Raw genomic sequence first — 72,089 nt, forward strand, 5'->3', positions numbered from 1 at the left:
GTTCCAGTTTAGGATGTCCTGTCCAGAGCAAGTTTTCATATAAAAATGTTGAACTATTCCCAGTTGTAGAACTTATGTATCTGAGGTGTGATATATTATAGAGGCTATCCTTTCAAGACAGATGAAATATGGATCCTGATTCTGACTCTAGATCTAATGGAAAAGTCCTTAGGCAGATGTTTAGTTCCATCTAAACCATAATTCCCAACTTTTTAATGAGCTAATTATTGGTAATGGATCTCTTTTTCATTCTGTCTGTGACCTGCCTTGGTCATTGTGCCCAGTTTTTCATTGAATACGTTTGCCTCTTTGAAATTACTGACTTTGACATGTGCTTAGAAAGCCAATCCAATCATTTTAGAGCTACAAGTTACTAGGTAGAGCTGAGCAATCTCAGAAACCACCATCCACAAGTTTTAAATAATTTAGGTCCAGACAAGTATAATAAATAAAGTAAATTTTGAAAATTATGGAAAGCAAATCAGGTTATTTAAGTCAAACAGTGATGCATGTGCACTGTGACAATTGTTCATTATCAAAAAATACTTATGAAAAGTATAATCAAACACAGTCTGTACTAGCAGGAACACCATTGGTATGTATGCCATCAAGACTACTCTGATTCATAGTGATGCTATAAGACATTAGAGTTGCCCCCATATAGTTTCCTAGGCTGTAATCTTTAGGACAGCAGATAACTAGCAATTTTCTCCCACAGAGCCACTTGTGAATTTGAACCCCAGTCTTTAAGTTAGCAGTGAGCTTAACCACTTCACCAATAGAGTTCCTTAAGAACAATTTTTAAAACCCCTTAAAATCCATAGAGCTTATCTGCAGCACATTGTAAGAGAGCATATACCTCTATGTTTATATGTTCTGGACTGATGTAAAATTTAATAAAAAATAAAACTCAAACTCACTGTCATTGAGTCAATTCTGACTCCTAATGTCCCTCTATGACAGAGCCCCTTTGGGGTTTCTGATGTCAGAAATCTTTATGGGAGCAGAAAGCTATCTTTTTTCCCATTGAATATCTGGTGGTTTAGAACTGCTGACCCTGTGGTTAGCTGGCCAATGCCTAATTTACTACACAACCAGAACTCTGTGACTTAAAAGGTTAGGAAAGATTTTCTTTTCTGTAGGAATAGTAATATTAACACGTCTCCATGTATAATGATCATTAAACAAAGCAATAAACCTATAACATGTAATTTCAAAGTAAGGTTTGGAATAGATACTTTGGATATGGGTGCTGGAGAAGAATATCATAAGTACCATGGATAGCCATAAGGATAAATAAATATGTCTTCATAAGAGTTACAGCCAGAATGATTCTTAGAAGCATGGCAAGATTGTGACTCATGTACTTTGGACATGTTATCAGGGCAGACTAGTCCAGATGAAGAACTCATGCTTGGCAAACAGAAGGTCATTGAAAAAGAGGAAAACCCTCCAGAGATGAATTGACACAGTAGTTACAACAATGAGTATAAGCACAGCAATGGTGAGCGTGGGGCAGGACCAGACAGTGCTTCTTTCTGTTGTCTCCACAGTCGCTGTAAGTCAGAAGTGGTTAGGCATTGAGCTGTGATCTGTAAAGTCTACAGTTTAAAACTACCAGCCACTTCAAGGAAGCAAGACAAGGCTTCATCTTCCTCCCAACTTCTGGCCTTGCATTTATCAGCTTACCAGGTAGCCACTACTCCCTCGGGGCTCCACAACAGACACAAGGAAGAAGAAATATCCTGGCATTGGTAGTGGAGATGGCTGAGCAATTCTCATGAACGCTATTTGAATTGTATATCAGTGAAACTGTTGAAAATAAACTAGTCTTTTTAAGATAATGAAATATGTCAACAAACTTTTTGAAGCCTCCTTCATATAAATACTGTCTACCCACCCCAAGTAAACTCTCCATTCAATTAATTATCTAATCATAGAAAAATAACCAATCCATCTCTGCTGAACTACTGAAAATCAGAGCCTTCCCAAAATGACACATAACATTAACATTTACAACATTCATCATTTCACATTGACTGAGAAAAAAAATATCTTTCCACCTAGAATTCTCTACCAGATATTCAAAATTAAATACAACAAAGCATTTCCAGACCAGTAATGGCTAAAGTGTTTACCACAATAAGAAGGAGACCACACCTTGAAGGAGGAAATGGAAGGAAATACAAAAGAAGAACCTGATGGCTGGGAGGTTTAGGTGACTGATCTTGACGTTAGCAGCCTAACTGGGAACCTTCTATGCCATAAGACTTGGTAAACTTTATTAGCATTACTAGAGAATCTATGCCATTTTTGTAATTCGTAACCTTTTACTCCACACTCTGACTTCTCCCTGAGATAGCCACGATAATACGCATTCTGCAAAGACAGTGCTATGGCTATCCCGCTGTGCGTCACTGAGAAGCAGCATCACAACAGAAACCTCTGGTCACTTCCTCAAGTAGTCCTTCCAAAGGTTATTTCAGTGCTTGATTATTTTTACCTTGCTTTTGTCCAATAAATTTATTCACACGATGAACTGAAATCTCAAAAGACAGTCAATTTTTCTTCATCTCCTGATCGTCTAAATTATGTTTAATGTTAGAACTAATTTTTTTAAATATCACTTTTTATGTGGTTCTTAATGTAGGTTGAAGAAACATTTAAGTTAATTATGATAAGGGAAAATTAGTCAAAATATTGAGCAATTCAGGAAGCATCAAAAAAGATGGAAGGGATACACAGTCAATATACAAAAAAAACCTGTTGAGATATAATTAATTAATATGTCCTTTCTAGCTATAATTCCTTATGTGATATATTAGAAATCCGAAATCCATGCCTGTGGCTCTAATATAATTTTGGAGGGAGTGCTCTATTACATGATTATGATAGGGTTAGGTCCTCAACATTCACAGAGCTAATCAATCAAATCACAGGTTTTGTTTGCATGGGGGCATCTTTAAGACTACTTTCAAGAGGGTATGACTTAGGACACCATTGTTGTGTTTTATGTGGTAGTAGGTATGATCTACTAAAAGACAAAAATCACACCTCCATCAAATTTATTCTTTAGTATATACAAATCCTCTAGGACACGGAAAGAAATTCCAGGACCTTGGAAGAGCATGTCCTAGATGTTTATCTGAAGTGGAGGCTACTGAAAACAGATGCATAAGATTGTGACACAGAGACTCAAAGGAGCAACACAGAGACTTTGGGGTCCTTATCCTTGAATAGCCCAAGATGATAGGACTGTGGAATGGAACAACAGACAAGTTGACTTTCTAGCTCAGAGAAGCAGAAGCCAAGGGACCACGTGACTGAAATTCAGAGGATCAGAAAGGGGCAGGCCAGCTGCCTGGGGAGAGGTGCTGCTGTGGACTAATAACTGTATCTTTATTGTTACTGATCTTGACATGTGGTAACCAATTAACTTCCCTAATCAACCTCCTTAATAGTGAGCATTGTATGTGAGTTCTGGGTGACCACTGAAACAAATTACTGAATTCAGCATAAAAGTAGAGTGCTATGGGTGGTATGGCTGGTGTGAGAATGGTGTGAAAAAGGATGTATGGTGAAGGTATGTCTGATCATTGCCTCATGGCAATAAAGATGCCAGAGAAGGTTCGATATACCCATCTCTACGCTATTTACCTCAAGCGGTCAACATCAAACCATTTCCAGAGGTAGCATATATTCAAGAGCCAATGATACTGAAGGAAGATATACAAGCTGCACTGAAGACATTAGCATAAAACAAGGCCCCAAGAATTGACAGAATACCAACTGAAATGATTCAACAGATGATGAAACACGGGAAGTACTCACTTGTCTGTGACAAGAAATCTGGAAGACTACTACCTAGCCAACTGATTGGAAGATATCCATATTTGTACCCATTCCAAAGAAAAGTCACCATACAGAATGTGCTAATTATCTAAAATATAATTCATATTACATGAATTAATGTACATCAACAAGGAGAGGCCAAAAATTCAATCTACATTCAGAAGATGATGTGGCATAAGGGATATCATGCCTAATGTCAAATGGACTTGTTTCAAAGCAGAGAGGGACAGAAAAATATTTACTTGTATTTTATTGACTATGCAAAGGTATTATACTATGTGGATCATAAACAATTATGAATAACCTTGAGAAGAATGGGAATTGTGGAACACTTCATTGTGTGATGACATATATATGGACCAAGAATGGGTCCTTTGAACAAAAAAAAAAGGAATACCGAGTACTTTGAAATCTGGAAAGGTGTCTGCAAAGATTGTACATTTTTATATTTGTTCAATCTGTATGCAGAGTAAAAAATAAATAAGAGAAACTGGATTATATGAAGAATAATGCTGCATCCGGTTTGGAGAAAAGTTCATTAACAGCCTAAAGTATGCAGATGGCGCCACCAGGGTTGCATAGCCAGAGATGATCTAAATCCCTCTCCCAAGAAAAACTTTGGAAGTAGCAGGAAATTTGCAGCAGCCTGAGTTCCATACCTCTATCTGTGAAACACAAACCCCTGCTAACATCACCAAGGGAGGCACTACCCGAGGGAGGAACTGACAAAAAGAATTTGAAAGGAAACAAACAAGCCATGGATTTTGTGCCACTGAGCAGAATGCCTGAGGTACCAGCTGCTCTACACTAGACCCTAGTGGTGAGCTGACATCCCCCTCCTCTCTCTTCCCTCTGTTTAGCACTACTACCCCAACATAATGTGGTGGGGAGGTTAAGTCAGAGTTTGACTGGGAGGATTCACAGGCTTCAAGCACTGGCACTTTCAGGGTCTTGACCTGCTAATTGCATGTCAACCACATAATGCACATTTAAGTCTGCTGTGGGCTGACTCCTAGCATATGGCTAGGACTTTTGGGAGACTGAATTGTGACAGAACTTTCCAGGAGCACCAGGAAGACTGAACAACCCTGATCAGGCCCAGAATAAAGAGTGGATATATTAGAGGAGATAATTGGATCAGTAATGAGTGAGTGTTTCTCTGAGGACCCAGAACTTTATGTGATAACAACTTCCTGATAGCAAGGCCATGTCCAGATAGTAATTGTGTCCTCAGTTTTAAAAAGTTGCTTCTCTTCCCCTTTGTACTGGATTGGTCAACATTTCCAGACACTTCGTGGTAACTTGGGAACCAGTCTTGAAACCAGGACTTTGGCAGCAACGATATTTAATTGTTTGGCTCTTGCTGAGGGTAGGCTGGTGCCAAATTGCATTACCACCATTGACTACCTGGGTTCCACAACATATCTGTGGGAAATACTTTGTATTCTGAGACAAATATGAAAAACAAGTTAGAAAACATTAACACTATATCTGAGAAGCAGCAGTAAATCTCTGCACACTGGCAGAAATAGAAGAAAACAACTCAATTAACCACCAAACACAGAAACTTAGGTCTGGAGGAGCTCCTGAAGGAAAGGATATTCTAAAAGGGCAGTCTGACAAAATTAAAGAGAAATAATGTTACAACTACAAACAGAAATACAAAAGGTAAACCACAAAATATTAGAAGTGGATAACACTGAGAAAGAACCAGCAGAATTGAAACAATGGGAACAAGAATCAGTTATCTCAATACTGGAGACCAAAATACAAGAAGGTCAATACATGAAAATGACAAAAAAGCAGAAGAAAAAAAGCTGCATGAGTATTATGGGATATCATCAAAAGGAACAACATGAGCCTGGTAAATATCCCAGGACAGAAAGAAGAAATGCTAATCACAGAGAAAATAGTGGATGAAATATTAATGGAAAAGATACCCAATTTCATTACAGAACACAAAATAAACCCAGGATGTTGAGAGAATTCCAAAAAGACTTGATCACAAAAGGAAATCACGACAACATATAATAATCAAACATTCCAATATTAAATAAAAGTAAACAATACTGAGAGCAGCACTACCAAAAAGAAAAATTAATATAAAGGCTAATAAAGTATGATGTGTTCAGATTTTTCTACTGAAACTATTGAGACAATAAGATAATGAAATTATATATTCAAAATTTTGGAAGCAAAACTCTGCCAACCAAGAATCCTATACCCAGTGAAATTATCTCACAAACATAAGGGAGAAATAAGATTGTTCACAGACAAGGAAAAATGAAAGGAATTTATAAAACCTCATCATTTAACAAAAAATATTAAAGAAATTCTATAGACAGAGAATATATAGCAACAACAGTGTACTGTCTGGGTACATTAGAGAAACAAATCCACAGAAACTCATACATAAGAGAGAGTTTTATATAAAGAGTAAGTGGTATCAAGGAAACATCCCAACCCAGTGCTGCCTAAGCCCAGAACTCAAACATTAACCCATTAACCCATATGTCCAACACCAATCCACAAAGTCCTCCTCTATCTCACAAAACAGACACAATGATGCCGATTGCAGGAGGAAAGCTGAGTCAGTGAAGGTGTAAACATCTCAGCACTGGCAGGTGTCTCCATATGGCTGCTCCAGCACGCAGGGCTGCATCGGGTTAGATCCATGTGGCTTCTCCTTGGGGATATCTTTCAGGAAGTCAGCCTTGAAAGCTGAAGCAAGGAATGGCCAAGGCAGCTGCACCCTGGTGTGACCATCACAAAGCAAGAAACCTAGAACTCAAAAGGCGAGACTCACCGAGCCATTTATCCCTCTGCCTTTCATTTAACCACACATGGGTTTATTGGCCAGGTTGGCACAATAAACTAACTCAAACAGGGAGAAACCTCAAAATACAACTATCACTGAGAAAACATACTAATCAAGTAATACTTAAATTTAAAAAGAACTAAATTAATTAATACAAGGAACATAGAAAACACTCCACAATGAAGATTAAAATAAAGTTTAAAGAAAAGAGATCAGAATAGACAAAGAAGATATCAAACCATTCACAAAATACAACAAACTCCTTTGAATTTGGAAAAAAAGCAACCTCAAAGAAAAATTGAAACCTCAAAAAAAGAACAAGATAAGAATCATAAGCAACAAAGCAATAAGATAAAAACAAAGTGTCATCAAGACATTCAACAAACAAAAGGAACAAACAAAAAACAAGGTCATGAAAAAAGAAATGAGTAACACTATTAACAATAATAAAATGATGCCAATAAAATCCTATTTATCAGTAACAACATTGAAGGTAAATGGATTGAATTCAACAGTTAAGAGACAAAAACTAACAGAAGTGATTAGAAAATAAGAACCTATAAGATAAGAGAATTTAGGAAGATGGTCACCAAATTATAATCAAGGGAAAGTCTCTGCAAATACCACTGGAGAAAAACCATGGAGACTTTCTGACAATGAGCTTCTCATCATGTAGATAAGTAGACACAAGTTTCTAAAGTGAAAGTACAGCAAAACCTGCCAGCAGATTCCCCTTTGTCATGGCCTTCAGCACAAAACAGAGAACCAAGGGGAAGGAGTCAAGGGAAAAGCTTAGCTCACTACAGACTAGAGTTAAGCCATGAGATTTTTACCTCTCTACCTGACCTACAGAAGATTCATATACCCAAGACAACTCTTGGTGGGGGGATGCTTCTGGGAAGGTAAATACCCAGGCATATGGGTGCTCTTGTGAATCTCCTGCCACAGTATTTTCATATACCACAGGCAGTGTGAGCATGTGTGAGACAAGGGCCATAAACTCCAGTTCTCAGAGGGCTATTCTGATTGAAGTTTGGATGGATTGAGTATTTTGCCCAGGGTCGCATGACCTCAGTTCCTGGTCAGCACCTCAGTAAAACACCCTAGCCAGTTTAGAGCAACAACTAGTCCTTGGAGTAGGCTCTTTCTTCCCCCTTCACTCCTAGGCCACCTATATAGGTGACAGATACAGAACCCACATCTCCACCCATGCTTGATGACTCATCATCTAAAAAGAGGGAATACCTCCCGCTCTGACCTGATGTCTTTTCATTTAAGACTTAAATCTATAAGATTATAGGTCTTTCACTCCTACCAGATACACAGAGCAATTCCCTCGTCTGAAACTCAAACCTACCTGTCATCCTAAATGACCATTGGGTATAACAACTCATGAAAGATACTGCCTCCAAATGTTCAAAATATCTCTGCCACACACAGATCTAATCTCCCCCAGGCCAATGTTGAAGTTCTAGTGCCTCTTTTGTCAGTATTGTTGTTGTTGGTCTTTCCTTCCTACATGCTCCTTACTTTTATAAAATAAAATCTGGTAGTATTATTATAATTCATACTTAATCAGTACTTCCCCATCTGTTGTTGGTATGTTAATTTTGGGGGGTATTTACTTTTCTTTCTCCCCTCCGCCCACTTTTTTTTTTTTGATAACTCAACACACTCCACTGTTACCATCTGAGGAGGTTCCGAAAAACAGCTTGAGCCCTGGTAAATTTCTCCATATTCTGATATTCCTCTATGCCTTCTCATCTCCACGACATGCAAAATCCCAGACCAAATCGAACCACCCACCCACTAAAACCAAAAAACTGCTCAATAGGTCCTTATTCAGTGTGCTCCAAGCACAGAACTAGAATCCACACTAATCCCCCATTCAGTCTTCAGGAAGCATAAATTACTCTTGCCCACAGCAGAGACAAAACTCTTGAGCCAACTTATAGCTCCAATGAATAGGCCTAGTGGTTATTATTCTAGTATTATTTTGTTATTATTTTTTAATATTTTATCTCTTGTTCTTTTCCTATTTAACCTTAATATTTAAACTTTTATTTCTTATTTTTCTTTATCTATCTCTTCTAACTTTTCTTTAATTATTTACTTCCTTTATCTCCTTCTTAAAACCAAAAATTGACACTATTCTTACAAGTGTTTTCACTTTTTTCTCAATTATTATTAACATTTCCTCCATCCTTGTATAATAAGGAACTTCTTTTGGTTTAATTTCCTTTCTTATAATCCAACTGCCACTAGTGGTAATTTTTCTTTCTTCTTCCTTTCACGCTCAGATTTCCCCTCTGAAATTCAATCTAACAATTTCCCCCAGATACTTGATCTAAAATGTATAATCTCCCTTCACTGAAACACCTAATAGAGTTAACTAACCCTACCACATCACATAGACACATCAAGATATCAGGAAAGAACAGAAACTGTCAGTCTATATTCAAAAATAAAGCAAAACAAATGCAAGGAAAACAGATAAAATACTGAAAAACACACAGATCAAAACAAATTACTCAAAATTAAACAGGCCACAGAATTACCAGAAAAATAACTTAAAAGAATGATGATCGCACTTATAAACAGAAAAACAAAGTGTTTGAGGGGAAAAGGGGGGGCGATATAAAATCTAGAAACCTCACTACTATTGTTACATGGAAAATTCTGAGAGAAAACACATACCAGTAAGTCGAACACTATGATAACAGAATTAGATAACATTAAAAACGAACAGAGTAATAGAACTGAAAAGTTGGGAAATGGAATGAGTCAGCTTTAAGACAAATCTTTAGACTACAATCTAAGAGAACCACCATAAAAAATGCAAAGGAGGGTGAAAGAAGCTTGAAATCAATGTGGGACACAATCCAAAGGAATATTCCAGAAGTGGAAGAAGCAAACAAAAAATCCACAAAGAGAATAGTATAAGAACTCCTGCAAGAAAACTTTTCTCAATGCCTAGTGAATGAAATGTTAATGATTCAGTGAATAACCACAATCAGGAGAGACTCCAAAAGTAAAACTCTACAACATTGTATTCAGATGTATAATATCGATGACAAGGGTAGGGGGGGTCTAAGAGCAGCCAGAGAAAAGAACAGTTACATAAAAAAGGACAATAATTAAAATAAGCTCAGATTTTTCTGCAGACACTATGCAGGCAAAAAGGTATGGATTGACACATATAAAGATTTGAAGGGGGAAAAAACTGTCAACCTAGAATCTTGTAGCCTGCAAAAATATCATTTAAATATGACAAAGAAATAAAAGTATTCCAGGGAAATTCCAAATAAAAAGAATTAACAAAAAACAAGACAACCACTATAAAAATACTCAATGAAGTACCATAGCCATAAAATACACAGCATACAAATCTGGAACAAACATACAAGACAATTCCTCACAAAAAACAGCACACACAGAGCCACATCCAAAACAATCAATATCTACAGAAAGAACAAAGAAGCTAATCACATCACACATACATTACACATTAATACAAAGCAAAATGGTAGTAACAAATCCATACATATCAATAATTCCACTGAATGTTAATGGGATAAATGCACCAGTAAAAAAAACAGAGTAGGACAACAAATAAGAAAACAACATCCATTAATATTCTGCCTATAGGAAACACACCTCAGAAGCACAGACATAAGCAGACTGAAAATCAGAGGCTGGACAAATCCACACCAAGTTGATGGCAAAAAAAAAAAGAAGAAAGTAAATGTAGCAATTGGAATAACTGAAAACATAGGCTTCTGTAAGGGAATGTCCAGCTGCCTACAGTTGGGCTTTGGGTCCCCAATCTGCACTCCCCTTCATTCACAATGATATGATTTTTTTGGTTCTTTGATGCCTAATACCAGATCCCTTCGACTCCTTGTGATCACACAGGCTGGTATGCTTCTTCCATGTGGGCTTTGTTGCTTCTCAACTAGATGGTCGCTTATTTATCTTCAAGCTTTTAAGACCCCAGATGGTTTATCTTTTGCTAGCCGGGCACCATCAGCTTTCTTCACCACATTTGCTTTTGCATGCATTTGACTTCAGCAATCATTGTCAGGACAGGTTGGTGTGCTTCTTCCATGTGGGCTTTGTTGTTTCTAAGCTAGATGGATGCTTCTTTATCTGGACATCACCTTACAGAAAGGTCGCAGGGAGGAGACGAACCAGTCAGGGTGCAGTGTAGCAACAATGAAACATACAACTTTCCTCTAGCTCTTAAATGTTTGCTCCTCCGACACTATCATGAACCCAATTCTACCTTACAAATCTGGCTAGATCAGGGGATGTACACTGGTACAGATAGGAACTGGAAACACAGGGAATCCAGGACAGACGAACCCGTCAGGACCAGTGGTGAGAATGGTGATGCCAGGAGGGTGGAGGGAAGGTGGGGGGAAAGGAGGAACAGATTACAAGGATCTACATATGGCCTCCTCCCTGGGGGACTCATGGCAGAGAAGTGGGTGAGGGGAGACATTGGACAGTATAAGATATGACAAAATAATATTAATTTATAAACTATTTAGGGTTCATTGAGGAAGACTGGTTGAGGGGGGAGGGGTAAAAATCAGGAGCAGATGCCAGGAGCTCAAATAGAAAGCAAATTTTTTAGAATAATGAGGTAAACAAATGTACAAATGTGACTGACAAAATGGATATATGTGTGGATTGTGTTAAGAGTTGTATGTACCCCCAATAAAATGCTTTAATAATTAAAAAACTACTAGAAATAAACTTGAAGGAAAATACCATAATAAGATACAAGAATGGGTACTACATAATGATCAAAGAAGACATAACTATAATAACTATAATACGCATATATGCACCCAATGAAAGATCCTCAAAATACATCTTTATCGAATTGCGGAAGGATATAGACACCTTGACAATTACAATTATAATAGGATACTTCAAAGAAAAGCAGATCATAAAAGATAATCAATAAAGACACAAAAGATCCCAAACTACACATTTAGAAAACTCGACTTCACAGACATATACAGAATGATCCATCCAACAATAATTTAGTATAAAGTCTTCTGCAATGTAGATGGAGCATTCTCAAGAATATACCATGTATTAGGTCTTAAAGAATGCCCTAACAAATTCTAAAAATATTAAAATTCCACAACCTATCTCCTCAGACCTCAATGCTATAAAAGTAGATGTCAACAATAAAATGAACAGAAACATAAAAACAAACATGGATATTGATCAAGATAATATGAAATTATTAGGTAATAAAACAAATAAACAGGAAGCTGTCATTCAAAACCAGGCTATATTTACATAACTTCTTTTTCTCAACAGGATCTCAAATTTAATTTCATTAAATAAGTGATTGATGCTAACAATAGGATTGCCCTAAGCCCGAGGGGGATGATTGGCAATGTTGTTTGTTATAAACTAATGAGACTACTAATGTAAACCAGAGTAATACAGAACCCATGAACAAGTGACTATATTGTGGGCTCCCACTTAATTCTAGCCAGCATCCAAAAACACTTAGTTCTTAAGATACGGCTCTGTTTGATACCAATAATAATGGTGCCTGGGGTCTTAAAGGCTTGTACTCAAAACAGCAGCCATGTAAGTGAGGCATCAACTAAGACCACATGGAAGAAGCATGCCAGCCTGTGTGATCCAAAGTTGTCAAAGAACAAACTTCAAATACAGTGAAGGTAAAAGTGTCAGAGATCTAATTGTGAAAACTCAATTTTTTAGAAGGCAATAGAGGACAATGACAACTCAAACTCCATCTGTAGATTAAGCCTCTGGCAGATCCCTTCTGATGACATAGGAGGGATATAATATCCCTATTATCAGACAGAGATTATTGTAAACTTGATTAGGTGGATAGAATTAAAAGATAATAGAGCACCTGATCAGCTGATCTTCTTCTTAACCCAGTCTTGATTTGTTCAAGGTTTAAATATTCTTTGCTTTTTCCCTCACAGAAGTTATCTCTCTGGATTATTTTAATATTGCCAGTTGTGTTGTCCTCCCACTCGCTTTTTTGTCTTTGGTATGTTCCCAGTGGATATATAGAGACAATAATTATTGTGATGATTTTCTGGGGATATGAGTGGAGAGGGTTTGAGGAGAATTGGAAGTAAATAGTGAATATTGGAAGAGGGAAGATACATTTGAATTGATTGTGGTGATGTACATACAACTCTTAAAATATGACTTAATTATGAAAATGTATATGTGAATTGTATTGCAATAAAAGTATTGGAAAAATAAAATAAATCCACCAACTGTGAGAGGAAACAAAAGTCACACAAAAAAGAAAGAAAACATGAACGTGTAATATGCTCCTAACAAGAAACACACTTCAGATACAAAGATAAACATAAACTAAAAATCAAAGGATAGAAAAAGATATCTCAATCTATGGCAGTCAAAAGACAGCATGAATAGTAATATTAATCTCAGACAAAATAGACATAAAGTAAACGGCATAATGAGAAACAGGTCACTAGTATAATTATGAGAATAATCATTGAACAAGAAACAATGTGGTAGTTATATAATCTGTTGTCGATTTGAGAGGATTAAGAGTGAAGTGGTGGAGTTTAGCCTGCAGATTAGACTGCAGCTTGATGGCCTCATTTGGAAGCACTAAGGAGAAAAATAGCTTGTAAGTGGTGGGTCACATGCTCAGTCCCTGCAAGACATTCTTGTTGACAAGCCACATGGAGATAGGCTGATGACAGCCAGAGCCTCGGAGCTGGAGAAGCCACATGGAGACTCCTGCCAGCACTGAGATGCTTACACGGCCATTGAATCCACAAGACTTTCAACCCACTGGCCTGTGATTGTCCTGCAATTGGCATCGCAGGTTTTTCATGAGTCTGAAGAGGTCTTTATAGATTGGTATCAGACATATGGGCTAATATCGAACTTACGGACTTGATCTGGACTGGGATGGGATGTTTTATCAATATTCAATTGCTCTTACATATAAAGCTCTTTCTTATACCCATGTGAGTGTCTATGAAGTTGTATCTCTAGTTAACCCAGACTAACAAACCAGAACCATAATTAGTATATACATACCAAATTAAATACCATCATATTACATAATAAAACAATACTAGGAGACTTCAGTATATCACTTTCAACTGAAGATTGATTAAATAGAAAGAAATCAACAAAAATGAAGAAAAATTAAACAACACAATCAAACAACTTGATCTCTTAGACATATATAGAACAGTTCTCCCAACAAAAATATCATGGAATTTTCTTTTTATATACTCATAGCAGGTACTCCAAAATAGAACATAATGCAATCTTCAAAAAGAAAGAAAATGTTTTGAAAATGATGGTGGCATTAATTGTACAATTATGCTTGATCTAATTGAAGATAGTTATAATATCTGTAAGAGCTCCCCATAAAAATTTTTAAAAGGAAAGAAAATCAAAATGATCACCTCATGATAAATGGAAAAACAAAACATTAAGATTATATAAAAAGTTTTTGTCAGATCACAAAGCCATAAAATTAGAAATCAGTCATAAAACAATAAAATCTAAAAATCAAACACATGGAAATTGAGCAATACTTTACTTAAAAACAACTGGGTAATTGAAGAAATACAGAAAATTAAAAAATTCCTTGAAACAAATCCTTGTGACACAGCAAATGTAGTTCTCAGAGGACAGTTTATAGCAATTAATGCACATCAGCAAGGCATAAAGAATGAAAATAAACACCTTAACCCATCATCTACATCAGGTAAAAAATGACAAGTATAACAAACCATTAGGTACTAGAAGGGGAAAATATAGTAAACATTAGAGCAGAAATAAATGAATCAAAAACAAAGAAAGTATAGAAAAAATCTATGAAAAGTTAGTTCGTCAAAAACATTAACAAAAAAGATAAACTACTTGCAATCCTAACAAAAGAAAAGAATGCAAAAAGGAAATATTATAAATTAGAAATTAAATGGGTGACATGATTAAAGAACCAAATGAGATTTAAAAACATCACACAATATTATGCAAATTTGTATTTAACAAGTTTGAAAATATAGAAGAAGTAGAAAAATTTCTAGAAAGGCTCTATTCACCTAAATTATCACAGGCTGATGTAGAGAACCTCAGTAAACCTATCATACAAGAATTAGATCGAGTGATAAAAAATCTGTCAACCTCAAAAACTCTGGAAGCATATGATTTTACTGGGAAATTATATCATACTTTTAGAGAAGAGCTAATAGCAATTCTACAAGAACTATTTCACAATATATAAATGGACAATATTCTAAGAAATACATTTTCCAACCAACTATAATTGTGATACCTAAGCCACACAAAACATCATCAGGATTGAAAATTACAGACCAATATCTTTAAAGAATGTAGACTATAGTATTTTCTATCAAATCCTAGCCAATGGAATTCACCTAAGCATAAAAAAATACAACATGATCAAATGGGATTCATGCCAAATATGCAAGGGTGGTTTAATATTAGAAAAACAATCAATGTAATTCACCACAGAAACAAAATAATGGAGAAGAACCAATGCAGAAAAAACATTAGATTAATTTCAACACCCATTCCTTATAAAAACATTCAACAACATAGGAATTGAAGGGAAAATCCTCAACATAATCAAAGCTATATAAGGGAAACTGATAAGCAGCATCACCCTAAATGGAGAGAAATTGAAAATATTCCCCCTCCATACAAGAAGTAGACATGGTTGATTTGATCATCACTTTTGTTTAATATAAAACTGAAAGTTTTAACTGGCTATACAGGACAACAAAAAGATATTAAATGCATTCACATAAAAACAAAAGAAAAAAGTCTTTCTTCACAGATGATATAATCCTATCTATAGAAAACCCTGATGATTTCATTAAAATTTGCTGCAACTAATTGAAAATTTGGCAGTATAGCACACTGTAAGATCAAGATATACAAATCAGTTGGATTATTTTATAGTTAAGTTGCTACTGATAAAACAACAATACCATTTATAATAAATACACAAAAAATAAAATATTTAGGAATAAATTTTACCAGAGAAGCAGAAAACTTAAACAAGGCAAACTATAAAACACTACTACAAGAAAACAAAAGAAAATTGCACAAATGGAACAAGCTCCCATGTTCCTGGATATATAGACTAACCATTTTGAAAATTACATTTAATCAACTTCCTGAGGTTAAACCACAACACCTGACCTCCAGACAGTCTACAAACCTGACAGTCTACAAGCACCTCCATGGCTGGGTGCCCCTGGCTGTGCTTTCACCCAGGTGAATAGGTAAAAATGCACCAGTGATTTTACATAGCCCTGGCAGCGAGTTTGTGCATGAGGCAAGGACTATCAACCCCAGGGCCCAAAGGGCACTCACAGCTGAGGTACTGGGTAAACTGAGCAAAATAAATCACGTAAGCCCATCAAATGACTTCATCAAAAAGAGGAAATTAGAGCACACTGATTGGGGGAAACTTTTACCAACAACACATTGCACATAGTTCGAATTAACCAAATCTACAGAACTCTACAACTGCTCAAAAATAAAATAACAAATTACCCAATTAAGAAGTGGGATAAAGACATGAACAGACAGTTCACCATAAATGCAGTAAAAATGACTAATAAACACATAAAAATATTTACAATCACTAGTCATCCTGGAGGTGCAAGCTAAAACAAAAATGTGATATCAATTTATACCCACACTGTGAGGGTGAGGGGAATTGGGGAGCAAATAATGACTGCCGGGGGGGGGGCAGTATGAGTAGAATTGCTTGAGATGTTTTATATACAGCTCTTTTTAGAAGCAGTTCAGAACCCAATTTTTTTTAAATCTCAAAAACCACAAAATCTGGACAGGTTGTGGAGAACATATAATTCATATATACTGTTGGTGGACTTGTAAATTTACACAATCAATGTGGCAAATGATATGGCGACACCTGAAGCAATTGGGAATTGAAATCCCAAATGACCCAACAATACCACTCTAAGGCATGTACTCTAAAGAAATGAGACACAAGAATGAATGCATGCTCTCCTATGTTTATAGCAGCACAGTTCACAATAGCAAGAAACTGGCAGCAGGTTAAATGCCTAACAGTGGAAGAATGGATAAATTCATAAAATGGAATACTACCTGTATTAGGCAGGGTTCTCTAGAAAAACAAAACCAGAACACTTGTGATTTCATATATACATAGTGTTTATACAATAAGAAGGAATATAAAAGCTAATTAGTCATCACAGCAGTGCAGAGGGCTCAGTTCAACTCACTTATTTGGAAGAGTTAATATCCTGGAAGTCCTTCAACTCACATGGGCTGCCAGGTCCAAAGTCAAGGAAGCAGACATCAGAGTCCTCACGCGGGCAAGGCAGGCAGAGTCTGCCCTCAAGCAGCAAACAGCAGGGGGTATCAGCAACCGTCAGTAGCTCAGGAGCTTAGCAAAGCAGGCCTGGATAGAATACCAAACTCAAGCAATGCAAGGCCACTCGATCAACCAACGTTGAGCTCTAGGGTTGTATGCAACAGCAGCGTGGCAATGGAGGTTTAGAAGGAACCTCAAGCTCTAGAGACATGATCCACAGGTTGGCCTGGCCCACAGACAGTGTAACGCACAGGTTGAGGCAGAGAACTAGCTAAAACAGCAGCACGCTGGTTCTGATCATCAGAGAGCAAGAGAAATGGGTGGTCCTTTCAGAGCCATTTATATTTGTCCTCTAGCCAAATTGCAACTTGATTAATCCCACTTGTTTCTATTGGCCAGGTTGGCATAATAAACCTAACTATCACACTACTCTTCCCTTAAAAAGAGTGATGGAAAACTTAAAGAACTGCATGATATAGAAGGAACTGGAAACCATGATGCTGAGTAAAGTTAACCAATCACAAAAGGACAAATATTGTATGAATCCACTACAATTACACGAATTAAACAAATCTCAGAACTCAATTCCCAAGCAAAGCATTACTGGCTATTAACACACAGAACCTGCCTTATATATACTTCATTAGAATCAACTCAAAAGAAGAGACCTCACATCAGCTGGGATCACTCTTTCAAGAAGGGGGAAAGCCTCCACTTGATGCTTTTCAACACTGAGACAAGACCGCAAGAAAACAACAGGCCCTCCACAGGAATGAGAGGAGAATTTTCCTGGAACATCAAGTTCAGACTGGGGCGGAGGGAGCATCGACATTTCAGAGGAGGCACTAATATTTTTGTTGATGGGTAAATTGGAAGGAGCAACCTCACATTGGGAAGAGATGCTAAACAATAATTGCAGGGACCAAATGGGAGGATAAATATGGTTTTATGTTCCTGCGTAGAAACGTTGAATAAGTTTCTACCCAAACCTTGGTGAACCATACTGGACTAAGCACTCGGATGTCCTTAGATGCTGGTCTTACAGGAAACATGGCATCTCCCAAGGGCCACACCCAGGACTCGGTGTGGAATCCAGAGTGAATGAACTGGGCCCTACCTCAAAACTACCTCTAGTCCTGGGATTTTGGATGAATTCCCTGATGGAAGAGGAAGTGAATGGCAGTTACCCCAAGACTGTGGAAATGGCAGTCATTGGACCTTGGGTAGGACCCCTGACTTAGTGGGTGTCTAATGAAAGAGGACCCAAAACCAGCTTGTGTTTACTATTTCAATGCTCCCCTTACATTACTATGACAGGTATTAGGCAAGGATCTGTCCTTGTAAGAAATGTTACAGAAAAATTTCCCCTAGCACCAACCCCTGTGCTCAGTGTAAACAAAGCTCAATCAAGAAATCAAACTGTACAGAGAAACAACTCATGAATTTCAGCTCCCAGTCAGACCAGATGTGCATATACTCCTCATATCAACAGTACCTTAAATTCTATGCCATTGGATGAATTGTTTATTTTAACAATGCAATGACCTTATACCCCAGTGGGATGACTGATGATATTTTCTTTGTTTCATTTCCCCCTTGTTTGTTTTTATTTTTTGTTGTTTCTTGTTGGTCATGTTTTTTCCAGGTCATTATATAACCCATAAATTAAGCAGAGTTGTTCATAGCCCATGGATTAGCAGATGCATTCAAGGACCCCATTTAATTTGTGCTCCAATCCAAGAACTGTTAGTTCTTATAAGATGACCCTGCTGGATACTCACCTCCATGAAAAGATCGCTGAATTGTGGTGAAGAAAGCAGATGATTCCCGGTTATCATTTGGAATAGAATCTGGGGTCTTAAAGACTTGTATTCAAACAAGCAGTCATCTAAGTGAGGCATTAACTATGCCCTTATGAAAGAAGCACACCAGCCTGTTTGATCCAAAGATGACAATTACAAAATTCAAATAAGAAGGGAAAAGTCTGAAAACTTAAATTGTGAACATCCAATCTGTGAAAAGCTATGGAGGACAGTGGGAGCCCAAAATCCATCCTCAGAGTACCTAGTAAGATTAAACCTCTGTTTCTTTTTTCAAAATCATTTTATTTGGGGCTCATACAACTCTTATCATAATCCATACATACATCCATTGTGTCAAATACATTTGCACATTTGTTGCCATCATCATTTTCAAAACATTTTCTTTCTACTTGAACCCTTGGTATCAGCTTCTCATTTTCCCCCCTCCCTCCCCTACCCACCAAAAAAAATCGTGTGTTGATTAAGCTATCAGGAATTATTCTCCCTTTAGATGGCAAATCATTTTTTTAAACTGAATTGCCATGCTCTATCTTCATACTTTGTTAGGATTAATGGTAAATACCAGTGACTATATGTAGTACTACTTTCTCTAATTTAGTTGCAGCTCTATTTAAGTTTTGGTAATTAGTAATAATTGGTATAAAGTCTATTTTTTTGACAAGCTAAGGCTAACGGTAAAGGAAGACGGTTGAACAATTTTTCCTTTACGTAAGATGTTTTGGCATCTTTCTTCCCAGATTAGATTATGATGCACTGTAATTTTTTTAAGTTGTAAATACTATTAAAGTCTATCTTGTTATAAGTAAGAGAAGTAGATTTTTTCATTACCCTAGCTAGATAAATGCTATCTCTAAAATATTCTGTAGGGTAAGCCTCATTAAGTACACCTTGGAGACCATTGGGGTTTGGTTCCAGACCACCATATTAATGCAAATATGGAAAAAAGCAAATTTGAAATATTTTGAATAACAAAAATGTGACACAGACATAACGTGAGCATATGCTGTTGGAAAAGTGCCATTGACTTGATGCAATGTCCTCAAGGTACAATGGAGCAAAGTGCAGTAAAATAAGGTATGCCTGTATTTAAGTATCATGAGAGAATCTTTATCCATTGAAGCAATTTTTGTACCCAGGTTTGTCATTTAATTTACTACCTCAATGTATATCTAGGTTCTATGTCTTACAACTATAATAATTTAGGATCTAATACCTATAAGACTACTCATTTTACTCAGATGACTGGATATAATTAGGTTATCACACATAGAAGCAGTGTAACAAATCATCTCTTTATTAATAGGGTGTATATAGAGTAAGTTTTAATTTTTGAAGGTCCTGTTTTAACTTATGTTGGGTGTTCTTTGCTATTTAAACAGGGAACTAGGGATTCCATCTTGCTAAGCTAAGTTGCAGAGGCCAAGGACCACAATGTAATTTAATATTAACTCATTATTTATTGTGTCAGAACATCTATGCCTGCTATGAGATTTTATAAGGAAATTAGGCAAGGTGAGAATTTTACTGGAGAGAAGTGTATGATATGTGAATTTCACATCATGAAAACTACTTTAAAAAAAGCAGAAAACAAAGTTGACCAATGGCTATCATGGGTTAAGGAGGAAGAGTTTTTGCTTAGTGAGTATTGAGTTTATGTTAATAAGTTGTGGAATCATTTGGAAAAGAATATCAATAATGATTGCACAACACCAGTGGCACTGAATTTATAAATATAAATTTATAACATGTATTGGAGAATGTTTGGTTGTGTACCTTTATGCCACAGTTTTTAAAATTACACTAATAACAATGAGTACAAGGAAAAATGTTCTAAAATTACTGTGAGAATGATTGTACAACTCTTCTTGCTATGATTGATCTATTATATGATATGTGTATGAAGTGCCAAAAAACTGTCTAAGAAACAAACAATGAATCAAAATGCAAGCATACATTAAACATTTATAAAATCAGGAACAATCATATATGGAAAATGGTTGAGAATTTAAAACCCATAACCAAAACATTTTCTTCCATAATTCTAAAATTTCCCTTCTAATTCCATATGCAATTTTGTTTTATAAGAATGCACTTTGTTAGCAACACAGCAGACCTTCATGAACTGTTCATAACTGTTCAGGATCTGGTTCTGTAAATTTCTGTATTGTTCTAAAAGTCTTTGTTGCTGGATAAACACAATTTTTATATACATACATACATACATATAAAATATTTAAAAAGAGGTAACAGTTAAGTGAGTTTAACAAAGTATTCTCTACTTCAAGTTAAAAAAAGAATGCAAATAAAATCCATACTACTAACATTATTAAATCAAATCTGCTATCATTAGCCATGATAGTTCCCAATATAGCAGTGGTTCTTAACCTGTGGGTCACGACCCCTTTGGGGATCAAATGACCCTGTCACAGGGGTCACCCAGTCCATAACAGTAGCAAAATGACAGTTATAAAGTAGCAATGACAATACTTTTATGGCTGGAGGTGTCACCACAACATGAGGAACTGTATTACAGGGTCACGACATTAGGAAGGCTATGAACCACTGCAATATAGACATTGGCCCACTGTGAGAAAATAATTTCCTGCCCTTCGCCTCTGTACTCCAGGACAACATTCCCACTAGCTTTACACTTAACTTGTAACCATGTTTATGTCCTAAGGAGAACCAAGCCAAAGATAACTTTCCTTCTCTCATCTTCTACTACTACCTGTATGAAATCATCATTCATATATTGTACCATCTCTCCGGTTCTCGTGAACACACAATCCTGGCTTGCTAATGACAGCTTCTCCACCTTCCTATTAGAGCTCATCCATTTCAAAGAGTTTATTACAAAGCAACCGTGGTCGACCTGAAAAGGAATCTACCACATCAGCATGTTTCTGACATAAAAAAACAGATTACTGAAATAGCAATATCTCTATGTAGGGAGGAAAGAAGATTGAGAGAAACCAAAAGTCATAACAGAACAATTATCCAGTGAACCAATCAACCACACAGAAATCCTTCTACACAACCTTGAGTGCAGAAACATTAGTTGATGCCCTGTGTGCAACACCCCCATCCTGCCTTAACCTTACTCCTCTCCCCTCTCCAGAACCTTCTGCTACCCTCCCTTTCCCTCACTCTGCTGTCTTCCCCCTCCTCTCTGTGTTCTCCCTCATCCCTTCTTCCTCTGTCCAACTTTACCTGTCCTCTCCTCCACCCTCCTTTCTCTAGCCTCACATTCCTTCCCTATTCTCACACCACCTCTCCTCCATCACCTCACTTCTCCTCCATCCCTAGCTGTCATCCCTCCACTGTCTTCCTTCCCTACCTGGCTATACCACACTGCCCAGTCCAATCCCCCCTGCTCTCCAGGGTCAGGTACATGGAAATGCCACTTCACATTCACAGATACGTGAGTGGAGGTGCTGGTGGGGGAGGGAAGCGGAACTCCCCTGCACAGCCTGGACAATGTATATCTGAGAGGCACCTGGGGACCACCCTATACTTGCCTCCTCATCTGAACAATGAATGAATCAAAATGATCCCAGCTCCTCACCTGAGGTACAGGACTCCACCCAGAGATGCTTCAACATGCTAAACATGTCTCTAAAGCACCATGGCAGGATGCAGGACAAGCCGGCCTGACCTAGGCTGATGAGACAGCATGGTGGGCATGCCTGTGATGGCTTCAGCACAACCCCGTCCCCAGGAAAGGGGGTCTTCTACTTGGTTAGCCTGTCTCTGTCAAATAGCTTCTTGCTTTACAAGTTCACTTTTCAAGTTTTAAGTTGAAAATCACAAAGACATGTTGGTTATGAAGCACCTGGTGAGCCCACCCCACAGTTTAGCAAGAAATCCCCACCTATTTATTTCACCCACACACCCTTCACCCTAATCTCCAGTTTCCTGTGTGACCCCTGCCCTGAAGTTCATTCTGGCTCCCAGCAAGCCTGTAGGGTGAGAGTAGAACTGCTCCCTAGAGTATCCATGATGGAAGGCAACGGAAGCCTCCTCATCTGCAGCAGAGCAGCTGGCAGCGTTGTACCACCCACCTGTGGCTACAAGACACCACTTAACCCACTGCGTCATCAGGACTCCATTTGTGTGCCTGGCTCCTTGGAAATCGTGTCATGCCCACCTGCATCTCTCCTCTGCAGAAAGGCATCTCTGCCTATTTTTAATAGAGTTGCTTTTGGCCTCGAATTGTTAAGATTGCATTACATGTAGTCACCAGGTTTTTTCACACATTTTCTCCCTTGCTGTGAATTTCCAATTTATTTTTGAGTGTTCTCTGATGCACAAAGATCTTTCATTTTGATGAAGTTCAATTGATAGTTTCTTTGGCTGCTTGGGCTTTTGATGTTAAATACAGGCACACCTTGTTTTATTGCGCATCTCTCATGGTGCTTCTGGGATATTGGCTTTCTTTCTATTTTTACAAATTGAAGGTTTGTGCCAACCATGCATGTAGCACGTGCATGGTGGTTTTCTTTCCTAAAACTTGTCCCCCTTTCAAACCTTTGTGTCACATATCTGTCATTCACATAATATTTGAAACTTTTACCTTATTGCGAAGTTTATAGAATACAGTATAGTGTGAATACAATTTTAATTTAATTTAATTTTCTTTTTGTAAGGTCAGAAGTTTGAAACCACCACGTGGTCACTGGAAGAAAGACAGGGCTTTCTAATCCCATGAAGAGCTACAGTCTCAGAAACCCACAGGGGAAGTTCTGTCCTATGGGGTCACTATGACTTGGCATCAACTCGATAGCAGGGATTTTCCCCCCTAGACCAGATCCCATCTGAAAGCTATAAAGCTGTGATTGAGAACCCTCTCGTTTTTTCCAGGAGCTAATGATTTTCATTCTATATATCTAACCACCAATATAAGCCCACTTTCCACCCTTGAACTGTCTGAGTTGTTACCACAATCAAAAGTAGCCAAACAAATGATCGTATTTTATATTTTTGTTTCACGAACGATAGCCATCTGGGTGAAAACTTTACTTGAACTCATCAGTTCTCACGAGTAGACTAATAGCTTCCTATAAGGGAGCGCTATCCTTCTTTTTCTAAAGCAATTCTCTTAAGTTCCATTTTCATAGGGTCAGTGGATTATTTCCTACAATAGTACCCAGTGTCAGCTTAGAAAAGATTCCAAGATTTCGAGGGCCTTTCGATACTTGGCTGCATGATGGTAGAGGCATTCCTTGAGTAGAGGACCTTGGGCCTCTACTCACGGAAATTTGCTTTACGGCCGACATCTGAAACCAACTACAAAATAGATATTTGGCATGACTGTGTAAGACTCAAAGTACCATAAGTCCCGGGCCATACAGATTTATTTTTCTTCTAAAGTTTTCATAGCTTTAACACTTTTCTTTTGGTCTTTGACTCATTTTGAATTTATTTTCATATATGCTGTGAAGTCAGGCCCAACTTCATCCTATTGCATGTTAACATTCCACATCATCCAACAGCAAGCATGTGCTGAGGAGCATATTCGTTTTCAACTGAATAGTCCAGGACCCACTAGTCGTGGTTTGCTCCCTCCATTCTGAATTCTATTTCATTCATGTATGTGCCAGTAACATCATCATTTAAGTACTCCAGTGTTTTATGGACATTTTAAAACCAGAACATTTGAGTCCTTCATCACTGTTGTTCTTTCTCACTGGCAACCGAGGTCTCTTGTAATTCCAAATTAAGGTCATTGAGATTTTGTGTTAGTTTGGGTAGACTAGAGAAACAAGTTCATAGGCACTCGTGTTTATAAGAAATAACTTTATATACAGCAGAACTCTGGGACTTGACCGCGTCAGGACTCGACATAATCACATTTTGGCGCAAAATGTCAAGAAAATTTTGCATCCGAGCTTGAACAAAACATTGGGGGGGGGTCCTGTCGCCGCCCCACAACGCCCACCCCTCGCCAGGTGTGACCCCATGTGCGACCCACAGGCTGGTTAGAGCGAGCACAGGGTATCTCCCGGATCCGCTTAGCGTCCACCAGGAGTGGTTTCCTCTAGTAGAGGATATGTCCAGTGTAGGAAGCACAACTACTTAAAAGAAAATTCAAATCAACTGGAATCCCATTACCTTGAGGCTCATGTTTTCTCTCCTCTGCTCACTTTCTTGGAGGACCAAGAGAGGCACATGACTAAAGACTTTCAGAGAAACTTCCGCTCGGTATATTATGAGAAAGTGGGGTTTCGTGGAGTAGAAGAAAAGAAATCACTTGAAAATCTCCTAAAAGATGACCCTCTGGATATTGAGAAACTTCGTACTTTTAGTCAGAGGCTCCCCCGCCCATCCATGTACCGCACCCTGGTGTGGAAGGTGCTTGTAGGGATCCTGCACCATGAGTCCCATGCCCAGGTGATGGCCTACTGCCTGGAGCAGTGCTCGGACATCCTGCACGCCCTGCGCGCCATCAGCTTCGTGGGCCTGAGCGGCCCCAGGTGGAAGTCTCTCTCCGTGTGTACCAGCTGGAGTCCGGCAAGCTGCCGCGAAGCCCCTGTTTTCCGCTGGAGCCCGAAGACAAGGTGTTTCTGGCCATTGTGAAAACCACGCACGAGATGGTGGAGGACAGCGTGGACTGCTACTTGGTCATCCGCAGCTTCGTCAGCCAGATGAGGAAGTACCAGGACGCTCTACCCAGCTGCCAAAGGCATGTGACCAGTACTTGAATCTGGAAGACAGCAAACTGCTGAGCCACCGGAAGACGTACGTGTTCTGCGTTCTCCAAACTGCCCTGTGAGCTCAAGTTCAAGAACTTCTTTTCGGGGGTGCTTGTCCCCCGCAAAGTCCAGTCTGCAGAGAGTTTGGGGCAAAGTTGTAAATGGATCCTGTAAGATCTTCGTGTTTGTAGCAGTGGAAATTTTGTTAACATTTAATATAAAAGTAATGGCCCGGAACAGTGCTGAGAAGATCACTAGGTTCCTGTAAAACACCCCCCAGGACAGCTCAAACCCCATCGCGAGCAAGACCATCGACTTGTACCTCGGCACATTCCGCCTGAGCGCCCCCGACACCAGGCCTGCTGTACCCAGTGGGAACCAGGCTCCGGTTTCCCAGTAAAATGATTTCATCATGAGACCTGCCATGCTGCATCGTGGAGTTGACTCGGAAGTCCAAGTTCAACTCTGAAGAGCCTTCTGTCAAGGGTGCTTAGATAATAGCTCCCTGTTTTAAAGCCTCTCAGCTGGGGTGGGGGAAGCATGTGAATAAGCAGTGCATCATGAATGCCTGCCTCTCCCAGATGAACACCACGCCACGCTAGCCACCGTCGAAGGCCTAGTTCTGGAATTAAGAGCAGCTCCCCTTTGTTGACCCAAAAAAAATCGGAATCTGACCCAACACACGTGATTTTTGTAAACAAACGCAGTTCGAGTTTCGGTCACTCGGCGTAATTTGACATTGTCAGTACGCATTGTTTAAACCGTTTGCAGCTGTGTTCCAAGCGTTTTGCTATAATTTTATTCATCTTTGTGGTTCTTTGTACTGCTTTTAGATAAAAAATAAGCATGGGTCCTAAGAAAGAGTTTTTTGAAAAGAACCATCATGATAAGGAATTGGTAACCGTGTTATTGATAGTGTTGATTATAATTTAGTAAACCCTTTTAGAGAACAGTTAAGGAAATGCCAACGGCAGATCACATTAAACAGATTTTTTTTCCTTTCAGAGAAAGCCAGCCAGGTCCTACTGAAAAAAGGCAAAAGGTGGGGGGGGGGGGGAACTCCTGAAAAGCAGCTACCAGATGATTTTATGGAAAGAGATTCCCTTCGCAAACAATGCCTGTCTCTCCACACCTCCTCTCCACAGGCGTGTCCACAGATTCCGATCCTCATCAGTCTCAAGGTATGGGCCATACTGTAGTGATTAAAGACTTTTTAAATGTTGTGTTTCTTATTTAAATTATATTATTTAACTCTGAATTTACTTACTTTGACATTTCTGAGTAATGTTTTGCATAAAACATCAAGGTTAGGGTAAAGACTCCATGGCTGAGACTAGATTAATTTGTTTTCAGTTATTTCTTATGGGAACAATTGATTCAGACGAGTGTGAAGGTCTGGGGTTCTACTGTACAAGAGCAATTGAATATTGAGAAACCATCTCAGCCCGGTACAGATCAAGTCCATAAGCGTGATATTAGCCCATATGTCCTATCCTACTCTACAAATTCCTCTTCACACTCAAGCACCACATGCAATGACACTGAATGCAGGAAGACCACAGGCCAGTGGGTGGAAAGTCTTGTGGATCCAACGCCGGTATAAGCATTTCTGTTCTGGCAGGGGTCTCTACATGGCTCCTCCAGCTCAGGGCACTAGTGTAACTCCATGTGTCTTGTCAGGCACAGTCTCCCAGGGAGTGGACCTGTGTCCCGCCTCCAGCAAGCTATTTATTGCCTTAGCATCTCCAAATTAGGTCATCCAGCTGCAACCTTATTGGCAGGCTAAACTCACGCCTTCACTCATAAGTCTTAAATTGACAACAGATTATGTCACTACCACAGATTTTGATAGGTATTGTCGTGAATGTGTAGAATCTGGAGAATATTGCCACATTAACAATTTTAAGTTTTCTATTCCATAAGCAAGTGATGACTTTGTATTTATTCAAGGATTTTCAAGTTCTTTCACCAGTGTTTTGATTAACTTGATTCCTAAAGGTTTTATTCTTCATGGTGCTATTACTATGGAATTTTTTTCTTAATTTCTTTTCAAAGTGATCACTGTCAGTGTTAGAAATATAACTGATTGTTGGGTGTTAAGCTTGTATTCTAGTAAGTTTTTTCATTATCTTCATTAACTCTAATACTTTTTTATGACTTCCTTAGGGTTTTCTATACATAAGATCATGGCATTGGTGAATAAAGGTAGTTTTACTACCTTCAGTATTTATGCTTTTTATAATTTTTATTGCCAAATTTTTCTGCCCTAGCTTTCTGTAAAATGTTAAATATAAGTGATAAAAGAGTTAGCATCCTCATCTTGTTCTTTATTTGCTAATGTGATCAGGTGCCACAAAGTTCATTCTGAATCATAACAACCTCATGAACAACAGAAAAATACACTGCTTATCCATCTGGTCATTCTCACTGTTGTAGCTTTTATGTCAGTCCATCTTGTTGACTCTTCCTCTTTTTCACTAACCTTCTACTATACAAAATGTGATGAGTTTTTTTCTTCTTCTAGGTACTGATCTCTCCTCATAAGTCCGAAGAATGTTAGACAAATTCTTCCCATTCTCTCCATTAAGGAGAATTTTTCTTGTGCTTCTTTCAAGACACATTTGTTTCTTCTTCTGGTTGTCTGTGGTAATTTCAATATTCTTCCTAAAAACCATAATTTACAAGTACCAATCCTTATTAGTATTCTTTATGCTTTGTCAAACTTTCACTTGCATAAGGGGAAAATACAATGTCTTGAGCCTACGTCATCAAAGTGACACGCTTGCTTTTTGAGAATTTAAAGAGGTCTTTCGTAGGAGTTTTCCCTCATGAAATAAGGCATATGAGTAGGTGACTGTTACTGCATAAGTGTTGATTGTGGATTCCGGTAAAATAAAACCCTTGACAACTTAAATCTTTCTTTTTTTTTTTTATTTATTTATTTATTTATTTATTTTTTGTTAGGGGAGAGCGCGAACGCAGTCCCCCACTACCACAAATTATGCAGTCGAGTTTCCCACATTTGGGGAAATCGCAGGGGTCAGCACATCCGGAGTGCAATGGATAAGCCTCGCCCTGGGAAAACCACCTTCGTGATCATGGTATCTCCCCTGCCAGGTAAGTATGACAACTTAAATCTTTTCACCATTTATCAAGATATGGTTTAGGGGAGGTGTTTTCATTCTGTCATTATATAATATGATACTAACTTGCTTAGAATATTCACCTCTAATGCTTGGTCACTACTTTTTGCAACCTGAACTTATTTACTTTAGCTTCCTAAATGTTGTTTATTTTTATTGAGAACATAAACCAACAGTTTCTGTGTTCCATTAGATGCCACTGATTTAATTTTTCAAGTTGTATAACTGTTCTCACCGTCCTTTTCTTCTTCCTTTTTTAAACTGGCAATCTGCGGTATATTTAATAGTCTTCACTTACATCATGATTCAAAGGCATGCAAAACATACAAACTCATTGCCATTGAGTTGATTGTAACTCTTTAGTCTTTCTTATTCATTGTAGAGCTTTCATATGCATATGAAGCTATTGAAAATTCCAGGGTTTGGGTCAGGCAGATCTTAATCTGCAAAATGGTATCTTTGCTCTGTGTTTAAAATGTGTATTGAGGTGTAATTAATATATCATGCAATTAAATAGTTCAATCATATCAAGAAGGGTTATAAAATCATCACCACAATCAACCTTAGAACATTTTCTTTCTTCTTGTACCCACTGATGTTTATTTCCCATTTCTCCAACTCTCCTCTACCAACTACACAGGTAATCATTAATTCCTTACTGTCTTTGGAATTCTGCCTATCCCAGTTTCCATATGCAGATAAACGTACAAAACAAGAACCAACAACAAATAAGGACTCAACAACAATGATCATATCAATCATAAAAGCAGAGTGAAGCAGGGGAATATAGCTATATAACAAGTTCAGAAAAATTTCCTCATCCACTACTGTAGAGCTTCCAATGGGAAGGATAGCTTATACTTCATAGCACGTAGAAATTTAACTAAAAATCTAAGTAGACTCAAGTTTCTTAAAACGGGAGAACAACAGTGCCTGATGATAGACTCCCCTTTACGATTAACCATGGTCAAAGGCTGCTTCTGTGATCCCTCACTGTCCCTGGCACAGCTGATTTTTTCCAATCTCTACAGAAACCCAACCAGTTAAACCCCTTGCCCTACTGGACTTTGTAGAGTGTAGTAAATAACATATTGCCTGGCCAGGTAGCTGCAGACAGAATCAGTACCCAAGCTTCACAATTTTTCATTTTCCCCCTTCCTTTCCTACTTTGTTCTCTGATGCCCTCCCCAACACAGTGCCCAACATCCGCTACATAGCATACATGTACTCCAATACCACGATCGTAGGAGCAGAGATTCTCAGGCAAAAGGAAGTTTTATTTCACACTTTATTTTCTTTGCTTTGATTTGCATTTTATTCTATGATATTTTTATTATAATTTTCTAGTTCTCTCCAACTTCCTCTTCTGGTGTCCTCTTCTGGTGGACCCACTCTCCTTAGACTGAGCATTTCTCCCCAAACAAAAACAGGTGGGACTTTAGATTCCTGGAACACCCACACTAACAAGGGCTTCCCCTCTGTCCCCAGGAGTGCAGACATGTCTATATACATGCTGCCATAGCAACAGAACTTCGGCACCTTCACCCAAGCCATACTCAAATCTTTGTCTCTTTTGTTTCTCTTTTTTCCTTTTCATGTCTTTATGTTCCATCTTTTTTCTTCATGGAATATATTTCCAATATATTTATTAATTCTGATTAACCCATGTGGTAGTTACATAATTTCATATAAACTTGATAAATAAGTGCAGGGGTGGAGTCTAGCCTGTCAATCAGGTCACAGCCTGATGTTGCCTTCTTGTGGGCATGACCTTCCAATCAGGATTCTGGTAACTTTCGCTTTCTCTGTCTTCGTTTCCCTGTTAACAAGCCATAAGGAGACTTGGAAGAGCTCCCTCTCTCTATTTCACCTTCTGTTTGAGAAGCCACACTCAGAGAGCTGGAGGGGTTGTGTGGAGAACACACCAATGCTAAGATGCTTCCACTGCCATTTCATACACAAGACTTTTCACCTACTGGCCTGTGATCTACCTGCATTTGGTATCATAGCATGTGCTGTGTGAGTCAGAAGAGAAATTTGTGGATTAGCAATGGATGTATGGGCTACTATCAGACTTATGGACTTCATCTGGAATGGGCTGGGATGTTTTCTCAATATGCAATTGCTCTTTGATTTAAAGATCTCTCTTTCATATATATGAGTATCTCTGGATTTGTTTCTTCAGTCAACCCTAACTAATGCATTATGATTCCTTGGGGTACTAGAAAAACAAATCATGAAGATGGAGAGTGGTTGCTAGTGTGACTTCTACTATATGATATTTTTTCTTTGATGAGCCAGAGGTCAGATAGGCTCACACTGTTTACTAGACTGTTTTCTAGGAAAACTAAGAGAAGGTAACGGTTTGATTCCTGGAAGTTGCCTTTGGTTAATCCTGCATACGATGGCAAAATTGAATGTGATAAATGTAAATTTTAAGCTCCGGGAGCAAAATTACCTTTTGAACTTCTCCTCTGAGACAATCCTGCTTAGTCAAAATGGATGACAGAAGGTCAAAATGGCTGAATGATAGTTGGGCCCTGGTTTAATGCATTCAGAAACCAAAGCCATATTTCATATCAATGAAATAATTTAGATAAGGCTTGAATTTGACTTTTAAAAATGGAGTTTAGGATCTGGTGGTACTAGGTTTATACTGATTTCTTTTGCAATTGTTAGTGGTATGATGTGCAATAGAAATGATTATTCAGAAGTAAATATAGAGAGTTTTTAAGCCTACTTGCATTCAGACATTAAATTGGATCTTTAAAAGGGTATAGGACACACCTGCAAAGAAGACTCTGAAAAGATAAACCCCACCCAGTGCTTTCAGTGCTCAGGACATTTGTATTTGAAGATGAGACTTGCTGAGGGAACTCTTGACAGACTGAAAAAGAAGGGAATCCTTTGGCTTTTGTGTTCTTTGCTTTTCAGTTCCATCATGCACAAAAAGCTTGAAGAGAAAAAAAATAGTGATTTAAAAAACTTCTATGGGGTCCCCATTGCCTATAGGATAAAATGAGCTTGCTGACACCTCCAAAAAAAAAAGAAATTCTTTGGCATTTTTGAACTAGTGGTTAGTTCCTGAAATTGGTAGAATCTGGAGTCATGTAGGAACTCTCCTCTCTAAGACGGAACATTTAAGGGATCCTGTTTGAAATGCTTGGATCCACTGGTTAAGTGGGAGTGGGACAAACAGAATAATGGAGAGACGGGCTGAGTCTGGCCACTTATATCCATGGACCTGGTTCACAAGGACGATAGGAGGAGATAAGAGCAGGTTCGCTAATCAGAAGCTCATGACCTAGCACAAGGGGGCTACGGTTGTTGAGAATTTGTGAAGGGTCCCATGGTTGAAAGGCAAGGTGGACAACGTGTACACTGGTGAGGCTATATGAGGCAGCCTACAGTGACTTGACCAGAAACCGATCAGATGAAGATAAGACTTTGAGCCTGTGAATTGGTGCATATTGCTGCTGATTTTGTGGGTGGCCTGTCCTGATTTGACTCTGCTTATGGACGTGGACTCACAAGGTTACGACTAGAATGAAGATTATTCACATCAAAGTACATGCATGCCTTCTCAGACCACTAGGTTGATATAAGTGAGGAGTATAGAAAGTGAATACCCAACCGGTGGAGAGGTCTGGGAGGCTGGCCCCAGCACCATAAATTAAGTGGATTCCTGCCCCTCCCCCGAAAAGAATTTTTTCCAAAGGACGACATTGACTCTGCAGCTCTGGGAGATGGACATATTTGATCAGAGCACACGGGAGCAGATGAAGGGGCAGGAGGAGACAGTGGAGCACAGCCTGGCCCACCAGGCCGTGATGATGATGTTCCTGAGTAGAGCAGCCAGTCCACAGAGAGAACAACATGGCTGGCCCCACTATGAGACATGATGCCCCTCAGTGACTAAGGGCGATACAGGGGACAGCACCGGAGACACAGTGTGGGAATTGCACCTGACCTGATCCCACCACACCGAGGCAAATCACTGGGGGAGTGCAGCGGAACAGCAAGGGAATGGAGTGGCAAGGTCCCCAGGGAATGCTGAAAGTGGACTTCGGGGCCACGGCGTGGTGCCCCAACAGAATGGACTGGAAAATGCTCCTAAGGGCCAGCAAACGATCCCTGAACTAACTACAAGCTTTTCTCTTGTGAACTGTTTTATTCTGTTCTTTGTCAGTGGTTTGTTTTTGTTGTTTTGTTGTCTGGTTGTATACTGTTGCTTTGTTTTCCTCTGTCTAGTTTTCGTGCATGTTAGTGACTCCACAGGTCTGTCTGAATAGGACAGGCTGGATGAACTATCTGGAGGAAAAACAACGGGACCGACAGTTCTGGGGGGACTTGGGGTGGGGGGGTAGGGGGGTAAGGAAGGGATGTTAACAAACCCAGGGACAAGGGAAAAACATGGGACCCCAAATGGTAGAGAAGTGGGAGTGGCAGGCCTGGTGGGAAATGATCAAGGGTAAGGTTGCTTAGAGAAGAGGTATACTCTAGCCCAGGTGGCGATGAAGCATGGTAGTAGGGCAGGAGGAAAGTCAAGGGAGATGGAGGAAAGAGCTAGGAGTCAAAGGGCATTCATGGAGGTCTAGACAAAGACATGTACATGCAAATATATATAGGAGGATGGGGAAATAGATCTATGTGTCTATATTTATAGGTCAAGTATTAAGGTGACGGAAGGACCTTGGGCCTCTACTCAAACACTCCCTCAATGCATGAATACCTTCTTTTATTAAATTGGAACTCTATGATGCTCACTCTCCCGACACAACGGCTGGAGCCAAAGTGTGTGAACAAGTAAATGTGGTGAAGAAAGCTGATGGTGCCCGGCTATCAAAAGAGATAGTGACTGGGGTCTTAAAGGCTTGAAGATAAACAAGCGGCCATCTAGCTCAGAAGCAACAAAGTCCACATGGAAGAACACACCAGCCTGAGTGAGCGAGTGGTCCCAAAGGGATCAGTTACCAGGCATCAAAGAACAAAAAATCATACCATTGACTGCACACCTCCATGATAGGATCGCTGAAGACAAATGGGTGCATAAGCAAATGTGGTGAAGAAAGCTGATGGTGCCCGGCTATCAAAAGAGATAGTGTCTGGGGTCTTAAAGGCTTGAAGGTGAACAAGCGGCCATCTAGCTCAGAAGCAAAAAAGCCCACATGGAAGAAGCACACCGGCCAGTGCGATCACGAGGTGCCCAAGGGACCAGGTATAAGGCATCATGCAAAAAAAAAAAAGATATAAGTGTGTGTTTGTATGTGTATATATGTGTATATGTATATATGTATGTATATATATATGTATATATATATCATATTAAATGAAGGGGGAAGTGCAGAGTGGAGACCCAAGGCCCAAGTGTTGACCAATGGAGATCCCCTCATAGAGGGGTTTAGGAGAGGAGATGGGTTAATTAGGGAGTGAGGTAGTATCGATGAAGAACACAGCTTTCCCCCGGATCCTGGTTGCTTCCTGCCCCCAACTACCATGATCCGAATTCTACCTTGCAGGGCTGGATAGGACAGAGGCTGTACACTGGTGCATAAGAGGGTTGGAGGTACAGGGAATCCAGGGTGGATGATACCTTCAGGACCAAGGGTGTGAGGGACGATGCTGGGAGAGTGGAGGGTGAGTGGGTTGGAAAGGGGGAACTGATTACAAGGATCCACATGTGACCTCTTCCCTGGGAGAGGGACAGCAGAGAAGGGGGGAAGGGAGACTCCGGATAGGGCAAGATATGACAAAACAACGATGTATAAATTACCAAGGGCATATGAGGGAGGGAAGAATGGGGAGGGAGGAGGGGAAAAAAAGAGGACCTGATGCAAGGGGCTTAAGTGGAGAGCAAATGCCTTGAGAATGATTGGGGCAGGGAATGTATGGATGTGCTTTATACAATTGATGTATGTATATGTATGGATTGTGGTAAGAGTTGTATGAGTCCCTAATAAAATGTAAAAGAAGAAAAGAGAAAAAAACGATTAGGGCAAAGACTGTACAGATGTGCTTTATACAATTGATGTATGTATATATATGAACGGTGAAAAGAATTGTATGAGCCCCAATAAATTGTTAAAATTAAAAAAAAAAAAAGTGAATACCCAAAATGGGGGTGGATAAAGCACGAAGTGGCTGGCTTACAAACTTTATTGGTTGGGGCAATATATTTATAGAATTACAGGATTATAGTGTAGGTGTTCACATTATTGCAATTATTAAGCATAGAATTTTTATATTGGTTGCTTATAGAGTATTGTGCTTAAGCTGGTACATTTTGAGTTGTATGCATTTTAGTTTTATTCTGTTATGTACAAATATGATTTTACTGTTGTTCTTGTTTTTAAATCTTTATATGGCTAAGGAGTTCTGTAAAGGTATCAAGTTGACAAGGATTGGTCTGTGGTAGTTACATAAATTAATGCCAACTTGATATATAATTGCAGGGGTATATAATTTCAGGGATGGAGTCTAGCCTATTAATCAGGTCACAGCCTGATGATGCCTCCTTGTGGGTATGGCCTTCTCATGAAGATTCTGGGAACTTTCTTTATCCCTGACTTCATCTTCCTACTGACAAATCATGGGGAGATTAGAAGAGCTCCGTTTCTCTACTTCACCTTCCAATCAAGGAGCCACATTCAGAGAGTGGGAGGAGTCATATGGAGACCCATGGTGGCACAGAGATGCTTCCACCACCATTGGATCCACAAGACTTTTCACCCACCAGCCTGTGATCTTCTTGCACTCAGCATCATTACATGTTCTATGTGAGTCTGAAGAGGAATTTATGGACTAATATTGGATATATGCACTAATATCAGAATTATGGACTTGATCTGGACTGTGCTGAAATGTTTTCTCAATATACAATTGCTCTTTGTTATAAATCTCTCTCTTACATATATATTAATATCTCTGGATTTGTTTCTCTAGTCAACCCACACTAACAGTTCTCCTAAAATATATTTTACCATTAATTTTACAAATATGTTGTCCTCTCTAGACAACTGCTTATTAACAATATCATTGCAGTTATTTTATTCTCTCTCCTCTTCCCCAACTTTCCCTACGTACCCACCACTCTCCCCTTTTCTCCATTGTACCGCATATAGCTTCCAGCTCCTATGGGACCTCTGTCATGTAACTAAACAAAAACAAGTACCTCTACACAATTCAGCATCAGTGAATCACAATAACCAAAATATCATGAAACATACACACAAGCAAGCAAAAATCCCTCAATCCCAATGAAGAAGAGGACTCAGAACCACCAGAAACAAAATCGAAAAGAACTATCTTGAAGTCCTTTCAAGAGATGTGGACAACATTAATGAGACAACAAAAGAGATTGATAAACTAAAATCCTTAAATCAAAAGGAACCCCAAATGAAAAACAAAGAGATAATAGAATTGGCAACATAGAATAGAATGGAAGAAAAGCAAAATCAAAGGAGTGAACTCAACGACAATCACTCTGACTATAATTAATGAAAGAAACAATCAACAAAAAGCAAAGGGATCAGAATGATGTGGCTGACTACCAAGGGAAACAGCCTACATCTTAAAGAAAAAAAGAAAGAAAGAAAAGAAAACAAGACTCATCTATATGCTTTCTACAAGAGATACACCTTATACTCAAAGACAAAAATAGCTAAAAAAATCAAAGGATGGCAAAAAAAAACCCCTACCAAGTCAATGGAAAACATCAAAAAGCAGGAATGGCCATTTTAATCTCTCATCAAAGACTTCAAATGAATAACGTAATAAGAGATGAGGATGAATGCTGCATAATGATTAAAGAAGCAATAAACCAGGACCATATAACCTTAATGTGATAGTTACTTAATCTGTTGTCAACTTGAGACTATTAAGAGTGAAGGGGTGGAGTTTAGCCTGTCAATCAGGTCACAGCTGGATGACTTCATTTGTAGGTGCTAAGGAGATAAATAGCTCACTGGAGGCCAGACCCACAAGCTCTCTGCTTTGTCTTCTTGCTGACACGACTCATGGAGCTATACTGATGGAGCTAGAACTCAGGAGCTGGAGGAGCCACGTGGAGACCCCTGCCAGTGCTAGGATGCTTCCACCGCCACTGGATCCACAACACTTTCTACCCACTGGCCTGTGATATTCCAGCACTCAGTGTCATTGTATGTGTTGCATGACTGTGAAGAGGAATTTATAGACTGGTATTGGACAGATGGGCTAATATTGGACTTATAGATTTGATCTGGACTGGGCTGGGATGTTTCTTAATATACAATTATTCTTTGATATAAGGCTCTTTTTTATCCACACATGAGTGTCTCTGGATTGTTTTTCTCTAGTCAACCCAAACTAACACATACAATAAATATATACTTACCCTATACATGACCCTCAAAATATACCAATGAAATCCTCACAGAGTTAAAAGCAGAAATAAACAGCTGACAATAAAGTAGGAGACTTAAATACATCCCAGTCAAAGAAAGAAATGCTGTAAAGAAACGAAAGAGCTAACACAATCAACCACCTTGACTTCTGTACATATACAGAGCACTACATCCAACAACAGCACAGTATACATTCTGGTTTTGGGTTTCTTACTTTTTGTTGTTGTTGTTAATATCTTCAATGCTCTGAAACAAAACCACCTGGTTCAGATAGAAGCCACCACTTTTCAACCCCAGGTCTAAAGTTGCAAATTTCAAATGGAAGTTTTTACATTTCAAATGACTCTCATTATTTCCTTACAGGAATATATTTCATGTAGTACACAGGGGTCGAATACCATACACTAGCTTTGTAAAATAGATGTCAGATTCAGTCAAATATTATAGGTGTTACAACAGTAGTCTATTTTGCTTGAAGCAATGGCTAACTGAACCGATGTAGATAAAGATGACAGAAATATCATCTCCAACAATACCATGAACTTGAAACTCTCCCACAAGATTTCTAACTTGCAATGATTAATAGTCACTGTAACACAATTTCATTACCTGAAATAAAGTGATCATTAATATAATCTTTTCACATTGTGAGAAATAAGACTCAGTTTTGAAGTTTTTACTCCTCGTTCATCAGACGGTGATCTCGTCCTTGCTACATAAAAAGTACTGTGGACGGAGTAGAAAATACATAATATACTTGTTCATCCTTATTCCAATCAGAAAAAGAAACATAAACAAAGCAACAGAAGCATGTTATAATCAGTACTGAAAAACAACTTGCTGTACCTAGGTAGAGGAAAATTAGATTCCTTCTGCATGAGTCACAAATCACTAACACTTCTACCAATGGAGAAAAAAAAGTTAAAATTCACGAAAGGGTGATGAAAAAGTGGGAACTATTGTGAAAATCACTAACATGTCACATAGACGATAAGGGATAGGTAGTGGGTTTTGGAAGGAGCCCTGGTGGTGCCATGGTTCTGAGTTGAACTGTGATCCACATGATGAGCTGTTTGAAACTAGTAGCAGCTCTGCGAAAGAAAGATTGGGCTATCTACTCCTGGGTCAGAAGTCCATAGTGAGTGACTATGAGTCAGCATTGGCCCAATGGCAGTGCGTTTGGTTTTGGAGTGTGTTTGGGGTCTTTACACAGGGAAGTAAGGATAAGGGTTATTACACCTGTGACTAGGGGAGGGTGTGGGGTGAAAAATAACGGGTGAAGTTTTCTTGCAACACTGGGTGGTAAGCTTGTCATGTGCTTCATAACTAGCACATCTTTGAGATTTTCAATTTAAAATGTGAAATGGAAAAATGGAAAGCAAAAAATAAACTGACAGCAATAGGCTGACCATCTGGAAGTCACCATCACCTGGGGGTGGAGCTCCGCTACGCCCTTCCATGATAGCCAATCAACATGCCCCTACCCTAGGTGATGCAGACTTACCCAGTCCCTTCATGTGATTCCTCCAAGGAGTGGTGCTGCACATGTGCATCGCTGATCCTGAGTGTTTGCCTTGCCGGACGGCAGTGTTATTGGCATGCGCATTGCTAGGTTAAAACATCTCAAGGTGGGTTCCTGTATGTCAAGTAAGAAGCTGGGATCTGGGATCAGGTGGTCACCAGGTGCTTTTGTACCTCAGTTGATGAGGCTGGGATTGCGGTGGTCTCCAGGTAGCCATCAGATATATGTTTTTGAGGCTGTACAGGAGCATGTGCTCAGCTCTCTTGCCTCCAGAAAGTGAGGTGACTCCTCCCTATGCCGAACCCTGGTCTCTGACAGGAGGGCAGGCAAGACTGGAATGTAGGGTGTGGGAGAGTAAAAGAGGGGAAGAGGACTGTGGAGGAAAGACACCCAGCAGGAGAGAAGAGGAAGGGTGGGAGAAGATAGGGGAAGGAGGGAGGTGGGGGAGAGGACAGGTAAGGTTGGACAGAGGAGGCTAGTGTGGAGGGATGATGGGGAGGAGAGGGAGGCATCAGACGGGTCGGGGGAGGAGAAGGGAGTAGGGGCGGGCAGAGCAGGCGTCCAGGTGCACACTATTTCTTCTACTCTCTGGGTTGTGTAAAATGTTTGTGTGATCGATTGAGTCACTGGATACTTGTTTCCTTCTGACTTTCATTTCCCTCACTCTTCATCCCTGATGTGGCCTGGCCAATATTTTAGCTATCTGTGTTTTAATTCAGAAACAAATTATGGCTTCCACTGACAGAAAGACAATGGGGAGGCCAGTGAGACCTGTGGTGAAGAATTGGGTTGTGGGAATCTATGACAAAGATTAAAAAAGGGCCGAGTGGTTCTTAGGAAGATGGGACGGAAAGTACAGTGGTTCCACCATCTTGACACACCGGACTCACTTCCCTGTTTCTCACTGACTCTAAAATCTTGTGTTGGCAAAAAAAACCCAAACCTTTAAGCTGAAAATCTCAATTACCCACTTCCATTAAGTTGATGCCTACTTTTCAGGGAGAGGAAAATTACTGTCTTTCTCCCAAAACACAGCTGGTGGTTTTGAACTGCTGACCTTGGGATGGGGGTGCGGGTAGCAACTCATAATCACTAAGCCACCAGGGCTCCTAGGCTAAGAGATGGACTCCATTAAAAAGGGTTCACTTGGGTGAAGGGGGAGACAGTGTGCTTACAGGGAGGTTGGGGAAAGCCAGGGAGGCAGGGCAAGAAAGGGAAAATAATGCTGTTAAAGACACCAGAGGGAAATGCTGCTATGTGCACAACCCTGCCCCAAGCAGGTCTTTTAAAATACATAAATGTTTTGTTTTTCCTCTTGTCTGTGAAGGAAACGTGCCAGGAACTAATCAACGTGGGAGAAAATGACCATCCGCAGGAGTGGTCCACTGAGATGCGGGATACTGAGCTCCAAGGAATGCCTGCCCCTCGGGCCAAGTACTTTCCAGAAGGCTGCTCTCGTTCTTGTCGCAATTCCTGTTTGTAACCCACTGGGACTCAGATATTGCTTTCCTTAATTAAAAATGAGTCATGTCATTTCTTCACAGGGAGGAAGCTCAGATACACTGGAAAAACTGGGAGGTAAATTTCACATGTTGGCATTTAAACATAATTGTTTAATTCACCTTCCCTTACAAACAAATTTCACATAGCTTTCATTCAAGGAAAGTGACCCTGATTGCATAGATGGATGCTGGAAGTTTAGCCCACTCATGATTACTGAAAAATAACTACCCACACTTAAGAGTCACATGTTTAGCTAAGCAATGTTTGCAGTATTAAACACTGGAAAATGAAGCATTTACCTGGTGAAGGTGCCATATAAGCAGTTCCATAAAGCTTCCCACAAAGAATTCTTGAAGTGAATTTTACTTACTTAACGTACAAATTTCATTCTGTGCTTTGTCTCTTTCAGCAAAATATATTTAAAAGGGTCACTGAATAGATTCTTTTTAAAATGTATTTATACCCTTTGAATTAATCATTTTTATCCTGCTTCAGGAACTTTTTTAATAGAGTGATTTTGTGTGTTTTATATAATGAGTTCTAGCAATATTTCATGTACATGTGTCTTATGAGCTAGTGGATATTTTATCAAATTAGAAAAATATATCCTTTACAGTGTGTTCTTAATAGGAATTTAGTATGTCCTTTTGGCCCTTTAGACAAAGTTTGGATGATAAAAAAATTTTTATTATTCAGTCTTTTAATCATTCCTATTTAAAATGATCCCTTGTTAGAGAAATTAGACTTGGGAGCTAGTAACTAAAAGTGTTCCCAGAAAAAGTAAAGGCAATAAGTGACAATTTTATGAATCCTATTTTTAAAATTATAAATATGTGTCATGTGTTGTGGACCCCAAATTCCTGATATTTATTGATTTGGATATATAGAAATTAAGTAATTTAAAATTTATTTTCAATATAGCTGATGTTAAACAGGCTCTTGTTGAAAAGAGGAAATGATTTGAAAGGATTGCCAACATGTGTCAAAACCACTAGCCAGAAAATTGGACATATTTTGAAGACACAGCAAAAGCAATGGTAAAGGTTTTCTAGAACCTTGCTTAGTATCTGTGACTGAAAATTGCTTAAGAAAAATCTAATTATGTTTGATTTACTGGTCTCAAAAAAAAGCCCCAAAACAAAACCTCATTGCCATCGAATTGATTCTGATTCATTGCAGATTTGAACTATCTAGTAATTAAGCCTTCAGTTGGGATGAACAGTCAGCAGTTCTAAGCCACTACCTACTCTGCAGGAGAAAGATCATGCTTTCTGCTCCTATAAATTTTAATGGTCTCAGAAACTCACAGGGGAAGTTTTATCCTGTCCTGTGTGGTTGCTAGGGGTCGTCGTTGACTCAGTGGCAGTGAGTTTGCTTTCTGTGTATGTATGTGGGTTTCTGTGACCATAAATCTTCAAAGGGCCAGAAAGTCTCATCTCTCTCCCACAGAGTGGCTGGTGGGATCAAACTGCGGAGCTTTTGGTGAACAGTTGGACTCATAAGCCACCAGGGAAGAATTTGGCTGGATTCATCTCTAAGCAAATAAATTCTTTAGTGTTGTAGCTTCTCTATATTCATATAACTGGATATATTTTCTAGAATTCAAAAAATCTTATCTTTTCCCCACCCCAGTAGAATAAGAGGTTTTAGTTTATTCATTCTAGAAATACATTAATTAAGTAAAAGGTAAAAATCATAAACCATTTATCTAATGATGATTAACTATATGCAACATTGTGGTAAAATTTTTATATTCTGAATAATTTATACATTTTAACTGCCTTCAGTTATACATCCTTTTGTATATATCATTATGCCCATGTGGGCCAAAAGCTAAGTGAAATATTTGTCTGGAAAAAATGACAAAATCAGTATGCATAGTAAGCTCTTTGTATATATTTATCACATCAGAGCTTATATGTTCCTGAGTAAACAAAAGGAAAATTAAACTACTTAGGGATAAGATTATTTGTTCTGGAAAAATGACCCCTATAATAATTCATTCTTCGTTATTCAGAATTAGCTTCTCCATTAGCCTGTCAGGGCGCAAAAACTACTTTTGGAGTCAGTTAATCATTCATTTTACACTGAGCTTTTCCATCAGAATATTTAAGCAATAAACCAGTTTTTGCTTTGCATGTATTGAGTTTTTCATATCATTCTGACGTAAGACAGTGTTCATCATTATGTGTTGCAGGCTTGTTCAGGAATAATCACAGCAGTCTCTGATGTTTCAGCCGTGGGACCTGGATATGAAGAAATCCGAGGAAGAAGAAGCAAAACTAACGGCGGGTATCCTTCTACATCATCTCCAAATCTCACGTAAGAATGAGTGGGGAGCCTATTGGCTTGTCATAAATACATCGGACTAGCTGGCTCTCTAGCTCATATCATTGAGGGTCTTTCCTGTTTTCAAAGACACTGAGCTTTACCAGAGACTTGCCTCGGTCCAAAAAAAAAAAAATTGGATTCAAGTTCACTGTGACTCAGGTGTCTCATTTGCTCCATAGAGTTTTCAATTCCTGTTTTTTGTTTGTTGCTTTCCTTTTTGTTTTTTGTAAGGGCCTGGTGTACATTTCCAACTCCTTCGTCAGGGCACATCAGGGTAGATTTTCAGTTTGCTGCAAAGCGCATCAGTACAGATTCCCGTGCCTCCATAGCTGCGTGGCATCCTCTATGGGTTGAGTTCCAGATCCATGTGACACAAATGTGCAAAAGGAGAGAAGAGAACCGTAGTGATGCTGAGAAAGAATCCCAGGAGAGTGTTTCTATAAACCCAGCTGCGTGGCTCTCTCTGTGTGGGAAGCCACCTAGCCTCTTGCAGTTTCAGACCAGGGCTCCTGCTTGTCCCTGGGAGGATGGAAAGCAGGCCTGACCTACCACATACCAGACGGTCTACAGCTTTATCAATTTTCTGCTCTTCAGTTCTTGTGTTGTAGTTTTATCAGACATTTCTGAACCCAAAGCAAAGCTAAAGCTCACATTAAAAAGAAAGTCTGGTTAGTCACTTCAGTTTTGGAAATGATTCATCGAGGTGCTTGCAAAATATCTGAGGGGACATGTTAAGTGGTGTCCTGGGTAAGTGAGCTGTGGGATGATTGATTGCAGGTCTAAATTAACCTATGACAATGTGGGGTTTAGGGAGCTTATGAGAGATGTTCGAGTGTAACGTCCTTCTTGAGATGGGACTTTCTCATTCTCTTTACTCTATCTTAACCAGTTAGCCATTGTTTCTAGAATAGTATAGTACTGTTGAGCCACCTAAATTAAGACCAGTCATCTGTTTTGTAATTCTGGTCTTTTGTTTTGTATTATTTGGATTTTTGGGTGTGTGAAATTAATGGCAAGTAGTATTTGCACATTTTAAAAATAAAACATTTGAAATTTACACATCTGGGGTGACAAGTAGTGCTTTCTGATTGAACCAGGCATTTTGATTTTAGCATCGAGGATATTGAGAAGAACCAGGATTTTGGTTTCACTGAGGCACAAAGAAGTTTACAAAAGAGCTGATTTTGATGCAAAGAAAAAGCTTAATGGAATATGTAAATAATAAATATTTAAAATTAAAAACTAAGACTTATTGTCAACATTAGAGCAGCATATTTGCTGAAACGTGAAAAACACTTGAGAAAATATCAAATAAATATTTTATTCCTTCTTTCGTAATCACAGGAGCAGCAAGAAACATATAGCATGTTTCCAAAACATTCTTTAAACCATGTTAATTGAATGACTCTTTGAATAAAGAACTTGAAGCAAATAGCATGAAACAGACCTAATATTAGCTACTTTAAAGCACATTACAATGGCGTATGCTCCCTTAGTTCAAATGAGTGCATCTTGCTAATCCTTCAATTGTTTGTTAAGCACAAGACTTCCTTATGGTCAACACCCCACCCCCTAAATACTCCTGCACACCTCTTCTCTCTCTCTCTCTCTCTCTCTCTCTCTCTCTCTCTCTCTCTCTCTCTCTCTCTCTCTTTCTCTCTGTATGTGTGAAGATTGTATGCATGTAGATTTCAGCCCTTTGATAGGAAGGGTGACATTCTCCCGAGCACTGTTAATTAATTTTTAGCTGTAAAGATGGTTGACATTTAGGTTTTGGTCTCAGTGAATCTATATCAGCCTTCAAAGGTAGCATGCACAAGGATGGAAGGTGACACTGAACTCCTTTATGAAAAAAACAAGTAAAGAAGGAAGGAAAGACTACTACATCTATTTTAGGTACATTTTCTTAGGTTACAAAGATGAATCACACAGAAGCCATTCTAAATCTTAGAGGCAAGTTAATTTTGTGTCCTAGAATAAATTGCTGCTAAAAAGCAAGACAGCCACCTAACAGCCAGTGGTTGCATGTTGCCGCATCCGTGAGTGCAGCCAACAGCATGGTGGAACGCAGGAACTGTCCAGCTAAGCCCTTTCCACACACTGTTCTCAGTATTGTGGGGAAAAGAACGTGTATGTGTTTTTCAAAGTCACTGATGTTTAGATTGGTTTGTTTTTCAGCAATGGGGAATATGTCCTAGAATGAGCATCACACATTTTTTTGAAATTTCTGTTTAATTTTTCCTAAGACTCAGTGAAATAATTCCATATCATCTATGGCTTGATGACCCAAAGAAAGGAATTTTGACTTCAAGGCTTCAACTGGATCTATTGCCCATATATTTGTTAGCAATGCAATGTGAATGTAGTAAAATTAGGCACTCTTTCTGGCTGACTCCACCTTTCTTTGATTACATGTAAATCAGCTATCAGTGGAAGCTGCTTGTCAGCAATACACCCTTTCTAGAACAGGTTTTGGAGAATTTTGTTCAGATTTGTGTTTTTTCACAGTTGTACTTAGTGAAAATGTGTACCCATTTAGCCTACCCACAATGATCCATTTCCATCAGTTTGTTACTCATAACAAACCTAAGACAGAGTAGAACTAGCAAATAGGGATTCCAAAGCAGTCATTCCTTGTGGAAGCCAACTACTGCATCTCCTTCACTCACAGGAAGTTGTGGGTTCAAACCAGAGAACTTTAGATTAGCAAGAAAATGTTTTAGCCACTGTGTAACTCACACAAAAACAAGCTCACTGCCATCAGGTCAATTTAGACTTAGAGAGACCCTCTAGGACAGTAGAACTGCCCCTTTGGGTTTCTGAGCTGGTCAACCTTCATAGGAGCAGAAGCCTTCAACGACCTTAATATAAAAAAGAAGATCAAAGGCAAATATCTGACCTGAAAAGCTAAAATTTTGTCAGTAGTTGCCCCCTATGATGCAGGCTGGATCTGATCTGGTTTCAAAGATTTCTGTATTTTTGTTACATCAATGGAGGTCACCTTCTTGAAACTGTGTTATATGCTTTTCCATTTTTTGCTATATGAAACCCATGATTGATGAACAGCAAGTAGAATAAGGGGTTCAGGGGGAGGGTGTACAGTGGGGAGTGGTAAAAGGAAGATAAATGTCAAGGAGAACATGTAGAAAAAGAATTGTTGGAAACTGATTTTGATAGCAATAGTCCAGTTCTACTTGATGATGTGATTGAGATATGGAATGATATATGTATTAAAAAATGAATATTATCAACCTCAGCCCAAAATCCAACATCTATCTTAGTGAGAAAACACTAATTAGACACTTTCATACTGATGGTAGAAACAAGAGATGGATGCCTAACTCTTTAATATGATCCAGAAAGAAAAAGCACTGTAATAAGACAAAATTAATATTTTTTAAATAACCATGAGAAACAGGATAAATGGAAACTCCTTGACCAATTAACAATGAGAGAAATATGTAAGGTTAAAGAAAAATTATCATACTGAAGTCAAAAGCTTTTGTATAATGACAATCAATTGGAAGATGTAATAGAATATTCCAGTAACAATAGCAAAAAACAAGGTTCTTTGGCAAATAGAAATATATAGTATGTTCTTGGATATAGAATCTCAATATCAATTTTCCCTAAGTAAATTTATATATTTAAAAGAATCATGATAAAATCACCATGAGCTGCCCCCCCCCCTCGACCAACCCCACTGAGTTAGACAAAGGGGTCATTCCTTTTACTTAGGAAAAACACTTCTCTAAAATTCCAGTTAGGGGAAATACTAGACAACAATAAAACATTATCCACTCATCAGATCTGTCCCTTGTCTGTCAATATGTTCCATTGGCCAGGGTGGGGGAATAGGTAATCACATGGTATATTGTCACTGTTCTTGCAGAGTGGAGAGACTGCAACAGAAGAGAATTAGGAAATAAGCAACAAGATTATCTCGTGATACAATAAACTCATTTACAGTACCGGGTCACAGGTGTTGTGATTGTTGTTAGGTGCCTTCCAGCTGGTTCTGACCTATAGTGAGCCTATGCACAGCAGAACAAAACACTGTCCAGTTTTTCGACATCCTCACAATCATTCCCACCGCGAGTCCATAGTTGTAGCTACTGTGTCAATCCCTTATACTTTTACCAAACATGATGTCCTTCTCCAAGGACTGCTCTCTCCTGACAACATGCCTGAAGTACAGGAGACCATGTCGATCCAGCCTTGCCTCTAAGGAGCACGTTGGCAGTGCTTCTTCCAACACAGATTTTTTTTTGTCCCTTTGGAAGTCCATGGTACTGTCAATTTTCTTCTCTAGCACCGTAATACAAAAGCAGCAATTGTTCTTCGATCTTCTTCATTCAAGGTCCATCTTTCACATGCATTTGAAAATATCATGGCTTGGGTCAGGCACACTGCAGTACTCAAAGTAAAACCCTTACTTTTCAACACTCTAAAGTCTTGTGAATCAGATTTTCATATTTTGATCTCCTAACTGCTGCCTCTATGAGCGTTGATTGTTGATCCAAACAACACAAAATCCTCGTAGATTTTCATCTTTCCTCCATTTATCACGATGTTACCTATTGGTCCAGTTGTGAGGGAGTTACACCAGCACAATACCAAATAATGACTGCACAAGGCTATTCACAGTGCATTACTCGTCAGCACTTGTATTTGCAAAAGAGTGGCAGCCCCTTAGATGCTCATCAACACAACCCTGCCCTTGTCACTTCCCCAAACCCTACCCGTGACAGCAGAGTAGAAAGCGCCGACTGTCTCCCGAGGAGCAGCAGGTGGTTGTAATTTGCGGGCCTCTCTGATGGCTGCCCGATGTAGAACGACTCTGCCACCAGGGCTCCTTTCCTCAACACACGATTGGTTAAATGACCTCTAGTTGACAGAGCTCTCTGCGCACGACCAGGCAGTGATCCTGAGCACATGCCACGGTGTGAACAAAGACCAGTGTAGAGCTGTATGCACAGCACCACAGCTTATCTAAGAACCCATGAGAGTATGTGAGCAATACTAGGAAGAGAGTATAGAAGCAGAATTACTTTGTTTTTTAATTTTTTTTCATGAAACCAGTAAATACTTTATAGAAGTAGCAAATAAAAATTTAAAAACAAGCTCTAAAGTTTAGATAAAGTGAAGCAAATATTTATGTTGTTGCTCTTCTTAGATGCCATCAAATCAGGTCTGACCCACTGCAACCCTATGTCAAACAGAACAAAACACTGCCAGGTTCTCAGACATCTTTCCAATTGTTCCCATACTGGAGCCTATTGTAGCAGGCACTGTGTCAGTCCATCTTGTTCAGGGCCTTCCTTTCTCTCACTGCCCCTCTACCAAGCATGACATTCTTTCCAGGCACTGGTTTCTCCTATAATATGTCTCAAGTATGTACAAGTAAGAGAAAGTCTCACCATTCTTGCCTCTCAGTAGCATTCTGGCTGAACTTCTTCTAAGACAGATCTCTCTGTCCTTTTGGCAGTCTATGGTACTTTCAATGTTCTTCTCCAGCAACACTGTTCAATGTCTGACTTTCACATGCATCTGAGGCAATTGAAAACACCAAAGTAACATCATTGCTTTTCAATACTCCAAAAGTGTGTGATCCCAAATGGTTTTGTGTAACAGCTTTACCCAATGCATTCCCTTTTAAAAAAATCATTTTATTGGAGGCTCATGCAACTCTTATCACAAGCCATCCAATACTGCTGCTTCCATTAGCATTGATTGTGGATCCACAAAAAGACAAATTCCTTGACAATTTTAACCGTTTCTCCATTTATCGTGCTGTCACCTATTGGTCCAGTGGTAAGCATATTGATCTTCTTGACATTGAGCTGTAATCCATGCTGAAAGCTGCAATACTTGATCTTCATCAGAAATTACTTCAAGTCCTCCTCATCTTCAGCAAGCAAGATTGTGCCATTTGCTTATCCCTGGTTGTGAAGCATTGCTCCAATCCTGATGCCGCATTCGTTTCTTTGATTATTTGCTCAGTATAAAGACTGAATAACTATGGGGAGAGAATACAACCCTGTCACACACCTTTCTGATTTAAACCATGTAACATTCCTTTGTTCCATTTGCACAACTTCCTAATGATCCATGTACATATTCAGATGGGACAGAAACGGCACAAATATAACCAAGGCAAAAAAAACCCTTTTGATGTGAACTCAGGGCCTGGAGGTCTTCTTTCAGTCAGTTAATAGATTGGTCTATTGTGATGCAGTATATTACTTGATATGGGTGTTCTGGCTATAGTTGTTGCAGCTCTCACCAAACAACTGCTTAGGACTATGTAAACTTGGTATGTTTCCTCATTTCCTGATGGGTCTGGTTAAGAGATGGTGAGGAAAAGTGCTGATAGGCTTATAGGATTTAGTTGTGATTGCTAACAGTTGTTGAGATTGTAAAAACTTGGAACTCTAATGTAGAGATTTGTTATTTTTTCCATCCCTCTTGGTATTAAATAAGGCAACTCAAAAGCAAGAAAGGGGGATTTCATTACCATCCAGAAAAGGAAGGCAGAGTGAAGTGTATTCTATGGACCTAGAGATCCCTGTGCACTGAACCATCTCAATGCAGGAGACAAGCTGTGAAAGCAAAGAAGTAGCAAAGGAGTCGCAGCAGCAGAACCAATAGCTGGAGCTTGAGCACTGTAGGGAGATTCCTGCACCATGGAGCAAGTGAAGCTGAGTGACTTCCGGCAGAAGGCTGGCTCTTGGGGTGGGATGTATCCAGGCACTTACTTGGGGAAGCTAGATTTGCTGACCCATGAAGCTAGAGCTGAGTACTTTGGACCGAAGCTTATGGCTGAGGGGTGTGCTCCTTGGGCGTCTATCAGCAGTGCTAAAAGAACTTTGTAACATTGTCCAAGCAGGACAGGCTAAGGCCCAGAGAGTTCTGCCCGTGGGCATGGGTGAGAAGAGCTTGTACTGACGAAAGGACAATCTCCTGCATGTCTCTGATCCTTTTAACTTCCCTAATGAATTCCATCATTGTGAGTATTGGCTATGAGTTCCATACGGCCATTAAAATGAATTACTGAACCCAGCAGAGATGTAGAGAGTGCTGTGGGAGGACCCGCTGGTATAAGACTTCTGCAAACAAGTTGGAGCGCGGAGGTCCAGCTGATCTCTGTTTCAGGGGAATCAGCCCTGGGCTGATGTTGAGTTTGATTTTCCTTCTCTCACCTAATGAAGTCTGGAGAGGTCAGGTACCAGTTCTTGCGGATATGATTGAACTCTTGAATTGTATTCTAAGTGATGATGTGCCAATAAAACCGAGTTTCAAAAAGAAAGCATACAAAATAAAGCGAAGGAGACTTTAGGAAAAAGAAGTTAACATTGATAGAGGCTGTGGCATACTGGGAAAGAACCTATTACAAGGCTGCAACTCATACATTCTATGTACAATTGAACGAACCACTACCTGTTCCAAAACATCCTCCCAGTGGTTATGTTTCAGCTTATTATCACAGTCATTGTGTCAATCCATCTTGCCTCAGAGTTTCCTCTTCTTCTTCCATTGTGTCCTCCTGGTACTGGTCTCTCCAGATAACATGTCCAAAGTATATGAGACAAGCGTGGCCAGCCACACTTCTAAGAAGCTGTACTTGCTCCAAGATATATTTGTTTAATCTTATAGCAGTCCATGGTACTTTCAATATTCTTATCCATAATTCATACCATAATCTAAATGCATTCATTTTCTTTAGTCTTCCTTGTTTATTTTTCATGCATATGAAATAATAAAAAATACGAGTCCTCAAAGTGTGATATTTGCTGCTGAAAATCTTAAATAGATCTTGTACAGATTTTCCTAATACAATACTTTGATTTCCCCGTCCATGAGTGTTGATTGTGGATCCAAGTAAAATGTAATCCCAAACCCGACGAGACTGGAGCATGTACACAGGTACAGATCATGTACAGAGCATGTACACTGGAGCATGTACACTAGTAACAACACACAGAATCCAGGACAGATAAATCCCTCAGGAACAGTAATGGGAGTAGCAATACCATGAGGATAGGGGTAAGGTGGTGGAAGAAGAGGGAGAAATGGGGAACTGATCATAATGATCAATGTATAACACTGTCTGCCCTGAGGATGAACAACAGAAATGAGGGTGAAGGGAGACAGTGAATGGTGTAAGATATGGAAATAATAATTTTTAATTTATCAAGGGTTCACAAGGGTTGGAGGGTAGGGGAGGGAGCTGATACCAAGGGCTCAAATAGAAAGAAAAAATTTGAAAAGGATGATAGTAATACATGTACAAATGTGTTTGATATAATTGATGTGTGCATTCTTATAAGAGCAGTGAGAGACCCCAATAAAATGATTTATATGAAAAATTTGGCAAAAATACTTTAATTTTTTAAAAAAATTCACAATATCTCTGGTTCCAGTGGTGGTAATTTGTCTTCGCTTTTTTGAGTTCTAAGTCATACCGAAGCCCGTTTCCTAGATCTTCATCAGCAAGGGCTTCAAGTCCTGTGGGCTTTCAGCAAGCTAAAGTTGTGGCATCTGCATACCACAGGGTTTTAATGAGCTTTCCTCCAATCCCGATGCCAAGTTCTTTTTCACATAGTCCACTTTTTCTGATTATTTACCTTGCACACAGAATAAGTATGATGAAAGGATAAAACTCTGATACACAACTTTGCTGATTGCAAACTGCTCAGTATCCTCTTGGTCGGCTCAAATGGCTCCTTCCTTGTCTGTGTTCAGGTTTGGCATAAGTACAATGCAGTATTCTTAAATTTCCAAACTTTAAAATGTCATTCATAGTTTTCTATTATCCACATAGGGAAATGCCATTGAATAGTCAATGACATATAAGTAAATATCTTTCTGATATTCCCTGATCTATGTGATGAAGGATATTCAAGCTAGACTCAGAAGAGGACAAGTCCTTTTCTGAATCCAGCTTGAATTTCTGGCATTTCTGGCAATAAATTCTTTTGTAAGAATTAGTACCAAACTAATTCCAAAGGACTGGAGATTGAAGAAATACCCCAAAGTTCAACTCTTCCAAGATGCTCGCCTGCTCCATCCCCACCCCCGTCCTTTCCTCTTTGGATTCTATGACACCTGGCAGTGCCAGGGGTAAACTCTTGAAAGTCTGAGGACTCAATGTGTCCATTCAGTCCAACCTCCGAAGGTCTGCCAGGTATAGGACAGATGCTGTGTCCAGAAGACGCTCTCCACTCGCGGCTCTTGGCTATGCGATCATGCCCCCTGCTTCTCAGAGGGCCCATTTGGTGTCCAGCAGGATGTTATTGCAAGGAATTCTGTCCACAATTACTCCCAGCCAAATCCTGACACTACCTTTCCCACATTTACTCATAAATTTGAATGATAATTGTATTAATTGGTCTTCTTATACAGATATAATGATATAATCCGGTCACATTCAGAGTTGTATTTCAAGATACATCTTGAAATATTTTTTTTTGATTAATGAACTGCCATCCCTCTTGGATATCTTTCCAGCATGGCAAACCATATGGCTACCCAATTTTAAGTGGCCAATACGTGAAGTGAGCAAAAAGTCATTAGAAATACACGAAAGGGAGAAGGGGGTAGAGGAAAGAACAACATGGACTTCAGAAGAAGCAATGAAACCCACTCTTGAATGCAGTGTAGCTCTAACAAAGAGAACAAATGACGACGTCAGTGGGTGGAAGAATTTTTGAAAGGAGACTTAATAAAATAAAGTATTATAATGAAATGTGCAAAGATCTGGAGTTAGAAAAGCAGAAAGGAGGAACACTCTAGCCATTCCTCAAGCTGATAAAAATGCAGAAAAATGTCAAATGTTGAGTTGCGATAATGAAAGTGTCAATGGTCAAAAGAGTAAATGGTTAAGGAAGCAACAAAAGAAGCTGGAAGGATTATACAATCACTGTAGAAAAATACATATTGTACCCATTGTAAAGTAAGGTGATAAACAGAATACAGAAATTGTTCAACACTACCATCATTGTCACATACAAGTACATTTTTTCTAACAATATTTTTAAATTATTGTAGCAGAATATTGACAAAGGGTGCCAGAAATTCAAGCTGGGCTCAAAAGTAGACATAAAATGAGAGATATTTTTTGCTAATGTAAGACAGATCTTGGCTAAAAGCAGAGAATACCAGATGTTTACCTGTGTTTATACTTTGCAAAAATATTTGGCTGTCTGGATCATAATGAATTATGGGTAACATTGGAAAGCATGTGAAATCCAGAACACGTACATGTGCTCATGTGGTACACCACATAGATCAGGAAGCAGTCAATCTAACAGAACAAGGGAATATTGAGTGGTTTATATAATATAACATTCTTCATTTAAGAAATGGAAAGCAGATGAAGAGTCCCCAATGTTAAATATAAAGATGGAGGAGTTGGGGGCAATTGTAATGGGAAAACATGTGATATTCGTGAAGGCATGGAAACAAAATTTCATATACTAGTTATGATATTGTGCTATAGTTTTGTAAGGTGTTACTGTTGGGAAAACTGGGTAATAGGTACATGTGACCTCTCTGTAATATTTTCTACAAGTGCATGCTAGTCTTCATTTTTCTCAATAACAACTCCAAATATACAGGCAACCACAAAAAATAAAAATGTGAAACTAAAACATTGTAGCATAGGATGAAACTCCAGACATTCAGGAGAATGATAGTGATAATAACTTTAGATATAGCCAAGTATTTGTGTTACAATTTTAAAACTAACCACTAAATAAACAGAATATTTTAAAAGACCATCAACTCAAAATAGGATTGCAGAAATAATGCCATATATGTTGCTATTCGGAATAAATTTTAAAATATTTAACTTGACTGTTATGACAGATTTCAGATTTGGAAAAATCCAAAATGGAATGCTTGACATAAAATGCTTAAAGACTAAAAAATTGCATATAAACCAGAAACATACCAACCAACATAAAGCTATTATAGCAGTGTAATTATAAAAAATGAAACATTAAGGCAATAAGCATTAATGAGATTAGAGTACATGTTAGGGGTGTTCAGAATAAATCCCATTTACTGAGCCAATGTATCCATTCTCTAGACGCTGTGAGCATTGGCTACTAATAGCTCACAGCTTCCCTTTTTCAAACAATAACCCTATTAAATTTTGCACCTAAAATATATATCAGCACCTTTAGTACACTCTAACAAGCAATGATTGAAAACAGGACACAGACACCAACTGTGTGTAGGCATAATTCAACTTCACCATGGAAGACTGAAGCCAGTCTCTGGTAAAATCATCCTCCTTATTTGATTTCCTCTGCCTTATCCTTCTCAAGGAGCTTTGGTGGTCCTGTGGGTTAGGCTTTGGGTTGTTAACTACTACGTTGCCAGTTCAAACCCATCAGTTGCAGCATAAGAGAAATATGAGGTTGTTTTCTCCCACAATGATTTTTTTTTTAATTTTGTATTGAAAACCGTAGCAAGCCAGTCCAGACCTGTCCTATAGGGTCAGTATGAGACCCAAGAGACTTGATTGATGGTATTGGGTTCGGATTTGGTTTATTATTCTTCTCTCACTTCTATTCTGGAAGCCCCACTCAATCACTTGACAAACATCGTCAATTCAGGCTCTGCTTTTAGGGAACCCAACTTAAGATAGCAATAAAGGAGATACGATGTAGTTTTTTAAATGGTCGATTATCCAAGACTATACAACAGTCTTAAATCTGCACATGCCTAGCAACATCACTTTCACAAAATCAAATTGGTAGAATTAAAAGAGAAAATAGCAAATCCATAATCATGAGATTGTAACCTATTACTCTAAATTTTAAAAGAAGTATATAATACAGAATATGGCATTCATTACCAGTCTAATATAGTCAAAAATATGTAGGAATGGAACACATTTAATAGTGTGCCTGCATTATTCAACAGCTACAAGATATTTTAAATTACACAATTTTAAAATGTAACCTCAAACCAAATTTATGGGATTATGTCAGAGGTTTCTGTCAATTTAAAAATCTCCCAGTGGTCTAGAATAGAGAAATTTGAGAAACAAAGTAATAAAGCAATAATGAGTTGTTACTCAAAGGCTAAAACAGATACACCCACCCCTCATTTGTCACCAAGATGAGTGCCCCCATCCCAGGCTTACTAAACAAACTTAGTGGTATGGGAAAGCGAAAATGACCACGTGAGAACGTAAAATAGATGACTACATCAATACATGACTGCCAAATCATGGAGAATCCAGTTGACACATAACCTTAACCATCATATCCAATGTTAGCCTCACCTTGCACCTCACTGTTCATTACTGCCAAGTGTACATCACTAATGTAAATGAAAAGTCAAATAGTAGGTTTTTCACTATTGTAATTAATACAAAATGTCATATAGTGAGATAGTTGATAAGTGATGAGTAGGTGTATCTATCTATAAATCTCAATATCAAATATATAAACAAACACATAAATAAATGGGTGGCAAATTCCCATGCAAAAGAATTTTGCTTCCCCTTCCTTAAGTGTGGCTTGTGCATAGTTAATTTCCTACAAAAAAGACAATTAAGAAAGGAGAAAATAATGTAACACTGCAGTGGAGAAGCCAAACACACACTACCATTGCATAGTGACCAAGGTTTATATGAAAAATTATAAGTCATACAATCTTGATATGATGTATTGAGAGTGATATGCTGAGGTCTTCCTTCATATAATGCAACCCCCCCCCATTTTTAAGGCTAATAATGAGAAACATTTTAAGAAAAAATTTAAGAGCATTTGGACTTAGTCATCAAAAATATAGAAAGTCTCAGAAAATTGTCACAGCTTAAAGGATCCTAAAGAGAAACAATAGAGAAATGAAATAAAATTCACTAGATAAGATCCAGGAATTTAAAAAGAACATTAAATTTTTTAAAGGTATCTAAATAAAGTAGGTACTTTAATAATAATATATCAATATAGGTTCATTAATCCAGTAGGTGTAAGATAAATTGAATGTGGGGAATATGGGGATTCTTTTACCTTTGAAAGTTTTTCCCACTACACCACCAAAACTTCGTAAAACTATTCTGAAATTAAATATGAAGCAATATATATGTAAATTATAGAAATGTTCCAGGAAATGTTATCATTTTAAATACATTCTCTGAACAGTATTCAGTAAAATAATAATATGAAAATAATGATGAATACAAAAATGAAAGCAGTGAACATTATTAAAAAGGCAGATTAGTAAAGCACAAATATAAGCTAATATTTTTTTCTTAATTCACAGCTCAAAGGAATTGTTACTTATTTTTAGCCAAATAACCACAATAATACTACATATAAAAGCACAGTACTCAGAATGATGAGGGCAACAAATGTACATATGCACTTGACACAATGGATGCATGTATAGATAGTGATAAGAAGTGTATGAGCCCCCAATAAAATGATTTTTTAAGAAGCACAGTACACAGTTATAGTAAGTAAAATTGGGAAATGACGCAAAATCAAACATTTGGATTAATAAAACAGAATGGGGCTTAGAAAGACATGTTTACATATATAAAAATTAACGATGTGACTTAGAAAACAGTAAAATTAATGAGGATAGTAAATAAAAGTTTCCATATAAATGATGGTAGATCAATTGAATATATATATATATATATATATCTTAATTCCTACATCACACAATAACAACTCATAAACAAATTCCACCAGGGTTTAAAGAATTAAATGTTAAGAAGAAAAAATTTCTAAGGCAAAAATGTTGGAAAATATTTTGTGACTTGAAAGTAGAAGGTGACAATATATTTTTGATATAAGAATCCTAAATTAAAAGCATAAAGTAATTTTTCATAATTTAAATTTTTCCCTACAAAAAACGCACAGTAAATTTAGAAACTCCAGTCTTCCATTTCAGCAAGCAAGACACAATGTGTCGTCTGCATGTTGCAAATTGTTCCTGTATCTTCCTGTAATCCTCTCAAGGAATGGAAATTACAGACCACCTGACTGTACTCATGCAAAACCTGTACATAGACCACGGGGCAGTCATTAGAACTGAATAGTTTAAAATTAGGAAAGGTATGTGTCAAGGTTGTATCATTTCACTAAGTTTACTCAATTTGTATGCTTAACAAATAACCTGAGAAATCTGGTTAGAAGGTACTCAGATATTTCAATGTCTGCCAGTTTTCCACTAAATAAATAAACTAGACACATCATTTCTGATGTGCATTTTTGGCTCCATCTTTAAATAGTTTCTTAGGATATATTACTGGTATAGAATTGCAAGGATATGAATGGGCTAAGGCTCTTGATAAATCTTTTGCTAAATTAGTTCGAAGAAGTTTTGTAGCAAACTGCATTCCTATTAGCAGAATAAGTATTCAAACTCAACATCTCTGAGGAGTATTAGTTTTTAAAAGATTTTTTCAAGTAGGATATTTAGGAGATGTTGAGTTTATGTTAATGTAGGAGGAAAAAATAAGGCGAAATGTTAATATGAATTGAAGACTATAGATGTCCCTGAATTGTACATGTAGATATTGCTGAATTGTATAAATTCTGCTATCTATAGTTTCAACAACAACAATACATCATCAAAAACATATATCTCTATACCTCATTTTAGTCTCTTCTTTTCATGTCAATAAGGTTTTTAATATTTTTTTGATTTCTAATGAGGCTGTGAAATATAACCATGTATTATCACCAATCATTTATGTTCTGTATTTCATGCATTCTATATTTTTCTATTGAAATATTATCTTTGTTCTATTTTCCAGTCTCTCTCTATGATAACACTATTTCCAAAAATGTTTCTTTAATACATTTTTTATTTAAGCAAATATCCACTCCTTATGTTTGTTTTCCAAAATTCCATAGTTATCTCAATTTTAAAAACTTCCAGATGAATGTTAAAATCACTTTCTTAAATTTCAAAAATCCTTTTGGGATTTTTATCAGAATTAAGTAAACAAATCTGAGTTTCTGAGAACTTGGCATACTTATAATATTTTAGTCTTCTTATCCAGGAACATGTCATTTTTCTACATTAACATAAATCTTACATCTCTCCCTGAAATGTTTTGCAATTTGCTTCATCCAGTTTCTTAGTAAGTTTATTTCTGAATGTTTCGTATAAAATATCGGAATTGTAATTGGGACTTATAATATTTCCTAACGAGTTATTGTAAGTATAGGAGAAAGTTCTTTAGTCTGTCCATTTATTTTATATCTAAACTGATTACTAAATTCTCACATAAGTGTCAGATTTTTTATGTAGAATATTTGCTTTCTATGTAGATTTTCTTAATGTATTCATTAGAATGTCTATGTTAGCATTAAATGATTGTAGTGATGGAGCATTTTTGCTTCGTTCTTGATTTTGATTTTGATGTCTCTATTGTCTTGCTGCTAGGGATAAAGTTTATTGTTTTTATCTGGATACCATCATATCAAGAACGTGTTTTTTCTATTCTAGTCTTCTACAAATTAATTATTTCATTTTAATAATCAGAAATGAAATTTTGAATTTAGCAAATAAGTGCCTCTTTTGAACAACAATATGGTTTTGTAATTTGTTTCTCTTTAAATGTAAGATGTTATTTAATTTATTATATTAAGAAATTTCCTTATTTTTAATCTCTCTACTTGAACCCTTATAATCAGCTCCTTTTTTTCAACCCTCCCACCTCATAAATCCTTGATAAATTACACCATCCATTGTATCTTACACCATCCATTGTATTTCTTCACCCACATTTCTGTTGGTTGTCCCCCTAGGGATGGGTGAGTATTTATACATCCACCATTGCTATTGGTTTCTTTTACCCCCGTATCTCCCACACCCTCCCCCTAAATGTTTTTAATATTTTATTTGCTTAGTGTTTTATTTACTTATGTCTTAAGTGTACTAGTCTGTAAACTCTGTTTTTGCCCCATTTGACAAGGTTTTTCTATCAAAATTTTATTAACTTCAAAAAATATATTACAAAGTCTTTCCCCTCTTTTACCATCCTCTGAAATTTTTTATTACCAAGCAATTATATATTCCTTGAAAACATAAACAATATAATTCTGGGAAGTTCATTATAACTTCCCAATCAAAAATAATATGCTAGGAGATTTTTTTATCTGTTTTGTTCACTACTATATCCCTATTGTCTAGAACAGTGCCTGGCACAATTTCAGTACTCAGGACATATTTTCTTAGTGAATATAAAAAAATGAATGAGCCCTTAGGACTTCTTTTGTAATTGTTTTGATTTCCCCCCTCTTTTTGCCTTATAAAACTTTCTTAGGGCAACACACATAATTCCAAAAATCCTATAAGGAATGATATGGGGGAAAATAGAGGAACAAAAAAAATATCTCGTTAGGGTTGTTCATCTCATATATATCCTTTATCCTTCTCTTAAACAAAGAAAATAAATACAACCCAGTAACCCTAGCTCACATATCATTGCTTTTCAAGTAGCAGATCCTCAGGAAAATACTACGGTAATTTATACATTGTGTTATATGGATTGTGATGTCATAGTTATATGATTTGTGGTATATTTCACAAAACAACTTACTACTTATTGATTTACTCCTGGCTAATACGATGCTGGACATATTTTGCAAAGTTTAGAGGAAGGTAAAAGTGAAATAAAGCTACAATATCCTCTGTGGATCAAATGTGAGAATGCACGACTGGAAAGAAAGAGTTCAACATGGTCATTGAGGACAAATGAAGTATTTCTTAGCCTCCTCTGCAGCCAATGGAGCTACCTTTAGGCCAGTAAAATGAAAGTGGTGGTGTCATCTGCAACTTCTGGGAAAAGACTTTGAGAGGAAGGAGATGTGGTGATGTTTACACTTCCAATAGTCGGCAAAAGAAGAGAAGCAGTTCAGTAGCTATCTTAGACCATGAAGGTGAAAGCAACAAGGGGGCTTCCAGTTTTATTTGAGAATTCCATTTATTTTTTTCTCTATGGCCTTGAGATCTTTTAAAAAATGAATAATTAGTTTATTTTTAATCATTTCATTGATATACCATTCACATATCATACACTTCCATTATATTCATAAGGGTTGTATTACTACACTCAATTCCAGTACATTTCTTCTTCCTTGTATTCATGGTTGCTAGCTCCCCATTTCATAACAACCCCCATATTGTTGAGTTTTCTGAAGGCCCCTCATAGATATTGCAAAGCCATGAGTATACCAAATCTGGGTCACTAACTTATGATTTTTACTTTCTTTGTAATAAGTATGTGTCTCTTGTTTACATGATTGTTATTCTGGATCTCTGGTACCTGAGTGTAACTCCTGCTTCGGTTAGCTTCTCTCAAGTTAGCCCTCGACACATGGCAAGCCCCTGCCCACTGGAATGAAAAGCTGTGATTTCTGATCAAAATATTATGATCCGTGAAGTTTTCATTGGCTCATTTTCATGTGTATCATCAGACCTTTCTCCGCAGTTGGTCTGGGTCTGGAAACCAAATGAAAACTGTTGAGTATCATAGCTTCATGCAGTCCGCCAATGGCCAATACGTGATAGCTGCATATGACATGTCTCGGCCAAGAACCAAACCTGCATCGCTCTCATGAAAGGCAAACGGTCTACTCTTCATTGGAACATCACTCCCTCCACATGGAACAGCTCAAACAGAAGGAATATGAAGAGTAACCGTTTTCTAACTTGCTGAGACTGGAATGCTCTCAAAATAAGAAACACAATGTGTAACCTAACAAACCAATCAACCAAGCATCCTACATAATTTGTGACTTTGTAAAACTGGAAAAACTGAAAATAACAAAAGAAAATAAATGGCTTTATTATGAGCTCTTTTGGCAACCTTACTGCTCTATTCACCTATACTTGTTTTGAATATTTACTTATCTAATGAAATTCAAGTCCTATATAAAATTAGGATAAATTTTTAATAACATGGGTGAGAATTCTAGTAAATGTTCATATGGGATATCATTCCCATTGTAATGTTTTCTGAATATGAATTACCTTGCTACTATGATTATATTGATTTATTACATGAGTTGCCTTGATGGGTCTGATTGAGAGTATAGTATCCTTTATATGTAAAGGATTATGTTGAGAACAGTAAGGTTCTCATTCCCCAGTCATATTTTTGTTCCATAAAAATCTAACAGAAATGGGCCCTTCACTTCCAGATGCCAGAAGCTTCTACACTTTGACATAAAAATGTGCGATCTGCTTGCAGGTGTCATTGAATATGTGATGGCAAACAATAAAAATAAATTAAAAAAATAAAACGGGCAAACACTAAACCATGTCAGTGCTATATCAATATTCTTTTTGTATTCTCTATTTCACAGCTACAAAATTGATAAATTGTCTATCCCTGGAGCTGATTAAGAATGTACTGAAAGATTCACATATATGAATATACTGCCACAATGTCCCCATTTAATCACTCTTTTAAAAATTTATTCCATTTACAAATAAATGGAAATGAAAACTATAAAATATGTGAGTTGTGACTCAATTCCATTTGAAGTTAAACACTTAGAGGCAGTGGAATGCAGGAACCTAGAATCAGGACAGCGGGTTCAGAAGTAATTACTTATGCGACAGTAAGCAAATAAAATCACATACACCAGTTTCTTCCATTATAAAGTGGGAGTTGCACCTGCGTTATCTAACACACAGGGTGGTGAGAGGATAACATAAAGTCATGCAAATGAAGATGTTTGAAAAGTACAGAAATGATAAATGGATGTAAGGGAAGTCATTTGTATCTAGATCACAAAAGCCCAAACCCGATCCAATGGCATCAACTCACGTCTATTCCAACTCTCAGCAACCCTGTTGGACAAGAGAATTCAGCCAGTGTCTGTAAGTCTTCATAGAGCAAACAGCCTCATCTTCCTCCCACCAAGCAGTCAGTGGGCTCAAAAGACCGGCCTTGTGGTTTTCAGTGCTGTGAAGGACCCACTGCACCTCTAGGACTGTTCTCATTAAATATGTTATCTAACTCTCACCAACCTGAAATTGCCATCAATGATCCACAATAATGGAGAAATCGTGTGTAAGTAAAAACCAGCCTTACAACATGCACTGCATTGCCCAAAAGTATTTCACGAAGAGATTTAAATAACTGGGCAATCTGATATCTTCAAATCTAATATTGTCTGCAGTATATTTTAATCCCTGGGCAAACTTGTGGCGTGACAATGACATTTGTGCATAATGATCCCAGCATCCATTTTACTAGGTCTTGTGTCACAGTGCTTAAAATACTACGCTGTAAGTTAAAAAAAATAGGGTTAGAACACCACCCCGCACACCCCAGCTGCCCCGAGGAAGAAAGATGTGGCTCTCAGCTTCTGTCAAGGGTTCCAGCCTTGAAAACCGTATAGGACGGTCCTACTCTGTTCTAGAGGGTCACAGTCCATCATAGTTTGGTTTGGATATTATGAAATGCAGTTTTACGCTGTGACACATGGGGTCGCTCTAACTCTGAAACAACTCGGCAGCAAGTGGTTTCGTTTTTGAATCCTACTTTGTACTCAACACGCTCCCCATGAAAACTGTTTTGCCACTTTATGGTTCAGCAAATCCCTGTCAGACGATTCAGAGCACCCAAGAGAAATACCTAGTAGGAAACTGCTGTCATGTATAGCTACCTCACAGGAGACTCACAGGGACAGTTTGCTCTTGTCCTACAGGGTTGCTATGAGTCGGAATGATTTGATGGCAGTGAGTTTGACTCTTGTTTTGTGTTGTGTTTGTTTGGTAGATCTTAATATTAGCCGTGCAAAACCACTAGTCACTCCACTGGAGAGAGATGAGGCTGTCTCTACCCATAAGGTGTCACAGTCTCTGAAAGATCATGGTGGTGCTTCTCCCCGGTCCTACATGGTCACTCTGAGTCTGAAGCCACTCCATGGCAGAGTTTGAGGGTTTGATAACCTTAGTTTCTATCAGAAACATAGGAGGAAATAGTATTTGAAGTCACATTTCTAATGGTGGAGTAAAAAAGTTTTCACAATCACCTCCCCAAGGGATTTCAGACTGAAAGTAAGTGGTGCAATATTTTCCTGTGAAAGAATGAAGTGGCATGTTGCCTAGGAGATAAACAAGACTCTGGTGGGAAATTTTTAAAAAATACAGCAAAAACTTTACATCGTCCTCCAACAACTAACTAGTCCCTGGGCATGTGTGTCTGGAGAGCAGAGATTAGGTGAAAGTTTACAATACAAATGAGCTTTCCATCCAACAATTGAAACGGGTTTGTTTCTGGCCATTATTTGTAATACCGTCAATGTAACAACACACTTTCCATTTCCTCCCTACCCTCATCACCACCTTCAATCTTCTTCCCTGCCCCTTCCTCCATCTCAGCATGGTTTCTGGACAAATGCTGCCATTTTTGTCCCACATGCTTGATTGCCCCGAGGAATGAGTTCCTCACAGGTGTCATGGTTCATTTGATAAAATTGGTTATTCGGTAAGAAGTTGATCCATGAGGATAGATTCAATCCCAGGTTTGAAGGATGGCTGCGGGCCACAGGTGGGTGGAGAGTTCCTCCAGTCTCTGTCAAACCAGTAACTCGGCTTTTCTGTGTGATTTTGCATATTGCTCTACACCTTTGTCTAACTCTGCCCAGGATCTTCTATTAAGATACAAATCTGAGTATGGTATATCCAGGCACCTCTTAGCTTTATTCTCAGGCTGAAAATCAGGTGTCCCATTAGACCTTCAGACTAATTCTTTCCTTGAGTCTTTGATTTTCTACACTCTTTGTTCTAGATGAGGAAAGGCCAGTAACATAGATGGCCATTCAAAAGCTTGTAAGGAATTGATACTCAGCAATGTTGGATATAGAACATTGCCTTTGTGGACTATGTTATGTCTATTGATCTATATGTCCCCAAAACTATGGTCCTAACACCCTCAATTCAATGAACATCTCAAGGGCTTGCACTATGGTTAAAAAGCTTTCATTACTTTACCACCTATTGAGTAGCGGGGACTCTCTGTGATATCATCAATACCACCTAACATCACATTTCTCACCAAACGAAAGCAATTCCAGGCATCACGGTAGGGTTGAGTTAATTAAATGTTTGACCAGTATGGCCCAGAAATAATGTCATATATATCCAATTGGCTTTTGGCAGATAAAAGGTTCCCCAGTGCTGCTTTATCATACGCATGGATATTTTTTGTGGTGCATAAAAATACATACATAGAAATGTCCTAGCCCATCCTATATTATGCCTGTAGATATAGTCCCATTTGCTCTGTTGACATCTATTTTGTGTACACATCTACTTCTATATCCATTCATAGATTACTGTCTGTTCTTATTGCTATTGAAGGATCGCGTATGCCATAGCATGAAACTTGGTTGTTTTTAACTATTTTGTGTCTCTCTTGGGTTTGTGCAGACCTTCTCCTCATTGCATGAGGGAGCTTCAAGAAGGTCATAAAATAGAATTAAAAGATAGCAGAATTTTTACTCAACTTGGTCCCACTCCCCTTGTGTATTGCCATTTCCTTTCATCAGACATAATAAAAATTGCACAAACAGAATATGATAAACTAGGCAAATCAGTTAGCCCTATGAGTACCCCGAGCTGACATCCAGTGGAATTGTGGGAACCTTTGCATCAAGTCCTTCCAGATACCTGGATTGGAGTGTGTACCCTAGTCCAGTTGGCTGTCCCCCTCACCTTTGCCTGCATCCCCTCTGAAAACCCCACCACTTCAAGCGGAGCAAAAGGATAAGGAAAGCATCTCTCAGTGAATTCCAAGCCACACACCAAATTGTATAGAAGTTTGAATCCATCTCCTGGTGGGTCACCGTTAATGAAAGCATAGATTGGATCAACAGCATAGATTACACAATCAACTGGAGTTTGTTAATTAAGGGTGTCTCTGAGCAATTAGGACCCACAAGGCAGATGATGTGGGAAAATCCAACCAACAAATTCAGCCAGAAATTGAACACACATGCAATGAAGATGTATTGATAATTATTGGTGATTGGAATGTGAAAGTTTGAAATAAAGTAGAAGGAACTGTAGTTGGAAAATATGGACTTAGTGATAGAAATGAAGCCATATGAGGTGAGCATGATAGTGGGACAGGAGGAAGGTGAGCGGAAATAGAGGAAAGAAGTAGGAGGCAGAAACTATTTAGAGGTATAGCTATAGTCATATATATGTTTAAATATACTATTTTATAATGAAAGGGAGGGAGACCAATGTACATATATTTATATGTTACGTAGTAAGATAGCAGATGGACTTTGGGCCTCTACTCAAGGCCTCCCTAAACAAAAGAACGCCCTGCTCAAATAATCTGGCATTCTGTGATGCTCACTTCCTGATACTATAGCTGAAGACAAAATGGGTGCATAAACAAATGTGGTGAAGAAAGCAGATGGTGCTCAGCTATCAAAAGATGTAGTGTCTGGGGTCTTAAAGCTTGAAGTTGAATGAGTAGCCATCTAGCAGGAAAGCAACAAAACCCACATGGAAGAAGCACACCAGCCAATGTGATCATGAGGCATTGATGGGATCAGGTATAAGATATCAAAAGATCCCAAACAAACAATTATAGTGACGTGAAAGAGAGGGGTTGTAGTGGAGACCCAAAGCCCATCTGGAGACAATTGGACATCACCCCACAGAAGAGTCACAAGGAAGGGATAATTCAACCAGGGTGCACTATAGCACTGACGAAATACACAACATCCCTCTAGTTCCTGGATGCTCCCCTGCACCCACCCACTACCATGACCAAGTTCTACCTTACTAATCCAGCTATACCGGAATACACACATACCTACAGATACGAGCTCCCGACACATGAATTTCAGGACAGAAATAACCCTCAGGAACAGTAGTGGGAGTAGTGATATCATGAGGGTAGGGGGATGGTGAGGTGGGGAAAGGGGAGAAAGGGAAAACCCATCAGAGAGTTGGATATATAGCCCATCCCTGCAGGGGACAAATAACAGAAATGTGGGTGAAGGAAGATAATGGACAATGTGAGACATGAAATAACAATAATAATATATAATTGATCAGGGATTCATGAGGGTGGGAGAATGGAGGAGGGAGGGGGGAGAGGAACTACTAAAAGGGCTCAATTAGAAAGAAACTGTTTCAGAAATGCTGATGGCAAAATATGCACAATACAATTGAGTGATGGAGTGTTATATAATTTGTAAGAGCCTGCCCCCCCCCAACAAAATGATTAATAACAGAAAAGAAACGAAGCTGGAGCTCACATGGTAGATTTTGCAAGACTAATGACTTGTTCATAGCAATTTTCTTTTTTTTTTCAACAACACAAATGTTGACTGTATACATGGACCTGGATTTCGAGAACAGCTCAAGAACAGATTTGACGCATGAGAAAAAGGCTACAACAATTGACTCAAGCATAGGAACAATTGTGAGGATGGCACACGACTGGGCAGTGTTTCTTTCTGTTGTGCAACTTGATGAAACCTAACAACAACAAAGAGGATACCAAAAAAGTTATTCAAATAATAATACTATTTACAATAAATACACAAAGCATAAAATATTTAGGCATAAAGCTTACCAGGGAAGCAAAAGGCTTATAAAAGGAAAGCTAGAAAATGCTTCCACAAGAAACCAAAATAATAATAATAATACTTACAGAATTGGAACAAACTACCATGTTCCTCAATAGGCAGACTAAACATTGAAAATATACCCAAAAACGCTTTACAAATTCAAAGCTATTCAGTTTCAAATCCCTCCACAATTCATCAAAGAATTGGAAAAAATAATCACCAGCTTTATATGTTAAAGAGAAGATATCCAGGATTAATAAAACATTATTAACAATAAAAGCAAAGGAGGCTTTCATTCTCAGATTTTGAAACCTGTTAGATAGCCACGGTGATGGACTCAAGAAAGCCCGACTTGACCCTGGTGGCAAGTACCACAAACAAAACGTAGTAGCCATTGACGCTTCATATTTGGTGGCATTCAGAATCTCCAGAGCTATGAAACTGCACACCATTGCTGATGATTTACTGCTGCCAGCCACCGAAGACATTGTTCGAGTTATGATGGAGTCGAATTTGTTACGAAATTGAGTGCAATTTCCTTATTTAACGCCCCTGTCTGCAGAATAGATGGATATTGTTGATCAGGTAATCCAGGAAATAAAATCTGCTCCACTTCCTATATTTAGCATCGTTTGATGAATCGACAGACATTGCAAACTGTTCACAGTTACTGGTTTACTTGAAGTATATTAATGATGGTGACTTTAAAGATGAGTTTCTTTTGTGCAATCTTTTTGAAACGATAACTACTGTGTGTGATGTATTTGACACAGTTGGTTCATGTCTGAAAGAGCATAAGGTCTCTTGGGAAAAGGTTTGTGATGTTTGCACAGATGGTGTTCTAGCTAAGCTAGGATGTCGATCTGGATTTCAATATTTGGTACCGAATGAGTCACTAAAAGTCATCGGAACTCACGTAGGATTCATCAGCAAATATTAGTAATGAAGAGGCTGCCACAAGATTTACAAGATGTAATGAAGCACATTATAAGTTCTGTCAATTTTGTAAAGGCCAGCACTTTAAACAGTCCACTGTTTTGGCAACTGTGCAACAAGTTGGATGCGCTGAAAAATGCTCTGCTATTTCACACTGACGTGAAATGGTTGTCGAGAGGAAAAGTTTTAAAATGTGTTTTTGAGCTTTGTGATGAACTCAAAACGTTTCTTAATCAGAAAGCAAGACCGCAGTTTGAAGCACTTTTCAGTGATAAAAGTTAACTGCAGAAAATAGCTTACTTGATTGACATGTTTTCCCTCTTGAATGAGTTAAATTTATCACTGCAAAGACCAAATGCAACATGCCTCGATTTGTCTGAAAAGATCCAATCAGTCCGAATGAAACTTCAGCTTTGGCAAAAAAATAAAATTGGATGAAAATAAAATTTACATGTTTCCTACCTTATCTGCTTTCTTTGAGGAACATGACATTGAACCAGACAAAAGAAGTAAGATAATAATTTATGTGAAAGAACACTTGCACGTGTTTGCAGACAAAATTTCTTCATGCTTTCCAAATCTACCTGACACCCCATTTGCACGTGTCAGAAGCCCATTCACAGTCACAGTTGAAGATGTTCCTGAGACAGCACAAGAGGAGTTCGTTGAACTTATTAACAGCGATGCAACAAGTATTGATATCTCTGCAATGTCACTTACAAACTTCTGAATCAAGTGTTTGCAGTCATATTCTGTTGTGTCTGAGACTGTGTTGCGCCTTCTTCCATTTCCAACAACATAGCTTTGTGTAACATGGTTTTCCAGCAATGTAGTTTACTGGTGTTATATTAAGACAGTTACCATGCTACACGATGCTTCAAGACAAAATTTCATTTATTTGTAATTAGAAATAAATGTTTCACAATATATAATTACATATTGTTTTGTGATTATTCATATGCTTGAATTATATTCAATTTGTAACAATGAAAATACATCATGAATATTATGATTCATAACAATAGCAAAATTACAGCTATGAAATAGCAGCGACAATTATGTTTTGGTTAGGGGCACCACAACACGAAGAACTGTATTAAAGGTTCATGGTATTAGGAAAGTTGAGAACCACAGCAATTCTCAGTTTCATAACAAAAATTCAAGAAGAAATACATCAGAGACAAACCCAATATGGAAAAAACAAAAAACACAGAAAATGTTGAAAACCAGATCAGACCCTGTGTAGACCTCACAAATGTATCTTGGGCTCCCACTGTCATCCATAGCCTTCTGCAAACCAGATTCTCACACATCTCGATGATTGAACTATTGAATTGAATATTTGGATTATGCCCCATAAAACAGTTTATTTAAAATGGGTATAGATGTATTGAATGGGAAAATTGAGGTGACTAACAATTTCTTCTATGAGCGTATAATCAGTAAATCTCCATTGCTCTACAATAACAAAATAAAACATTCTCAGAATGCAATTTTTTTCAAGGAGAGGTGTGTTTGTTTTAGTGGGGAGAAAGGCTTATTGTTGTGAGCTGCTGTCGAGTAGATTTCGATTCATAGCAACCCCATGGACAACCGATAGTATATTGCCCACTCCCGCATGCCCTTGCAATACTTGAGTCCATTGATTGAGCCCCATTTTTGCAGCCACGTTGTCAATATATTTCATTGAGCATCTTTCTTTTGTTCTTGCTTAGGTAACTGAAAAAATAGATCTATCATTGTATGTTAGTACATAATTATTATGTATTAGTTTCATTACAATTATTTAAGATTCTATGTTGTTGTGTTGTTTTTAATTAATGGCCTACACTGACTTCAAGAATAGTAATGGGAGTAGTGATACCAGAAGGGTAGGGGGAATCTGGGAAGAGGAGCAGAGGAAGAGGAAACCAATTGAAATGATCCACACATAACCACAGCCCCAACCCCACTAGGGGGACAAACAACAAAAACCACGGGGGAAGGAAGACAATGGTCAGTATAAGATATAAAAATAATAATAATTTATCAAGGGGTCAAGAGGGTTGGGGGGGAGGAAAAAAGAGGGGATGATACTAAGTGCTCATAGAAGGTAAATGTTTAGAAAATCATGATGGCAACATATGTACACATATACCTGATACGATTGATATATGGATTGTTATAAGAACTGTAAGAGCCCCAACAAAATGATCTTTTTATTTAAAATTAGTTAAGTAATGAACAGCTTATACTCATATTGCATTCTTGCTTATAGAATATATTGATTCATTTTTAATTATTGCATAAAATTAATCTTTGCCTTTTCTTTTACTGTATCCACCTGTTTAAACCTTATGAGAGCCTTAATTTTGGATATTATGAATGAATTGATATTTCAAAGTAAACATCAACTTATTATTTTATGAACAACTTGAACTGAGAATCCTCCATAATGCAATTTTTTCCCTTAAAATGCAGTGTGGCCAATTCACTTGAAGTCCAGTGGATTCTGAATTACAGTGACCCAGCAGACAGAGTATAGCAATGCTCAAAGTCCTTATCAAAGCAGACTGCCCTATTTTTCTCCTGCAGGGGGCTAGTGGGCTTAAACCGCCAGCGTTTGAATTGGCAGCTGACTGCTGCAACCACTGTGCATCCAGCATTTCTTCAAATTCTGCATAGACTTGACAGATAAGCCATTAGGTTCACATAGAAACAAATTATATCTCCATTAGCAAGCATTTTAGATGACCATTTCTACTCTATCCTACAAGGTTGATATGGCTTGAACGGTGACCTTGGGTTTGGGGTCCACAAGGCAAAAACCACTGGGAACATACCCATAATCAAAGCTAGGTTAATTTACCTTGTGAAACAGAATGGACACAAAAGGCACCATGGGCCACATAACCATGGGAGAGATTAGTAAGGTCTTCTTATAGAATATGGATTTGCACTTGGTGATTCTAAGGACTAAAAATGACATGTGTTTTTTTAAAAAGGGAAATTCCTTGCAAGGAAAGTAATTTTAATTACTTTACAGCTGCAGTATGGCCTTGGATATGTTTTTCGAATATATTGTTTATATTCCCTTTGGAACATTGTGGATTAATTGTAAGCAGTACTTTCTATCCCATTGCATCATTGCCTTTTGTCCAACAGGACACAAAGCCATTGTGTAATAAATTATTTTATGAAATTCGGACATTCTCCATTGCCAAGATTCCATTGTGCAGAAAGTTGCTGAGAATATGTTGTCTATAATTCTACTAAATTTCGTTTTCATACTTCTTTGTTGGGGAACATTTGATACAACAAAGGTTATATGATAGCATTTAAGGCTCTGGACTTCACACATGCAATCATTACTGCATGAATAAAATAAAAATTAGAATTAAAGTTTATGTTTATTTTCAAAACAAACTCCAAAAATGTCCAAATTAAAACACAAGAACACTTCCTAGTATTAAAAAAAATTTCACAGAACTAAATATAAGGGCATCAGCCACCTTATATAATCTCTAACATTCTTTGTTTCTTTCCCAGATCTTGTTAGTAACACAGAAAATCCTAGAGGCGTACACAAGGCTGCCGGTACAATATTCTTCTAAATGAACATGTGCTGCATCTCAAGGGGCTAATAGTGTATTGCTAGATATTCTTGAGCATGGATTTCCAGGCCCACAGTAAAATTGCCTGGCTCCATTTAATCTACAATCCTTAACATGCAGAATTTCCCTAATTGCAGGGTTCATATAAAGTGGGAAGTGAAGACAATAGATGGGAGAAGAATGTGTACAGAATACACCACTCAGTGTTTAAGACTCACGTATCAAAATCTAATTGTTTTTACTCTTACATAAAATAATCTAATGGTTTCTCTCTGTTTTAGAGGGAGGAAATTGATAAAAAGAATATAGATTCTGGATACTGTTAATGATGATAAATTTACTAACACAAAGTTACAGAGTCTATAAGTCAGTAATCAGTTTTTGTGCCACAAATTTAGTGCTAAACATTGATGAGCACTCAAGAGTTGTCTTCAGGCCTGTAAAATTCAATGGGATTACTATGGTTTTTGTTGAAAGTAGTCCATCGGAAATTACTTACGTTGGAAATGAATTTAGATAATTTTATAGTGATAGTTGCTAAGATTAAGAACATGTTAGACAAATTTCACCAGTGGTGGTTCCCTTGAGCTCTTAATTTTGTAATAACCATCAAAGAAAACAGCATAACTACTAAATGAGCAATCATGCACAGTGAGTTCTCTGTCTAGATGTTTGATATAGACACATCATAGCCTAGTATTTGAATTCCCTCAAAGAAATAAAGTCAACAATGTGAATAATTAAGGATGAGCCAATGCCAAGAATAGACAAAGCACAGTAAATATATCCAGTTGATCGAACAGAAGGGAAACAAATCTCATCAAGGAAATAAAACAGAGGAGAAGGCAAATGGCTATGTGGAAATCAGTTGCACTGGCATCTGCAGTCTTTTTCTTTTTTATATAATTTGGGTTAGAAGCCTGCTGGCAATGTTGGGTACATGTTGGACTGCTAACCAGAAGTTCTGAGGAAGAAAGATGTTTATGTTCTCAGAAATAGAATTGATCCAATGGCAGTGACTCTGAGATTTGGTTTGGTGCCTCCAAGCAGGTTACTTTCAGAAGCCATCTGCTTGTTCCAATGATCATGAGCTTTCTACTCCCATTGACTGTTTCTTATTATAAGACACTTTTCCCATATTTCTTATTTTTCCTGTGGAATAATGTCAGAGTATCAAATTTCATCAAAGTTTTCTGAGGAACTGCTTTTATCAACATAGGGTTGATTGAGAGTTTGGGAAAGGAGAGCATTTGTACCTGTGGGTGGGAAGAAGGAACACGTGGATATATTTATTATGTTAATCAATAATAATAGAATGAATTTGCTTCCATATTTGTAAAAAATATATGAAGTTTTTTAAAACAGCTATGACACAACATTGTGAATATTACATGGGAAAATGTCCCAGCAAATACTTTTGTAAGTGTAAAGTGACACAAATGTAAATATTCCAAAATGGCTAGCATTTAAGTAAATCCTAAAACAGCAATTGA

The 72,089-nt window shown here is 38.1% G+C and overlaps 1 non-coding gene and 1 pseudogene across 1 annotated transcript; one reads left to right on the forward strand and one right to left on the reverse strand.

Annotated features, from left to right (window-relative positions):
* Positions 1–25,066: 25,066 nt before the first annotated feature.
* LOC142433722 (TBC1 domain family member 7 pseudogene) lies at positions 25,067–25,990 on the forward strand (annotated as a pseudogene).
* A 2,561-nt stretch (positions 25,991–28,551) lies between these two features.
* LOC142435155 (U1 spliceosomal RNA) lies at positions 28,552–28,715 on the reverse strand. The gene has a single exon (XR_012781280.1). It is a non-coding gene; the product is annotated as a U1 spliceosomal RNA (small nuclear RNA).
* Positions 28,716–72,089: the final 43,374 nt, after the last annotated feature.

This window comes from Tenrec ecaudatus, chromosome X, assembly GCF_050624435.1.
Source record: "Tenrec ecaudatus isolate mTenEca1 chromosome X, mTenEca1.hap1, whole genome shotgun sequence".
Taxonomy (NCBI): Eukaryota; Metazoa; Chordata; class Mammalia; order Afrosoricida; family Tenrecidae; genus Tenrec; species Tenrec ecaudatus.